We start from the raw sequence: 72,089 nt of genomic DNA on the forward strand, positions 1-72,089 counted from the left end.
TAGCTAGGGGGTAAAAGAGAGAAATTGGAAGATGATGCTCGAACTAGTTGCGTTGCAAGTCACGTGCACAGTTCCTGTCAGCCACGAGGGTTGTATCACGTGCACGGTGCTGCCTCGGTACGTGAAAAACAAGGTTTTTCATATGAGTAATGCTAGAGACCCCAAATATTCTACCAAAAGTTTTACCAAATGTCTCACATGGGCACCACACCCATGTGAGACATTTGGTAAAACTTTTGGTAGAATATTTGGGGTCTCTAGCATTTTTGTTTTCATATAAGAGCATCTCCAACCCAATCTTCTTATTAAAGAGGGTAAAAATGATTTTTTTTATTCAAAAAATAAATATAGAAGATCTTACTATTCATTTAAACCCTAATCATAAACCTTTACAATCCTTCATCTTCCCTTCATCAAAAAGTAATTTTTGTTCATTAACAAATATTTAATTTTAAAATTTTTGTAAAATATATTTAATATTATACTCATTTTAAAGGTATGATTTCATACTTTTTAATGATGCCAATTTTATAAAATTTAAATTTACATATTAAAAGTTATTTGTAATATGATAAAAAATATAAAATGAATAGTGTTTTGGAAGGCATCCTCTATTTTTCATCCTCCCTTCAAATATGGAGGATCAACTCATCCTCCTCTCAAATAGATATGGATTTAGAGGATAGGTTAGAAGAATAAATCCTTTATATTTGAAGTTATGGAGGATGCATTAGAGATGCTCTAATCAACTGTTGCGTAATGTATTCAAACACCCCTAAAAAAAAAAAAGGCTTATTGCTTAAAGATTATAGGGTAAATTACATTGACATCCCCTGAGGTTTATATTTATTACAATTTTTTCCTTACATTTGAAAAATTATACTGACCCCTTTGTTAATTTCATTTTATGTATAATGATCATTTCGGTGAGGAGGGAACTGTTATGAAACTTTAAACTTCAGGGGACAATCTGTAATGAAACTTTAAACCTCAGGGAGAGGGATGTAATTTCCAAAACGTGAGGGAGAACTGTTATAAATATAAACCATAGGAGGTGTCAATATAATTTACCCAAGATTATATATATATATATATATATATATATATTATATTTATTATTTATTATTTTATGTTTTTTTTTTTTTTTGAGGATATTATTTTATGTATTATAATATTGATTTAGTGGATGTTTGATACTCATATAGTAACAAAAATTATTATTATAAGATTTTTGAATATAAAATTGAGATCGTCTGTTGTCCACGTGGACTACCAGTTCCGAATCTTATTTGATAATTCAAATTCATTGATTTAGATCTTAATTGAAAAATTAGATTAATTTTGTAATTGTAATCACTTGATTTAAAGTGGTGGGGGGGGGGGGGGGGGGAATTCACTTGATCATATTATAAAATAATTTAATGAATAATTAATTTAAAATTACAATAGTGTTCAAAGTGAGATTCTTACATATTTAGAATAACAAAAATAATCTAATAGGGTCCATTCCCAATTTAGCTAGCTTCTCTTAATTTGATTTATAAACATGGATCTTAATGTTGTGTTTAGTTGAAAAATTTAGAAAAAAATTTAAAAAGGGAAAAAAAAAAAAGTGAGATTCTTACATATTTAGAATAACAAAAATTATCTAGCCTCCGTTTGGGAAGTGGGTTGGCTTTTTGACTTTTTGACTTTTTTGACTATTTTAGCCTGGGCTTAAAAGCTTGGTTTGGGAAGGGCTTTTTGGCTTTTTGACTTTTTTGAGTTTTTTTGTGAGAGAAGAATGTAATGATTATGGGTTGAATGTGATGTTTTGTTTGTTATGGCTAAAATAGCCTATTTTGTTTTTTGTGACTAAAATAGCCAAAAAAACCTGCAAACCCACTTGCCAAACATAGGGTGGATCCCCAATTTGGCTAATTTCTCTCCGTTTGGCTTGTAAAAGTGAATCATGTTGTGTTTAGTTAAAAAATTTAAGAAGAGATTTAAAAGGAAAGTGAAAAAGATGTCTGAAATTAAGTGAAATGTAGGTATATTTGGTTTGTATTTCACTTTTTTTTATGATTTTTTTTTTCAAAATTTATTTTCAAATTTCTTGACCAAACACAATGTAAAAATCCGGTCTTGGAAGTATTCTGGAAAATAAAAAAAAAAAAAAAAAATCTAATAGGTTACGGGTTGACGCAGCATTCAATTAATGGAATATTCAAGACTATAGTTATCTCCAAACATTGGACCCATTGTATGATCATGTGAGATCGAGCTGGGCCATAAGTATATCGACGAGAAAGAACAATCCTTCAGACCTCCAGTGGTGCCCCACCACCCCATTATTTTTTTAATGGCCTAATTTTTTGTTTTTTTTGTTTTTCTTGCCAGCTGCAGCCCCTCACGTGGAGGGGTGCTGGGGTCGCCCCCACTGGTCCCCAGCATGATTGGACAAGAAAACACACATAATATGGATATTTTGAGTTGATTTGGGATGTCCTAAAAAAGTGTACTTTTTGACTTATTGGTGGGTTTGGATTAGATTTGGGTTGGGTTTGATGTGATGTGTTAGAGAGGTGATGTGATTTAAATAAGATGATGTGACTTAAATAAGATAGTGACTTTTTGACTTTTTGGCTTATTTAGTACATGCCAAACTAGCCCTTTATCCCAACAAAAATGCTTCCTATTCTCACTGGGGGTCGACCCCTAGTGAAGTGTCACTCCGAAATTGACCTAAAATAAATAAATTTTTTTTTATGTTTTCAGCGAATAGGAGTCGCCACCTCACTAGAGGTTGACCCCCACTGAGTGTATGTATCAGCGTTGTTTCTCCCAACAATGATAGATACCTTTTCAATCTCAATATCTAGCTTAACCTGCTCAATTTTTTATTTTTTATTTTATAAATATTGTTATTAAATTATAATTCTAGTGGCGCTTTCCGAGTATCCATCTAATAGAGTAATTATTTAATACTCTTAATTTTTTTTCCTCGACATATTACAAAGTTGAGACAATCTTACTTGAGATGAAAATCAGGTTGGTTTTATCATTTTTTCTTCCTTATTACTTGAGATAAAAGTCACAATTGCATCACATAAAAGTCACGACATATTACAAAGTTGGTTTTATCATTGAGATTATCACATATAAAATCTTTTTTTTTTTTTTTTTCATCCTCAAAAAAAAAATAATTTTTCAAGATATTGCATCTCCAAAATTTATGTCCCGATCAATTTTTTGAATCATTATTGTATGATTAGAGGAGCATTAATAAGACATAAGAGGGTAGTTTATATGTAAATTGCGTCAAGCTGGGTAATGGGTCATTCTATGAGCCACAGTAAAAGGGCCTTGTAATTAGTCCGGTCCAGAGGAGCCTTGCAGATAACTCGGTCCGAAAGAGCTTGGTGGTTAACTCGGTCACCACGGTCGGGGTGATGACAGTTAGCTCGGTCAAACCATCTTGAGCTGAGATATTTTTGGCTTCTACTCAGGACCTTGCTGTTGAGTAACTCGGTCCAAATACGCTATGGTTAGCACGGTCTACAGGCGGAGCCGAGGTACATGTTACACATAAAGCGCCGGGATAAATGTAACACGAGTATTGTTAGCTTGGTTACATTGTCATTGTGCCATGGCAATGCTAGCTCGGTTGCTTGGACATACCACCGAGCTGGGACCATCTCACTTGGTTTAAGCAGTGGGGGGTGTTGAAGGATAAGTATTATCTTTTAGGAGAGTAATTCCTAAGAGAACTCTGCATGGAAGAATAAGAGTCTTACTAGGATTGTGCTACACAGAACCTATAAAAGCTCACAACATCACCTATGGAGAGGTAACACAACTTTGGTTCTCGAATACACAGAACTTTTGTCTATTTGTCTATTTTCCTGATTTAGGCATCGGAGAGGTATCCGGCACACACCCGCCGGCTAGCTCACGTTTGTGTTTTCAGAGAGTAAAGCGACGACGGTTGGAGGAGCGCGAACTTGATCAACAAGATTATACGAGAAGATTATTTCTTGCTCGTACAATTGGCGCTGTTTGTGGGAATCACAGAAAGAACAAAACCTCTTGATCAAAGTTTTCCTCGCTAGATTAGACGCAATGGCGCACAACAAAGATTTTTCGCAGTCCGCCATTAACGGACAAATCCCAGAGGGAGGTGGGAGGCGCGAAGGTTTGCCTTCCATCCCTCCCATGGCAGATTTAGAGCCCCAACGACAGAACCCCCGGAGGGACACAAGGGGGAGGCGAGGTAACAGCCCCCGTCGCTCATCAAGTCCTGATAGGCAGAGGCGGAGGATCGACCTTCAAGTTTTGGAGGATCGGGTAAAGGAATAGGACGAGTTAATCAGGAAGATGGCGGCGGACATGGAATTGATGAAGCGCCAGATAAAAGGGAAGGGGGTGGCGACAGAAGAGGGGCACGAAAGCAACACGCCCCCCGCCACTCAAAAGAACGTGGTAGGCATACCACACCATCGCAAGCAGAGAGTAGGAGCCTCAGAATAGGCGACACTCAATCAAGAACTTCCAGAACTCGTTACTCCAGGTCTGAGAGAACGAGATCATTGGGGTCTTACACTGAGGGAAGCACCTATCGGCCCTCACATACGCACTAGACATCATCCAAGCAAACGGAGTTTCCTAGACTGTCCGACTTACGGACTGTGCTTGAAGAAAGAGCACAACGGAAGGAGGGTGCCAGGGCACGCGACCCGCACAGAGTTTTAGCCCTTCAGCGGTTGGCTTCTTGGACACATGAAAACGTCGAGGTAGGAATGCCAATACTGCACCTTGCCTACGAACCAACAGATAAAGCATTGGCAAGGCTATATAGCTCGCCGTTCGTTCCGGCGATTGAGAACGCACCCTTACCTTCAGGCTTCATCCAGCCTAAATTTACGACTTATAAGGGGAGGACAGACCTCTATATGCACCTAAGCCACTTTCGCCAAGTCATGGTAGTATACCGGCGGAACGAGGCTTTGATGTGCATCCTATTCCCATCCAGCCTTGGCGACTTAGGTTTAACCTGGTTCGAAAGGCTACCAGAAAGCAGCATAGCCTCCTAGGCGCAATTAGTGGAGACGTTCGTAACAAGGTTCAGAACGAACACCAAGACACCAGTAGAGATCGATCAGCTACTCTTCATTGACATGGGCGACAAGGAGACGTTGAGATCCTACAATAGTCGTTATTGGGAGACCTTCTACCAGATAGGAGATTGCCTCACGAATCTTGCCATCGCGCAATACAAAAGAGGTCTTCCAGTCGGAAACAGGCTGAGGGACTCAATTACCATGACGCCCCATCTCACAATAGAAGCCTTAATGGAGAGGGTACACCAGCACATTCGGGTGGAGGAGGATGACGCCTGTGCTAAAACAAAGTCTGGTACAACCGCAATACCAGATAAAAAGACTTCGGTAAAAGTCAACGCGGTAGAACGTCCAAACAAAAACGGGCGAGACAGGCGGAACAACGGAGAGGACCCAGATAAAAGATGGTTAAGAGTCCGCATTGCCATTACCCCGATGTTCAAAAAACCGATCTATCGGATTCTCAGCGAGATACGCGACGAACCTTTCGTCAGATGGCCAACTAAATTGGGAGAGGCACAAAAGGACTATGATGAAAGATCCTAGTGCACCTTCCATAAGGAAAAAGGGCACCGCACTGAGAATTGCATGCCGTTGAGACAGCATCTGGAAGATTTAGTGGCAACTGGGTATCTGGACCAGTACATTGAGGGAGGGACGCAGCCAGCCCCCCAAAACCACGATCACCCAGACGGGACACCGATCGACGCCCCACCTCAAGGCATGATAAATGTAATACATGGGGTATTCAAACCTGAGCGAGTATTTGAGCTCAGGAGAATGATAAAAAAGGCTGAAAACTTAAAGGAGGTATTAAGTGCGCAACCTACCATTAAAAAGGGAAGAACAGAAGCCACAAACGTCATGTCTTTTTCAGACAGAGACTTGGCAAAGATATATTGCCCTCACAATGATGCACTGGTCGTCACTCTCCGCGTCAAGGATTACGACGTCAAGCGAATTTTGATTGACCAAGGGAGCTCATGTGAGATAATGTATTACGAAACCTTCAAACAACTGAAACTGGAGGACAAAGACTTGGCACGTGTCGTATCTCTCCTGATCGGATTCAACTCAATGCTAGAGTGGCCCGTTGGCAAGATTATCCTCCCAGTCAGAGCAAGAAGCATGACGAAACAAGTAGAATTCTGGGTATTGAAAGTCCTTTCCACTTACAACTTAATCTTGGGGAGGACATGGTTGCAAGCCATGCGATCGGTAGCGTCAACCTACCATCAAGTAATGCGGTTCCCCAACGAAGTCGGGGTAATTAAGGAGGTCTTTGGAGACCAAATTATGTCTAAGCAGTGCTTCGTCACAATAAATGGCAGCCGAGCTGCCAAAGGGTATGTTCAGATGGTAGAAGAACCTGAGAGCAATAAATTGTTCGCGGATGTTGGCAAAGCCGCTGAACAGAAGGCAGTGGAAGACAAGATAAGAGCAAAGTCACAGCGATTTTGGCTCTCCCCATCAATGGCCTTGTACAAGAAATCCTTTACAGGACCTTACCTAAAGTGTTCATCCTAGCAAAGTTGAAGCATTCTTGTTCGAGATACACAAAGGCGTATGCGGAAGCCACCAAGGGGGGAGATCATTGGCTTACGGGACAATTTCGCAGGGATATTGGTGGCCTTATATGCAAGCAGATTCGAATAAGTATGTGAAGAAGTGCAAAAAATGTCAGAAGTTCACACACCAAATACATCAACCAGCCAGAGAACTTCTACCATTAACTAGCCCATGACCCTTCGCAATGTGGGGCTTGGACATAGTAGGACCACTTCCAACAGCACCTGGCAATAGAAAGTTCTTCCTTGCAGTAACAGACTACTTCACAAAGTGGGTGGAAGCAGAAGCACTAGCATCAATAAAGGAGAAAGATGTGAAGAAGTTCGTCTGGCAGAATATAATCACTCGGTTCGGCATACCCAAGGCGCTAATATCAGATAATGGTACTCAGTTCGACGACAAAATTTTTAGAGGCTTTTGTGAGGAGTACAAGATAGAATTCTACAACTCTACACCGACATACCCCCAAGCAAATGGCCAGGCAAAAGCATCAAACAAAGTCGTCTTGGATGGATTGAAGAAAAGGCTAGAAAAAATAAAAAGACAGTGGGCGGATGAGCTTCCTCATGTTTTATGGGCTTATCGTACCACATCTGGACGATCAACCGGAGAAATGCCATTCTCTTTAGCCTATGGCATGGAAGCAGTAATCCCACTAGAAGTTGGCCTCCCCACAACAAGAAGCGAAAATTTCGATCCAGACTTAAATGGAGAAGCCATAGCATTGGAGCTCGATCTTGCAGAAGAAAGAAGAGAAAGAACATTGGTTCACATTGCCTCATACCAGCAAGAGTTGTCCAGAAAGTATAACAAGACAGTACATCCAAGGCAATTCAACGTTGGAGATTAGGTACTGCGCAAAGTAATGGGAAACACCCTGGTATCCGGAGACGGCAAGTTAGGGCCCAATTAGGAATGACCTTACAAAGTGGTTGAGTTAGTAGGAAAAGGGACATACCACTTGGAAGACGAGGACAGCAAAGTCATTCCCAGGCCATGGAACACTGCCAATCTCAAACTATTTTATTTTTAGCTTTTCTTTAAACTCTCAATTGCAGTTTCACTTTCTCAATAAAACAAGTAGTTTTCTTTTCAGTATAGTTGTTTCCTTCTGTAAAAGATTGTTTTAGTGAGCTATGGGCAACAAAAGCAGAGTTAGCTGAAATAACCAACACCTTTCCTAAGCCCAGGATAAGGATCTAGGCTGCAGGACGTTTGGCAGGAATAACCAAACACTTTACTCTCGGTTAGCAGAAATAACCAACTTAGAGGTTGGCTGGAATAACCAACACACCTCCTAAGCCCATGATAAGGATCCAGGCTGCAGGACGTTTGGTAGGAATAACCAAACACTTTACTCTAGGTTGGCAGGAATAACCAACTTAGAGGTTGGTTGGAATAACCAACACCCCTCCTAAGCCTAGGATAAGGATCCAGGCTGCAAGACGTTTGGCAGGAATAACCAAACAGTTTACTCTAGGCTGGTAGGAATAACCACCTTAGAGGTTGGCTGGAATAACCAACACCCCTCCTAAGCCTAGGATAAGGATCCATGCTGCAGGACGTTTGGCAAGAATAACCAAACACTTTACTATAGGTTGGCAAGAATAACCAACTTAGAGGTTGGCTGGAAAAACCAACAAACACTTCTCCTAAGCCCAAGATAAGGATCCAGACTGTAGGACGTTTGGCCTGAAAAACCAAACACTTTACTCTAGGCTGGCAGGAATAACCAACTTAGAGGTTGGCTGGAAAAACCAACACCTCTCCTAAGCCTAGGATAAGGATCCAGGCCGCAGGACGTTTGGTCGGAATAACCAAACACTTTATTCTAGGTTGGCAGGAATAACCAACTTAGAGGTTGGCTGGAAAAACTAACACTTTTCCCAAGCCCAGGATAAGGATCCAGGCTGCAGGACGTTTGGTCGGAATAACCAAACACTTTACTCTAGGTTGGCTGGAAAAATCAACTTTGAGCTCTCTTCAGATAAGATTAGGATCTAGGCTGAAGAGGTTGGCTGGAAAAACCAAAACTTATTGTTCTTCAACCAAGATAAGGATCTAAGTTGAAGAGGTTGACTGGAAAAATCAATACTTATTATTCTTCAGCCGAGATAAGGATCTAGGCTGCAGAGGTTAGCTGGAAAAACCAACACTTATTGTTCTTCAACCGAGATAAGAATCTAGACTGAAAAGGTTGGCTGGAAAAACCAACACTTATTGTTCTTCAACCGAGATAAGGATCTAGGCTGAAGAGGTTAGCAGGTATGGCCAGTTAGATTGCAAAGTTAAGACCGAGATAAATATCTCGGTCAGAGAATTTACGTCATTCAGATTATATCATAGAAGTAAACTGAACGGACAGTTGAGGAAAACAAAAGATGATTTAATTGATAATGCAAAGCCAAAGTACAAGAGATGGGGGCCATAGCCTGGTTACAAAAATTCTAAAGATAGCACCTAAAGAAAAGAAAAGTACATAATCAGGAGAAAAGGTCGTCTAGGTCGGCGTCCAAAACAACCCGGTCTTCACCCAGAGGTAGCTCGGTTATTGCAAGCACCTCTTGGTTTAGCTCGGTTAGAGGCACCGCGTTAGACACAGCAAGCAAAGGTGGGATGGAGACCACTGGAGTTGGGGAGATAGACTGGCGACCGGGCTGGATGTTGTCTTCTGGAACAGCATCTCCGTCCTCATCTTCCAAAATTTTTTGCTGAATGGCGGCAGCATACTCCGCCATAGAGCTTGGAATGAAATACGGAGGAGTGTTGAAGACCTCGATCTCTGGGCTATGACTGAGCTGCGCCACAGCCGCCGCCCATCCACACTTGAAGAAAAGATTTTTTGCAGCTTCACATTGCTGGATGTAAGTGGCCTCCCTCTTCTTGTAACCGCGGTCTTTCGCATCCTCAACCTTCTTCTCTAGCTCGGTTATCTCGGCGTTCTTTTTTCCCTCGAGTTTGGCCAGCTCGCGCAAGTATTTATCTTTCACCACGACCACAGCCTTCTTCTTATCGGTTTCGGCTGCATTGACCAGGCCGGTAAGTCGAGCTATTTCGGCCTGTAGCTCGGCCATCTTCTGTTGGGATTCTTTAAGCTCGGCCGTTTTAGCATTGGCCTCTGCCATGGCCTCCCTTGTGATTTTTCGAAGTTCCAGCATGCGTTTGTGCGCAATGTGGTTCTTCTGTAAGGCCTACGAGGGGAGGAAGACAGCATTGAGCAGGAACCGAGCTAAAAGATGCTGAAATTTAAAGAAAGAAAAAGAGAACTTACCAACCCCATTGACTTGGAAGCCGAGCGAATGGCCTTTAGCTCGGTAAGATGATCGTGGTGATTCATATCGGCTGGAAGGCAGACACTCTTGGCCAAATTAAAGGCCAGCATATGGTCTTTTTTCGCGATCACTGAGTCGGAGTTAGTGATAGCGCGGTTCTTATAGGTAACCCTAGGCACCCACTTGGAAGAGTTAGCTCGTTCAGAACGCTCTGGTTCTGGGCTGGGCGGTGTGGATTGCGGAAGCACGGTGTCTTCTTCATTAAGGAGGCGCGACTCGATCGTGGAAGTCCGGGCGCGCTTGTTTGGTCGAGATGAAGAAGGCTGTGCGGTTGGCAGGGCTACCACGGTCTCTTGAGGTTGGCTGGCTGGTGGTACCTCGGCCTGGTTTGTTTCGGTTAGAAGGGCCCTTACTGCTCTTTTCTTGGCCATCTCTTGCTCCGCAGTCAATAGGATCAAGTTGATTTATGGAAGGGAAGGATCAGGTTCTGGGATGGCTCTATGAGGAAATCAGTCACCTTGGTCTTCCTACGACTACTATATTGGTAGGTTGGTTCAAAATTCAGTAGCTCGGCCCAGCTCCTGTTCGGATATCGAAGTGCGGCGCGAAATGTGTTCAGGTTGGGGTAGCTGTATTGGGACTTGAGAAAGTTCAAATCTGCATGAATGAAGGAGGCTAGAGTTAGTGCAATTTAAGATAAGAAAACCAAAGTAAAGAAAACCCTTGTTCCAATTTATTCTATTGCCCGGGATCTGGGCTTGTTGGTCCTCAAAGTTCCCAGATACCCAAAAGAAATCATCATCATTCACATCTTTATCCGGGGTATTTTTTATTATCTTTTCACGACGGCGTCTTATTCTTAAATAGTAAACCCAGCCATCTTCAGCTGATCCTATGGAGTATTGGTGGAAGAGCTCGGCTAGACCGAGATTAAGGCCAACCCGGCGGTTTAGCTCGGTAATGCCGTTTATTATATGGTAAGAATTGGTGGAAAGTTGGGTAGGGCAAAGGTTTGTTTGTCTGAGGAATTCACAGAGAAGGGGTTGTACAGGGAATTGCAGTCCGGTTTCTACAGTGGAAAGAAGGGTGAAGGGAACGAAGCCAGGGTTTCCCCAGGGTATGGTATCTAGGTCGGCCAAGGTAAGATGAACGTCATCAGGAATATGGTAGTCCCTTCGGAACTCGGCCATGGCACGTGGTGAGTTTACTAAGAACCTATACTTTTCCACTAATTATATATAAATTATCGACAAGTGTTAGTTCGGTGTTGAGATGATGGAGTATTTCGGCTGAAGCGTTCAAGGGAGTGCCTGGCTGACCTAAGTCCGCAAAGTGAAAAAGAAAGGTGTTAAGCACAGATCGTGGGACCGTGCTACAAGAAATATAGGCAAGATAAATGAAGTCTTAGCTCGGCTACGTGGGATGCTATCCAGTCTTAACTCGGTTTAAGCAAGGGACTTTAGCCCGGTTGAGCCTTTGGAGTAGCATTCTTAGTTCGGTTTGAACTAAGGGAGCTGGTTTAGCCCTAAGTTTTAGCTCGGTCGATGGTTGAGGTTTTCTAGCATGGTATTGCGCAAACCTAGTATGGTTCGATAGCTCGGTTAAAAGAAACAAAAGGTCCCTAACCTATGGAAACCGCAAGTATGGCGTGAAGTTTTAGTGCGGTTGTTGGGTGTGGCTAGGCTTGCATCTAATATAAACAGTATCCTAGTTCGGTTGATGTGTGATTTTGAATCAAATACAGTATTTTTCAGATTATTCAAAAAATCAAGTGGTTTTATTGCGTGGTTTTTCCCAGAAATATGGAAGTAAAAGTGGAATGAGCTTTGAAAAACATACAAATAAAACATACTTTGTGTTGCAAAAGAGGTGCGAAATCAACAGAATGGAAGAAGATTCGAACCACTTACCAGTTCAAGGTGAAGGCACTGAAGATGGAGGTAGTAGCAGCAACAAACACGAGCTCTGCAAATACAAGGTTGGGGAGAGATGGAGGCTCAAAGAGAGAGAAAAAATGAAATGAATAGTGAAATGTATGATTCAAAATGAAGGGTTTGTTTTGTGTAGAGGGAAGGACAAAAAGGCGGGACTATTAAAAAAATGCGGAGTACGAAGACGGCGTGACAACTGCATTGGGTAATCAGAGTCTGCCACATGTCCTTGGAATGGAAATCGATTCTGTTAGAGACTGAAGAGACGTTTTGACCGGACAGATTGGTAACACGGTGTGAATTTAGCTTTGTTGGAAGGCTAAAGTTTTTTAGCCTAGTTGGAAGGCTGAAGTTTTTTAGCTCGGTTGGAAGGCTAAAGCTTTTTTAGCTCAGCTGGTGACAGGTAATCTCTATCATGCTGCGCAGATGGAATTAAATGGCAATTGAGAGGGTAATTTATATGTAAATTGGGCCGAGCTGGGTAATGGACCATTCTGTGGGCCACAGTAAAAGGGCATTGTAGTTAGTCTGGTCCAGAGGAGCCTTGCAGATAGCCCGGTCCAAAAGAGCTTGGTGGTTAGCTCGGTCACCACGGTCGGTGCAGTGACAGTTAGCTCGGTCAAACCATCTTGAGCCGAGGTATTTTTGGCTTCTACTCAGGACCTTACTGTTGAGTAACTCAGTCCGAATACCCTATGGTTAGCACGGTCTACAGGTGGAGCTGAGGTACATGTTACGCATAAAGCGCCGGGATAAATGTAACATGAGTATTGTTAGCTTGGTTACATTGTCATTGTGCCATGGCAATGCTAGCTCGGTCGTTTGGACATACCATCGAGCTAGGACCATCTCACTTGGTTTAAGCAATGAGGGGAGTGTTGAAGGATAAGCATTTTCTTTTAGGAGAGTAATTCCTAAGAAGACTCTGCATGGAGGAATAAGAGTCCTACTAGGATTGTGCCACACGGAACCTATAAAAGCTCACAACATCACCTATGAAGAGGTAACACAATTTTGATTCTCGAATACACAGAGCTTTTGTCTATTTGTCTATTTTGCTGACTTAGGCATCGAAGAGGTATCCGACACACACCCGCCGGCTAGCTCACGTTTGTGTTTTTAGGGAGTAAAGCGACGACGTTTGGAGGAACGCGGACTTGATCAACAGGATTATACGAGAAGATTATTTCTTACTCGTACACAAATCATTTCCCTTGCATTATCAAATGATTGCAAAATAATTATATAAATTGTCATTATTTTAAATTTAAAAAAAAAGATCAATTTTTTTTTCACAATTATTAAATGATATAATGAACATTTCTTACAACACAGAGAACTCTGAAAACATAAAATTTTAAAACATAAATCAAACTGAGAGTACTAAAATGGACAATACAAAAAATATTTCACAGAAACTATTTTCTTTAAATCTTGAACAGACCAGGATTTTGAGATAATCTTGGTAAATTTTTTTTTACGATACATAGTATTGCTGTAAAATGATAAGAGACTTTGAAGAGAGAGAACCTTAAATGATGTTTGATGGAGTTTTAGAATTATATTTGTTTTACAATGGGGAGATGACAAATGATGCAACCAACAAAACTGTAAACAATTTCTAAACGAATTTTCATTAACTGCTAAAATACAAGGAAAATAACAGAGGAAGAGAGTGGAAAGTCAAGAGAGAAGCCAAGCAACCACAGCTTCTTGCTTCTCACAATTAATCTCTCCCAACTTATTATTAACAATAGAGTCTCCTTTTCCATTATCACTCTCCCACAACCAACTGAACTTCATATTCTCTTCTTCATCACCCCATATCTCATTCCCTTGAACCACAGCATCCCAATCCCAAACCCAATCCCAATCATCTATGTATGAATTTGTTGAAGAACTCTCTCCATTTGAACTCATATTCATGGCACCCCCTCCTCTCTCTCTCTCCTCACTAATGACCACCGCCGCCGCATCACTTTCTCTCTCCTCGTTAATGAACACCGCCGTATCATTCTCTCTCTCCTCACCTAAAATCGTAACCCCTTTGGGATCCACTAGCTCATCGCTCATAATGTCATCGAAGCACAACATCCCACTCTCATCTAACCCTTCATTGTATTCACTCTTTCTTTTTCTCTCCTCACCGCCGCACAGGGCCAGTCCTGCATGATCGTCGTGATGAGGACTGCCTACAATCACTCCTTCTTTATTCCCTTCCAAATCTAAATTGATTTTAACAACACTCTCTTCTTGCCATGAAATTGCACTAGACAGAGACTCTGTCTGCAAAGTTGGGGTTTGTGGCATTGGCACTGTTTTTTTCACTGGCTTTGGGTTCGGACCCTTTGTCGGATTCTGGGTTTTGTTCTTTTTCATGGCGGAGCGGCTCGTCCGACCACCGCGTCGCTTGGTTGCGACAGTGGACTTGGCCAAGTCCACCGCCATTGGAGGTGGTGCTTCGTTCTTGCAAGGCCTCCGGAAACTCTGGATTTTTCTGCTCAAGTGAGAGTTCCAGTAATTTTTAATCTCGTTGTCTGTTCTTCCTGGCAAGTGACCCGCTATCAAAGACCACCTGTGAAGAAATGCAAATGCAATTAAGCTTCCGTCTGACTTTTTTGATTTTTTTTTGACTATTTTAATCTGGGCTAAAAAGTTTAGTTTAAGAAAGATTTTTTAATTTTTTGACTTTTTTAATTTTTTTTGTGAGAGAAGAGTGTAATGATTATGGATTGTATATGATGTTTTGTTTTTTTATGACTAAAATAGCCTATTTTATCTTTTATGACTAAAATAATCAAAAAGATCTAGAAAATCTCTTCCCAAACGGACCTAACTAAGGAAAGGTTTACAAGTGCTTCTTCGACGTGGGTTAATGTTGAGAAATGTAAAAATATTAAAAAATATATTAATTTTAATAAAATAAAAATTCATTAAAATTAATATAAAAAATATTATATTTTATAAATATTTTATTTTTTACTTGTATATACTAGATACTTATACAACAATGATTCATACCACTAAAAAAAAGACCACTAGTAGTACTAATACATTGAGAATGCCACAAAAAAAATATATACATATATATAGGCAGTGGACACCTACTGCCATATCATTAGTGGTACTATTAGAATATCACTTTTTGTACTCTCAACAATTTTTCATACTCGTGAGCCAGACTCGTTCATTGATAACCTTTTATTAGTATTTAAGTGATTAATAAATTTTGATCATGACACTTTTTTTTATTATGTTTTTAAAGTAATGTAATATTAACATATAAAAATAATATAAAGTAATGTTAAAAATTTTAAATATTTTACTAAATATTTTATAAAATGTCTCAGGTAAGCATGAGACTCATATAACTCACACCATATAATTCATATTATATAAGTTTCATACAAGATATTTAATAGAATATTTGATAAAAATATTCAGACAAATTATCTTGCTGTCGGTTTATTATCAACTAAATTATTGAATTTTTTTTTTCTTCCTAACCGACATAATGATAAAAGTCAGAGAATAGACGCCTTTTTTGAAACAATAAAAATAAGTAATTTATTAATTTATTTTTAACATATTATCTCTTTATTTTTTTAATATATTTTTTCATTTAAAAAAAATATCAACTTATAAATTATACCAAACAATGATAACATAACACTTGACACGGTCAATCTCACTATTCAAAGAGGGACAAATTACTCTAATCGTCTCTTATAATTTAAAATTTGTATCATTTTAATTCTTTATTTTTTAATTGTGATATATTTGATTTTAAATTTTAAATTTTGTTTTAAATGAAGATAATTAAATATATCATTGCTCAATTTTAAGGATAAAATTATCAATTTGATAAAAAAATAAATTAATTTGACAAAAATAAATATCAAAAAAATAATTTTGGAATTTTTAAAACTAATTTATACCCACCAAAGATAAAATTATGTAAAATTGATAAATCATTTATTTATTTATTTATTTTACTAAATTAATTTTTATTATATGTTTGGACAATGATCATATAATGGATGATTGTTAGATTTTTATTGTGCAATCGATATATTTAGGTGGTGTTTGGCAAGTGGTTTTGGGGCTAAAATAATCACAAAAAACAAAATAGACTATTTTAGCCACAACAAACAAAACATCACATCCAATCCATAATCATTACGCTATTCTCTCAAAAAAAAACTCAAAAAAGCCAAAAAATCAAACTTTAATAATAATATCAAAGTTTTCGTCATATTTGACTTTTAAAAAAATAGAAACTAATTTAATGAAAATAAAAATAACCACTTTTTACATGATTATCATCCAAATATATAATAAAAATTAATTTGGTAAAATAAACAAATAAATGTCTAAAAAATATATCAATTTTACATAATTTTATCTTTAGTGGGTAAGAATAAATTTTCAAAATTTAAAAATATTTTTTGACATTTTTTTGTCAAATTAGTTTATATTTTTTCAAATTAACACTTTGCCCTTGAAATTGAATAATGATATCTTCAATTGTTCTTATTTGAAACAAAATTTAAAATTTAGAGTTGAGTGTATCATAATTAAAAAGTTAAAGATCAAAGTAAGATAAGACCTAAATTATAGAGACAGTTAGTATAAGTCGCTCTTTCGAAGAAATCTATTAATCAATGATTATCATATATGTATAATATGTTCCTACTGTAATCTATTAAATAGTGATATTATATTATGATATTAGTATTGCATTAATTTTTTTTTTTCATGATTGAATGTGTAAATTAGTGTGATATGTAATATTGATGAAAAATAAAGGCACTGTAAAATTGAAAATATATATTATATTTCACAAAATGTAAGTCTGCCTTGTGCTAATACAAATCTATTCTTGTGATTTGTATGTCTCAAAATTTACTGCAAAAATTTTCGTGAGTAATAAATTTTTTTACTGTCCTAATAATGTGCCGGTTCTGATTCGTAGTTCGAATCTGTGGCTCGAAGAAGGGTGGAGAAGAGAAGGAGAAGGAGGAGGAGGACTGGAGGGGGCATATTCAGAGGGGGAGGAGGAGGCGGAGGCGGGGCGGAGGAGGAAGAGGAGGAAGGAGGAAGGAGGAAGGAGGAGGAGGAGGAGGAGGCTGTTGCGGCGATCGAAGCTGGGCGACAGGCTGGGAGATCGGCGGCGACGGGCTGGGCGACGGCTGGGCGATCGGCGGCGACGGACTGGGCAACCTTCTTCTCTTCCCTCTCCGTCTCTGTGTTCGAATGGAGGGAAAAGAAATAAAGAAGAAAAAGAAAAAAAAAAAAAAAAAAGCCCAAAACGATATCGTTTTGAACTGTCGAGCCAAACTCGAACCTTAAAAATCGCGCTACAAGGCATTTTCTAATAATGTGCAATTACTCAAAAAAAGAAAGTTCAAGGATAAAACTTTTTTTTCCTTAAAACGGAGGGAGAAGAATTTATTCAGCCCCTATGTCTAATTCAAATACGATTCCTTGATTGAAATAGTGAAACTTATTGATTTTGATTGGTGATTGAAAAAAAACAAAACACTTTAGTAATTAGTTGATGGCGTGGCTTATTGATGTCCATGCAACATCAAATTTGATTTTTCAACAAGGACAGGTGTTTCTTGCCAGTTGAGAGAGAACGAGCTGTTAAGAATTGATTGTCAGTGATATCAACGTTGCGTATTTAAAGGAAAATGTTTGGGATGCCAGACTCAATAACTTTTATTGATATATTAATTATTAATATGTTTAATTTTTTTAAAAAAAATTGTATTCGACAATAATATTAATGGTTTAAGGTCATTTTCGAAGTTGTGGAAGTTGTGTTTTATGGGAGTCTATTATTATTGATATTTAAAAATAAATATTTATAGGAACAATGACATAGTAAAAAATTATTTATAAAAAATAAAAAAATCATAATTATAATTATTAATATTTATAATATGTTTTATTATTTTATAAATAACTTTCATTGACATCATATCAATGTAATTCCATATTTATAAGTGATGTTTCATGATAATTATATTTCATCATATATAAATATACTAAATTATTTATAATTATTATATTATTTTAATGAATCACATTATTTATATATATATATATATATAATCAATATAATAATGACACATTATATTATATATAAAATGTGATATATAAATATAATTATTTTAAAATTATTATATGTTCTTAAAATTCGTGTACCTGTTATTAATGTAATTTCAATAATATAGCGTAACGCCAGTTTTAAAACATAAAAATATTGAGGCAAAATCATACGGTTAAGATTCGGTCATAAAAATATTGGAGGAATCCTGCATAGATAATTTTGGAGCAACGCTAGGATACACAAAATATTATAAAAAAAAGTTCATTAACCACTCTGTGAGTCCACACCCATGTAAAACTCATAATCATAATCATATTTACTCATGTAAAATTCACAATCATATATATATTTGGCAAGATTTTTAATAAATTATTTAAGGTCTCTAATATATTTACAGTCATCACTTCTATAATATCTAATCTCAAATTTTAATAAAAAAAATTTCAAAATTCACATCATAGATTATGTCTACAGAATTTTTGTTGGAAAGATAATGAGGGAATGCTGCACTAACCTATTGCCCAAAGTAGAGTGCAATTTAGTGATGATTTCTTCTTCTTCAGAAGATATGTTGCCTCTCTTCAAGTCAGATCTCAAGTAGTTAATCCATCTCAGTCTGCAGCTTTTCCCACACCTAAGTAACCCTTCAAAACCATAAATAAAAAATATAAGACTCATTTCATTTGTTTCTTGAAAGATACATATACATATGTAAGTTTGACATAGTGAAATGTAATAAGAAGAGTAGAAAATCTCACCAGCATTCTTGGGCATAGACCTCCAAGAACCTTCCCCATTAGCTTGAATGTACTTGGTCAAGATCTCATCTTCTTCTGCAGTCCATCTCCCCCTTTTCAACCCCACTTTCTCACAGCAAGGTGCTCTTCCCATTTCAGTCTAAAAACACACACTTGATCACCCAACTCACTCAAGGTCTGTACTCCACTCAGATAAATGGTAGAAGAGAGAGAAAAATGTAGTAGAAAGAGAGAGAGAGAGAGAGAGAGAGAGAGAGAGAGAGAGAGAGTGAGAGCCTAGCAGTTGACTTTGGAATGCATGCATGTATGTGTGGATGGATGGATGGATGGATGGATGGATGATGGGTATGTATTTGTAGGGAAGTGAGGGTTTCAAGAAAGGTAAAATTTGCAATTTATAAGCCAAAAAGAGAGAGGGAGTACAGGTGGGGTTGGGGGTGGGGCAAGTGATGTAGAAGTGAGAGTGGTGAAGGATTAAGCCACGAGTACCACATTGCAACAACAGTTGTCGTGGCTCAGCACCGTCGAGTGCCTCGTGACAGGGCTTCGCATCTCCCACGTTGATGACTCTTTACACGACCACTTTTTTTATTTTCTATTATTTATTTTTATGTATTTTGTTCCCTTTGTTTTTAGGGAGTACGTCCTTTTTTTCTTTTTTCTTTTTTTTATTACATTTAGGGAGTACGTCCTCAAAACCCCCAACTCCAAACTCAAAATCATCGCTTTTATGACCACATCTACTTCTTTTGTCCCATACTCTATTTTTTTTTTTTAAATTTATATTTTCTTTAAATATTATATGTACCATATATAAATTATGATATTTGCAGATTTGATTATTACGAATATCATAATTTAATTCTATATAGGTTATTATTAAAAAAAAACACTCATATCCAAACAGCATATAAGGTAGAAACAAATGTAGTGTTTGGTTTTGTTTTCAAATTCATAATCAAACAAAATTTTCAAAACTCTTTTAAAAAACTTATCTAAAAAAATTCATAGCCAAATAAGTTTTTAAAACTCTTTTCAAAATTCTTTCAAAATTCTATTTTTTAATTAAAAAATTTCATATATATATATATATATATATATATTATTTTGTTCTTTAAAATTATTTATTTTTCAAAAAATATTATTTTTATTTTTATTTTTGAAATCATATTTTTTTTTAAGTATTGGTCAAATAATTTGTTATGATTTAGATATATATGGGCGATCCAAATTTTTAAAAAATAAAAAATTAAATATTTTAAAAAATAAGAAATATTTTAAAATAAAATATATATATTCAAAATAAAAATAAATTTTTTAAACTTAATATTTAAAATTTTTTTAAAATTTTAAAAAAATAATTTTTGTCTAAAATTTTTTAAATAATTTAAAAAAATAAAAAAAAATATTTTGTTCAAAAAATATAAATAAATAAATATTTTTTACAAAAATAAAAATGCAAAAAAATAAATTAAATAAGAAATTAGTTAAAAAAAATTTCAAAACTCATAACCAAACAAGTTTTCAAAATATACAACTTAAAAACTAGTTTCAAATCAAAACTCATAACCAATCAAGTTTTTTTCTTTTCAAAACTCATTTTAAAAATTTATTTTTCAAAATACAACTGTACGGGGAGGAAATAATTCTCCTCGTATAATCCTGTTGACCAAGTCCACGCTCCTCCGTACGACGTCGCTTTGTCACCTGAAAACACAAACGTGAGCTAGCCGGCGGGTGTGTGCCGGAAACCTTTCCGATACCTAAGTCAGTAAGCTTGACAAATAGACAAAGTTTTATGTTCTCAGAAAGAATTGTTCAATTACCTCCTCCAAGGTGATGCTTGTGAGCTTTTATAAGTTTCCCGTGGCACAATCCTAGTAGGACTTGTATTTCTCCATGCAGAGTCCTCCTAGGATTCATTCTCCTAAGGATAATGCTTATCCTTTTACACCCTCCCCCATTGCTTAAACCAAGTGGGATGGTTTTCTTTATGGCCGAACTTCCATTTGACCGAAGTAAAATTGGCTATACCGAGCCACAGAGGGCCGAACTATCCTTAGCTCGGTCTTCTCCTCTAACTCCTTACTTCGGCTGCCCTGTTCAACCTTGGTGTGCTTAGATCAAACTTCCAAGTAATAAGTTCTGACCGACCTAACCATTGTAAGTCACGACCGGACTAATTCCGAAACCGGCCTTCCCAGAACATACTGTGACCGGACTAACTCTGAGACCGGCCTAACTCCGAGTTGCCTCTGGACCGGAGTAGCCTTATTCTTCCTTGGGCCGACGCAACTATCTCTTCTTGAGCCGGAGTAATCACACCTCCTTGGGCCGGAGTAACTTTGCTGGAGTAACCTTGCTCTCCTGGGCCGGAGTATCCTTTACAGCCTTTTTTACTCAGTCCTTCACGTTTTGGGCCTCAAAGCCCAACTCACAGCTCGGCCCAATTTTTCCCAAAAATTACCCTCTCAATTGCCCCTTAATTCCATCTGCGCAACATGATTGGGATTATCAGTCTACTGGCCGAGCTATAGTTTATTAAGCCTTTCCAGCCGAGCTAAAAACCCTTTAGCCTCTCCAGCCGAGCGAAAAAACCCTCAGGCTCTCCAACCGAGCTAATTTTACCTCGGGTATCACTATGTCCGATCAAAACGTCTCTTCAATCACAGCGACTGTAACGCTTCCCATTCTTATGACACGTGGCATGTTTTGGTTGGCTAAGGACGGCTGTCACGCCGTCTTTGTGCTTCGTGAATTTGAAACAGTTCCCGCTTTTTTTCTTTCCTCATCCCTCTCTCATATTTCACAAAACACCCCTTCCTTACTGAATCATTCACCTGTATTCACATACCCTACCTTCTCTCTCTGTCTTCATTTCTTTTGCTTCCAAATCTGTGCTTTCATCGCTGCTACTGCTTCATCTTCAGCTTCTTGTTCTCCAATCTGGTAAGTAAGCCTACCCTTCTTGCTCTTTTTTATTTGTTTTACCATCCGTTTCTGTTTTGTATGCTTTTTGCAAACATTTTTCTCCATTTGTCTGCTTTGCTTTTGTACTTTTATGAAGAAACCAGTAGAACCCCATGTATGTATGAACTATTATGTAGAAAATCAGCCTTAGATCCAAAATCACATAGCAACCGGACTAGGATACTGTTTGTCCAATATTGGTAGATCACTTCAGCCAATAACCGAACTAGAACTTGTAGGAATATCAGTAGTTTCTTCCGAACCACTCTAGCCAAGATAAGATCACCGAACAAACGTGCACATACCGAACTAGGTACTTCGGTCTATAACCGAGCTAAGCTTTCGGGGCCAAGCCGGCTTTCTTAGTTCTTAAACCGAACTTAGAAAGCCGCCCCTAGGGGCTCGACCGAAGTAACTTTCCTCACACTGCAACCGATTTAGGCCTTTGGACCAAACCAGCTTTCTTAGTTTTTTAGACCGAACTCAGAAAGCTGCCCCTAGACGTTAAACCGGTCTATCGAACAACCTGCTCCAACCGAGCTACCAGACCTTCAGATGAAAGAACCAGTTCTTTGAGGCCGAAGTAGGGCTTTTATACCTTGCTTGTAAATTGTAGCACGGTCCATTGATCAGTGCTTTAACCCCCTCTGCTTTTTACTTTGCAGACTTAGGTTACCCAGGCACTCCTGCGTGCGCTCAACCGAGCTACTGAGCACGATTTTTGCACCGAAATAACTTATCCGTAAATTATACAACGAATGGGTAAGTATAGGTATTTAGTTGAGACCCCTGGCGGGATGGCCGAATTCAGGAAGGACTATAACATACCGGATGACGTCCATTTGACTTTGGCCGAAAAAGACATCACACCCTGGGATAACGAAGGCTTCATCCCCTTTACCCTTCAATCCATAATAGAAACCGGACTACGGTTTCCCGTACAACCGTTGATCTGTGAGTTCCTTAGGCAAACTAGGTTATGCCCTACCCAACTGTCCACCAATACATACCGTATTATTATGGGAATAGCCGCACTAAACCACCAAACCGGTTTAAACCTCGGCTTAGCCGAAATATTCCATCAATATTCCATCGGCTCGAAAGATGCTGGGTGGGTCTACTACCTTAGGATCCGCCGCCGCCGAGAGAAGATTGTTAAGCACACACCGGACAAAGACCTTAATGATGATGACTTCTTCTGGGTCTCTGGGAATTTCGAGGATTTTCAAGCCCAAATTCTTGGCCGACCTATAAATTGGAAGAAGGGAGAGCCTGGTAATCTGCCTTCGGTCTTCTTATTTATATTTTATTTCGGTTTTTTTAGTTAATAGCCGAACTAACACTTCTCTTTCTTGCAGACTTCGCCCATCTCCACTCCTTGTATAGTTATCCAAACCTTGCAATTTTGCGAGCCGCGCTACGGATTAAAGAAAGAAGTTGGGCCAAGCTTCTAAATTTTGAACCGACGTACCGATATAGCGGGCGCCGAAAAGCAAGAGTAACCGATTTCCTACTTGAGGAAGCACCAGAGCCGGACCCAAACTTGCCGCAAATAAGATTAGTTCCTTTGACTGCCGAAGAGGAAATGGCCAAGAAGAGCAGAGTGAGGGCGCTTCTGACCGAAACAAGTAGGGCCGAAGTACCGTCACCAAGCCAAACGCAGCCTGCCGTCGTGGCCCTCCCTACTCAACAACCGTCTTCATCGCGCCGCACCAAGCGCGCCCGAACCAGCGAGTCCGAACCAAATTTGGTTGATGAAGATGAGACTGTTACTCCACCAATCTTGCCACCGAGCCCCCAACCGGAACCTACCAACCGAACTGCCACCCGTTGGGTACCAAAATTGACTTTTAAAAACCGAGATGTCGAGGATGCTGATTCAGTTGTCGCCGAAAAAGATCACGAGTTGGCCTTTAATCTGGCTAAGGGAGTGTGCATCCCCAAGGATATGGAGCATTACAGAAAGCAGCTAAACACCGAATTAAAGTCCATTCGGTCTGCAACGAAGTCCATGATCCTGGTATGCCGCTATGTTCATTTTTCTTACTAATTTTGTGAACTTTTATCTCGGCTCATGGGAAGTCCTTGTCTTTTGCCAGGCAATTCAAAAAAACTACCATACTCACAAGAAGGTGCTGGAACTCAGACAAACTGCAAGGGATGCTGTTGCAGAAGCCGAAGTGAAGTCGGCCGAAGTAGAAGAAATCAGGAAGCAAATGGCTGAGCTTCAAGCTGAGAACAGCAGGCTGACCGGACTGGTTAGTTCGGCTGAGGCAGAAAGGCAGAAGACTGCCATAGCTCTTAAGGACAAATACCTGCGCGAGCTGGTGAAGCTCGAAAGAAAGAAGGATGCCGAAATAAAGGAGAAAGTAAAGGAGGCTGACAAACAAGGCTTCAAGAGGGCAGAGGATGCTTATGCCCAACAATGCAATGCTGCCAAGGAGCTGTTCTTTAAGTGCGGCTGGAGGGGAGCCGTTGAGCAGCTCGGTCATGATCCTCAGACCGAGGTTTTCAACCCTCCAGCCTACTTTATACCGAACTCCCTGATGGAGTATGCCAAGGCCATGCAACAGCAGTTCCTTGAGGGCTCAGATGATGAAGACACTGATGAAGACTCTGCCCCTGAGGATACTTCGGTTGTGAATGCAGATGAGGTAGTTCGGTCGGAGCCCGTGGTGGAAGGTCCAACTATTGATCAACCAAGTGAAACCGTGGCTCCGGCCGAAACCATTCTTCCTGCTGAAAACGTCCTTGCTCCTGAATCCGGTCTTCAGGTTGATGCCGATGCTGCCTTCGATGCCGAGATCGAAGATCTTTTTTCCTGACTTTGTACTTTTTGTTTTCTTTGTAACCGAACTAAGCCCCCTTGTAATGACTTTTTTCTGAATGAAAATTTTACGCAACTCTTACTCCGGTTTTGATGTGTATGCCTGTGCTTTGTAATGTCTTCTATTACTCCAACTGTTATTTCGGTTTTAGCTTTCTAAACTATGCTTACCAGCCAGCCACTCCTTAGCCGATATGCTTACTTCGGCTGAGGAGTACAAAGTGTTTGGTTTATTCCAGCCAACCACTCTTCAGCCATACACTTACTTCGGCTGAAGGGTAACAAGTGTTGGTTTATTCCAGCCAACCACTCTTCAGCCTTGCACTTACTTCGGCTGAAGAGTAACAAGTGTTGGTTTATTCCAGCCAACCACTCTTCAGCCTTGTACTTACTTCGGCTGAAGAGTAACAAGTGTTGGTTTATTCCAGCCAATTACTCTTCAGCCATGTACTTCGGCTGAAGAGTAACAAGTGTTGGTTTATTCCAGCCAACCACTCTTCAGCCATGCACTTACTTCGGCTGAAGAGTAATAAGTGTTGGTTTATTCCAGCCAACCACTCTTCAGCCATGCACTTATTTCGGCTGAAGAGTAACAAGTGTTGGTTTGTTCCAGCCAACCACTCTTCAGCCATACACTTACTTCGGCTGAAGAGTAACAAGAGTTGGTTTGTTCCAGCCAACCACTCTTCAGCCATACACTTACTTCGACTGAAGAGTAACAAGAGTTGGTTTATTCCAGCCAACCACTCTTCAGCCATACACTTACTTCGGCTGAAGAGTAATAAGAGTTGGTTTATTCCAGCCAACTATTGAAGTTAGTTTTTCCAGCTAACTTATAGTATTTGGTTATTCCGACCAAATGTCCTGCAGCCTGGATCCTTATCCTGGGCTTAGGAAGGGTGTTGGTTTAATCCAGCCAACCTCTAAGTTAGTTGTTCCAGCTAACTTAGAATAGAATGCTAGCAATATACTTAGTCTTTCAAGCTAACTTTTACAAAGAATAATTCGTGCTAAAAAGAATTTCTCATTTTATTGAAGGAAGAGAAAAGTACATATGTTTTGAAAAGAAAAGCTAAAAGTAAAATAACTTGAGATTGGCCGTATTCCATGGCCTAGGGATTGCCTTGCCATCATTGTCTTCTAGGTGGTATGCCCCCTTGCCTGCTAAACCAACCACCTTATAAGGACCTTCCCAATTTGGGCCTAACTTGCCGTCTCCTGGGATCAAGGTGTTTCCCATTACTTTGCGTAGTACCCAATCCCCAATCTTGAATTGTCTTGGATGCACCTTTTTGCTGTATTTTCTGATTAACTCTCGTTGGTATGAGGCGATGTGGACTAACGCTCTTTCTCTTTTTTCTTCTGCAAGGTTGAGTTCTAAGGCTATGGCTTCTCCATTTAAGTCTGGATCAAAATTTTCGCTTCGAATTGTGGGGAGGCCAACTTCTAGTGGGATCACTGCTTCCATTCCATAGGCTAAGGAGAATGGTGTTTCTCCAGTTGATCGCCGAGGCGTGGTGCGGTAAGCCCATAAGACGTGAGGAAGTTCATCTGCCCACTTGCCTTTTGCTTTCTCTAGCATTTTCTTTAGTCCATCCAAGACGACTTTATTTGATGCTTCAGCCTGCCCATTTGCTTGAGGATATGCTGGTGTGGAATTGTAGAACTCTATCTTGTATTCTTCACAAAAGCTTCTAAAGATTCTGCCGTCGAACTGAGTTCCATTGTCAGAGATCAGTGCTTTTGGTATGCCAAACCGAGTGATAATATTCTGCCAAACAAACTTCTTCACATCTTTTTCTTTGATTGACGCCAATGCTTCTGCTTCTACCCACTTTGTGAAGTAGTCTGTTGCTGCGAGAAAGAATTTTCTGCCCCCGGGTGCTGTTGGAAGTGGTCCTACTATGTCTAAGCCCCACATTGCGAAAGGCCATGGGCTAGTTAAGGGTAGGAGTTCTCTTGCTGGTTGATGAATTTGGTGTGCGAATTTCTGACATTTTTCACACTTCTTCACATATTTCTCTGAGTCTGCTTGCATATATGGCCACCAATATCCTTGCGAAATAGCCCTGTAAGCGAGCGACCTTCCCCCTTGATGACTTCCACACACCCCTTCGTGTATTTCAAACAGGAATGCTTCTACTTTGCCGGGATGAACGCACTTGAGGTATGGCCCAAAGAACGACTTCTTGTATAATGCCAAAGATGGAGATAGCCAAAATCGCTGCGACTTTGCCCTTATTCTGTTGGCTTCTTTCTTCTCTTCTGGTAGGATGCCGTCTTTTAGGAACAGGATGATGGGATCCATCCAAGAAGGGCCTAATTCTGTGCAACATACTTCTTCTGCTTCGGGGTCTTCTATGCTTGGTCTTGGTAAGAAGTCGATGAGTAATGGATGAGGGATTGATGTATCTGCCATTGAGGCCAGGCCTGCTAGCTCATCCGCTCGGCTGTTTTCCTCCCTGCCAATTTGTTCTATCCTTACCACATCAAACTTCTTGATCTCTGTTCTGACTAACTCTTGGTATTTGGCCATTCTGTCGTCCTTTGCTTCGTATTCGCCAGAAATTTGGTTTACCACCAGCAGAGAGTCACTGTATACCATTATTTCGGTTGCTTTCATGAAGTGTGCTGACTTGAGTCCTGCGAGAAGCGCCTCATACTCCGCTTCATTGTTGGATGCTGGGAAGCCAAGGTTGATTGCTTGCTCTATAACCAGGCCGTCTGGAGAGATGAGGACTATGCCAAGCCCTGCACCATGTCGGTTGGATGCTCCATCCACAAAGAGCTTCCACATCTCTCCAACGAACAGTTCCCAGCAAGTGGAAGGATCAGACGATGTCGTGAGGTCAAGAATGGTGTTTTCTTCGAGGTCCATGTTGGCTGTCTGTCCTTTGTCCTCTGTCTGAACTGCTGGTGAGCCTTTGTTTGTCTCTTCCTTGTTGTCCTTAGTATGATCTGCCTTGGTGCTTGATTGACTACCTTCCACTAGGGGTTGCGCTATTCCGGCGTCAACTTCCGTCCCTAGTTCGGTTGTGTCAGTCAGGTCGACTGGGCAGATATGATGACTTCCAGGAGTAAACTCTGCGACGAAGTCTGCCAAGGATTGGGCTTTTATTGCGGTCTTGGGTTGGAACTTAATGTCGAATTGTCCCAACTCCACTGCCCACTTTAAGATTCGCCCACTAAAGTTCGCCCTTTCAAATAGAGCTTTTAGTGGAAAGGCTGTGAGGACGACTATGGTGTGGGCGTGAAAGTAGTGTGCCAATTTTCTGGATGCCATCATTAATTCTAATGCTAGTTTCTCCAAGGGCAAGTACCTTGTTTCGGCTCCCAACAATGTCTTGCTGACATAAAAGATGGGCAGGTGTTGTATTCCTTCTGCACGAACCAACACTGCGCTAACTGCGTGCTGAGAAACTGCCAGGTACAAAAAGAGTTCTTCACCAGGGACTGGAGTAACAAGTAGTGGTGGGGAGGACATGTACTCCTTCAAGCTTTCCAGAGCTCGGTCGCATTCTTCATCCCACTCAAACTTGGCTTTTAAAGCTTGGAAGAACGGTCGTAATCTGTCCGACGATCTGCTTATGAACCGGTTGAGTGCAGCCGCCATACCAGTGAGATGCTGCACTTCTTTGACTGAGTTTGGTCTCTCCAACTCCTGGATTGCTTTGATCTGAGAGGGGTCTGCTTCTATACCTCGGTTGGTCACCAGGAAGCCCAAGAATTTGCCAGATCCAACTCCGAATGCGCATTTGGACGCGTTGAGGCGCAGCTTGTGTTTCTTTAGGATCTGGAACATCTCGCCTAGATCTTTAAGATGGTCATTCTCATCCTTGCTTTTGACCACCATGTCGTCGATGTAAGCCTCCATTGTTCTGCCTAACAATGGTTCAAACATCTTGGTGACCATCCTTTGGAATGTCGCCCCTGCGTTCTTTAGGCCAAAGGGCATGACCTTGTAGCAATATAACCCTCTTGGTGTTGTGAAGGATGTGACCTCCTGGTCTGGTTCATGCATGGCGATCTGGTGGTAGCCTCTGTATGCATCCAGGAAGCTAAGACGGTTATGCCCTGCCGTTAGGTCCACCAGTTGATCTATCCTTGGTAGAGGAAAGCTATCTTTTGGGCACGCCTTGTTGACTGTTTTGTAGTCGACGCAGACACGCATTTACCATTCTTTTTTGGCACTACGACTGTGTTGGAGATCCACCTTGGGTAGTGCACTTCCCTTATTGCTCCTGCCTCCAGCAGGTTGCCTACCTCTTCTGCCACTATTTCGGCGTGGTGGAGTGCCGATCTGCGTGTGCGTTGGATGACTGGTCTGGCGGATGGGTGGACATTGAGTTGGTGACTGATGAAGTTTGGATCAATGCCTGGCATGTCGTAAGGTGTCCAGGCAAACACTTCGATATTAGAGGTCAAGAATTCCAAGACCTCTAATCTCTCAGCGCTGGACAACGATGAGCCAAGCAAGAAGAACTTATCCGGGTTCTTCTCATCTATTTTTACCTCCACCAAGTCCTCCACCGCTTTCTGATCAGCCTCTTTGCCGACGTCCGCGAATAGTTCATTACTTTCTGGCTCTTCTACCGAATGAACGTATCCTTTGGCAGCTCGGCTTCCATTCGCTGTGGCGAAGCACTGTTTTGACATGATCTGATCGCCATATACTTCTTCAATTAAACCGGCGTCATTGGGGAACCGCATTACCTGATGGTATGATGACGCTACCGAACGCATGGCATGCAGCCATGTTCTGCCCAGGATGATGTTGTAGGTGGAGGGGACCTTCAATACCCAGAACTCCACTTGTTTTGTTACACTTCCTGCTCTGACTGGAAGGATTATTTTGCCGACAGGCCACTCTGGCATGGAGTTGAATCCAATCAGGAGAGAAACTGCAGGTGCCAAGTCTTTGTCTTGCAGCTTTAGTTGCTTGAATGTGTCGTAATACATGATCTCACATGAACTACCCTGGTCGATCAGAATCCGCTTGACGTCAAAATCCTTGACTCGGAGAGTGACAACCAGGGCATCATTATGGGGACAGTAAATTCGTTCCAAGTCCTTATCCGAAAAGGACATGACGTTTGTTGCCTCTGTCCTCCCCTTCTTGATGGCAGGTTGGGCACTTAATACTTCCCTAAAGTGCTCAGCCTTCTTGATTGAACCTCTGAGCTCGCATACGCGCTCAGGTTCAAAAACTCCATGAATTACATTGATAATGCCTTGAGGTGGTGCATCAATTGGCATTCTGTTGGGATGGTCATTATGATCTTGGGGGGCCGGTTGTGCTCCTCCTTCAATGTATTCGTCCAAGTGGCCTGCTGCCACCAATTCTTCCAAGTGCTGTCTCAGTGGCGTGCAATTCTCAGTTCGGTGCCCCTTTTCTTTGTGGAAGGTGCACCGTGATCTGTCATCGTAATTCTTCTGACCTTCCCCTAGCTTGGCTGGCCACTTGACAAAAGGCTTGTCTTTTATTTCGCTCAGAATCCGATATATTGGTTTTTTGAACACCGTTGTTATGGCAGTGCGGATTCTCAACCATCTTTTGTCTGGGTCTTCTCCGTTATCTCGTCTGCCACGCCCGTTTTTATTCTGTCGATCTACTGTATTGACCTTTGCTGAGGTCTTCTTTTCTGGCATTGTGGTTGTACTAGTTTTTGCTTTTGCACGTGCGCCATCCTCTTCTACCCTGATGTGCTGATGCACTCTCTCCATCAGGGCCTCCATGGTGAGGGGTGGCGTCATGGTAATTGAATCCCTTAGTCGGTTCCCTACTGGTAGGCCTCTTTTATACTGCGCAATGGCTAGATTGGTGGGACAGTCTCCAATCTGGTTGAATGTCTCCCAGTAGCGACTGTTGTAAGATCTGAGGGTCTCTTTTTCACCCATGTCGATGGAGAGTAACTGGTCTATCTCCACCGGTGTTTTAGTATTTGTCCGAAATCTTGTTACGAACGCTTCCGCCAGTTGAGCCCAGGAGGCTATGCTGCCTTCTGGGAGTTTCTCGAACCAAGTCAAGCCTAGGTCGCCAAGACTTGACGGGAAGAGTATGCACATTAAGGCCTCGTTTCGCCTGTACACAGCCATGACTTGGCGAAAGTGGCTCAAGTGTGAATACGGGTCCGTCTTCCCTTCATATGTATTGAATTTCGGCTGAAGGAAGCCTGATGGTAGGGGTGCGTTTTCGATCGCTGGGACAAACGGCGAAGTCTGTAGTCTTGCCAATGCCTTGTCCGTTGGTTCGTAGGCCGGTCGCGGTATTGGCATTCCAACCTCGACGCTTCCATGCGTCCGAGGAGCCAACCGTTGTAAGGCCGAAACTCGGTGTGGATCTCTTGCCCTGGCATCCTCCTTGCATCGTGCTTTCTCTTCTAGCACGGTTCGTAAGTCGGATGACCTGGGCAGCTCTGTTTGTCTGGATCTGGTTTGGTGTGAATGTGAAGGCCAATACGTGCTTCCTTCAGTGTGTGATCTTTCGGATCTCGTCCTCTCAGACCTGGAGTGACGAGTCTTTGAAGATAAGGAGTGAGTGTCGCCTGTCCTGAGGCTTCTCCTCTCTCCTTGGGAGGGTGTAGTATTCCTACTACGATTCTCTGAGTGGCGAGGGGGCGTCTTGTGCTTGCGCCCCTCTCCTGTCGCCACATCTTTAGTCTTCATCTGGCGTTTTAAAGCCTCCATGTCCGCCGCCATCTTTCGAATTAGTTCATCTTGTTCCTTTACGCGATCTTCCAGGGCTTGAGGATCAATCCTCCTCCGTTGCCTGTCGGGACTTTGAGAGTGACGAGGGCTGCTATTCCGCCTTCCCCTGCCACTCCTCCTGGAATTATGTTGTTGGGGCTCCAAGTCCGTCATGGGAGGGACAGCAGCTAATCCTTCACGCCTTGCGCCCCCTTCTGGAGTTAGTCCGTCGACGGCGGACTGCGGCAAGTCTTCAATGTGTGCCATTGAATGAGAAAAGGAGAAGCTTAGTCAAGAGGTTTTTGTTCTTGTCTGTTCTTCCCACAGACGGCGCCAATTGTACGGGGAGGAAATAATTCTCCTCGTATAATCCTGTTGACCAAGTCCACGCTCCTCCGTACGACGTCGCTTTGTCACCTGAAAACACAAATGTGAGCTAGCCGGCGGGTGTGTGCCGGAAACCTCTCCGATGCCTAAGTCAGTAAGCTTGACAAATAGACAAAGTTTTATGTTCTCAGAAAGAATTGTTCAATTACCTCCTCCAAGGTGATGCTTGTGAGCTTTTATAAGTTTCCCGTGGCACAATCCTAGTAGGACTTGTATTTCTCCATGCAGAGTCCTCATAGGATTCATTCTCCTAAGGATAATGCTTATCCTTTTACACCCTCCCCCACTGCTTAAACCAAGTGGGATGGTTTTCTTTATGGCCGAACTTCCATTTGACCGAAGTAAAATTGGCTATACCGAGCCACAGAGGGCCGAACTATCCTTAGCTCGGTCTTCTCCTCTAACTCCTTACTTCGGCTGCCCTGTTCAACCTTGGTGTGCTTAGATCAAACTTCCAAGTAACAAGTTCTGACCGACCTAACCATTGTAAGTCACGACCGGACTAATTCCGAAACCGGCCTTCCCAGAACATACTGTGACCGGACTAACTCTGAGACCGGCCTAACTCCGAGTTGCCTCTGGACCGGAGTAGCCTTATTCTTCCTTGGGCCGACGCAACTATCTCTTCTTGAGCCGGAGTAATCACACCTCCTTGGGCCGGAGTAACTTTGCCGGAGTAACCTTGCTCTCCTGGGCCGGAGTATCCTTTACAGCCTTTTTTACTCAGTCCTTCGCGTTTTGGGCCTCAAAGCCCAACTCGCAGCTCGGCCCAATTTTTCCCAAAAATTACCCTCTCAACAACCTAGAACTCATTTCAAAAACTAAACCAAACGAAACCAAAGAGTTATTAGATTATAATCAAAATAATGTAATAATTAATATCATAATAAATCATAACTGACACTATAATAACTCATAATCAAATATCGCAAAAACTATAACTGAGATGCATAGAATTTCCTTTTTTTCATATACTAAACAAATGTCTTTTGAGATCCACTCCGTCATATCATTCAATAAATATGAAATGAGTGTTGTTATTCAAATCTAAAAATAGATTCAATTTTCAAGCTTAATTGTTTATTTTTAAATTTTGAATTCTTGTTTTTTAAGAACTTGTAGTCCTTGTAGACTATAAAAATACCTGAAATGCAAATTTTTTGTACTTAAGACAAAATTTATTTTATTTTTTAAAAGTGATATCTTTTTAGCACTGGTTTTTTTTTTTTTTTTTTTTTTAGAGCAATTTTAGCACTGGTTAGACAGAGGCAGTCCAGTATTAAAAAGGTTTTTTTTTTTTTTTTTTCAAATGTTAGGTGAATAAGCTAAAACTAACAATTATATATAGCTTTTCAAATTATACATAATACAAAATTCAATGTAAATAAAACGACATAATCTATAGTACAATTAATAAAAAAAATGAAATTTGAATTACAATTCTTAAATTTTATAAGAGAAATTATTGTTCAATGAAAAATGGGGTGATTATTTATTAATGGTTAAAAGTCATATTCTACCTTTTAATTCATTTTTGGTCAAATCATCTCTCACATTTTTTATTCATTCTTCTTTTTAAAAAGTCAAAAAAAAAAAAAAATTAACCATTACCCCAAAATAGTCCTAAAGGGTGATAATCTTCTTATACGTAACTTTTTGCTATATTTTTTTTATATATATAAAGAATTACACCATCATGTATTTGTAATTATTTTTAATCATATGTATTGATTTATAATTTCCCCAATTTTATATACACACGTTAGCAAAATTATGCAATAAATAATTTTCACCAACAATGATTGGAAGAATTTGTAGAAATCTTACAGCAGAAAACAATATAACATACAACAGATAAACTCTTTTTTTTCCGATTCAGATACAACATATAAACTTAAAGGGTAAGAAAATATATATTTTACAATATATAATATGCTAACACGTCCGTCTACACGTCCGTCTTGCGTGTATAGAGAATCACAGATTAAAAATTAAAATGATTCCTCTGTATAGCGATATCATGAGAAGCACCTGTATCATGTAGTTTCACATCATACAAATTGAGAGGGGAGATTTGCACCGGACAGCATGGTCGAGCTACGGTAACGCGGGTTGCGATAAACCTCACGGTGCCGAGCTGCTTTCTCAATAGGCGCGGTTGTCCGGCCTATCGTGCACGATTGAGGTAGATTGACCGACCAGGCGTGGAGTATGGCCTGGCCGAGTTATGAGGCAGACATTCGGCCGGACGTGTAACCGAGCTAGTCGCAGTCCGGATTGAATCTAGGCCGAGAAGAGGACCAGCATGTTTCACCTTCAATTAACCCGGAGGAAGTTTGGACCGGGATGGTGGTAGGCGTACGCTCGACCGGATAGCTCGGGAGCTCGGTCGTGTTCTCTGTGGTTGTGATTTTCTCCAAGGAACAGGCCGGTTTTGGTATGCCTGTCGGGTGTGCCACTTGGGCCAATGGCGTGGGGGAGAGGAAATCTGCTCTAGGCACGCGTCAATACCGTTTGGCAGTTTTGCATGTACTGCATTGAGGATTTGGCCTTTATACGCGTAAGGTGGTAGGAGGCGAGCACTGCTACTTGTCCAGAGAAGGACAGCAGAGATAGTGTGCGCACAATCCTGAGGCTGCATAGCCAGCCTAGAAAAAGGAAGGGACTATGAACGTTAGAGGTAAGCAACTGGTGCGATCTGAAACACATTCTCTCTCTCTGTAACAGCCTTCTTCTTCCTCAAGTGATCTGACTTGATCGTCGGAGGGTCTATCTGGCAACCCACTACCGGGCAGCTCACCGTTTCTGTGTTGCCAGGTTAGACGTCGTCACGTGAAGCTTAAGTCCAAGAAATACGGAAAGCAGAGGATATTTCGCCCCCGTACACAAATGATTAGAAATAAAATATAAAAGTGATATTATATATTGGCAGTGGCTTTGGTCCAGTCCAAGATCGGATTAGACCGTGCTGTTGGGCCCGTAGAGGTCCCACCACGGGTCCTATTTTGATAATCCGAACCGTTCAATGTGTAGAACTCGTCGAGTCTTATATGCCTGTAAAAAATCACGTTGATCGGATATCAATAGCTATATGAACAAAACAGTTTTTTATCAACCGTTAATTGTTTCACCGTTCATTTTTTTTATACAAAACTGATTTGATCACATAGCTATTGATATCCGATCAACGTGATTTTTTACAGGCATGTAGTACTCGACGAGTTCTACACATTGAACGATTCGAATTATCAAAACAAGCCCAAAAAATGAACCCCATAAAATGAACTGGACAAGTTCAGTCTTGATATCAATTTGAGACAAGCTGAACCCTATATATTTATTAGTATGTGATATTATAGATTTTTGTACAACCATGTCTCTTAGCAAGTATACACGTTAAAATTAATTACTTTTCTATTGTATGACAATCTTTCCGCACAAAAATGGATCAAATCAAATGCTACGAACGAAGAGTAAATATTTGAAGTATATAACAGCTATATGTAAGGGTATCAGTAATTAATGAGTGATTTTTATGTTATGGTAGCGTTGACTACTTGGTTTTGGTTAGATTTGCAAGGTACAAGAAACGTTCATTTAATTTTCTTTATAATATTTTATTGACCAATAACATCAAATAAGATGAGGTCACAATTACTAAAACCCAATAATTTATATCTATTTTAATAAGTAAAGTGATGGCTCTGGTAGTGTTGATACATTTTTTGTTGGGTAAACTATATTAACACTCTTTAAGGTTTATATTTATTATAATTTTTTTTTTACTTTTTGAAAATTACATCTCCTTCTTTGAGGTTTAAAGTTTCATTACAGATTGCACCTTTCAACAATTTATTTTTTTTAAATACCAAAATTTTGCCCTCACTGGGTAAATTACATTGGCAACCCTCACATTTTCAAAATTATAATCCCCTCCCCAAGATTTAAAGTAGTATTACCAATTGTCTCCTCGATTAGTATTAGTTAAAAAAAATTAATTGAAAAAAAAATTTATCAAATTTTTAAATTTCTGTTTAAAAACCAACGTAAACTCATTTTTTGAATTTACGCTTTTTCTTCAAATTTACAAACTGAGACAACCATTTATAAACCAAAAAAATTAACAAACAAGTTTTTTTTGACAGTTTTTAATGTTTTTGTAATAAATTGAAAACTGAAAACGAAATGATTACCAAACAGGCCTCAAATGGTAAAAATGTCGTAAAATTAACAAATAATTAAATAAGTTACCAACGTAATAAATGACTTATCAAAAGATTCTTAGGCTATGTATGGTCTGATTTTTAGAATTTTTTTAAAAAAATTAAAAATTAATTTGATTAAGAAATAAAAAATAATTATCTTTTTTATATAATTTTTATCTTTCGAGTGTGTAAAAATAAACCTCAAGGGGTGTTAGCGTAATTTTTATTTTACATTGGTTTTTAAACAAAAATTTAAAAATTTGACTTACATATTTTTTTTTTCAAATCATTTTTTTCCAATTATTATTTTTTTTTCCAATGAATTTTTTTTTCAACTAATACTAACCAAAGGGGCAATTGACAATGCTACTTTAAACCTTGTAGAGGGAATTGTAATTTCTAAAATGTGAGGGGTGTCAATGTAATTTATCCAGTGAGGGAAAAATTGGTATTTAAAAAAATTAAATTGTTGGAGGGAGTAATCTGTAATGAAACTTTAAATCTCAAGGAGCGGGATGTAATTCCAAAAGGTGAAGAAAAAATTATAATAGATATAAAGCTCAAGGGGTGTCAATATAATTTACCTTTTTTTTTTTTTTAGAAAGTGTGGTGTTGACACATTTGTGTCTTATATTTTGAATTTTCTCAAAACATCCGTTATTGATATTTATATAAAAAAGAAGATACGGCTTGAAACCAAGAACATTAATTTCGCAAAGTAAGTCATCATCATTTGAACAATGCATAATATATGTACATATCTCCTTATCATTATTGTTATATCAAAAATGAGTGACACCACTAAGAAGATGAGCACTAATAATTTTAAAGTGGTGCGAGTCTCACATGATGGGATGTTTCGCTCTTGTTTTTTTTTTTTTTTTTTTTGAATTTCCACATCATTAGTGGTCCATTAATGCTCTTAAATTAGTGAGATGAATCATTGTTGATATGTAGTGTGCTATAAAACATAATACAGTATTCAATGTATACAAAATGGCAAACTTTTAGGGTGTGTTTGATTAGACGGATTAGATAAAGGAGAACTTGAATCTTGGGACTGTAAATCTCCGGGGCTATTTAGTTGGATTAGATGTGCATCCTGTGTTTGTTTTTTCATGAAATTAGATGTCTGAAAATGACTATTTTTAGTCAATCCAATGTTTGGTTGGACGGATTAGATAAGATAAATGAACAAAAAACTATTTTAACATTTTTCAATTGTTTACTAAGTAGTAGCAATATTAAACACATCTTTAATATTTTAATTATTTTTAACTAGATTAAATAAAATTTTATTATATTTTATTTTTTACACAATTAAATAAATTTATATTTTAACAATTAAATAAATAAAATATCAATAAAAATATATGTTATTTTTTTAATTAAAATTTTAAATAAATTTATTTTTAAAAATAATAATTAAACAATTAAATTAAATAAAACATCTATTAAAATTTAAATAATAAAATTAAATAAAATATAAACAAAATTTTAAAATAAAACATCAATAAAATATATATAAAAAATTATTTTTAAAAATTAAATAAATATAACATCAATAAAAAGTTAAACAAAATTATTTTATTTTTATATTGAGACATTTAAATTTTATTGAATTTTACTAGATATAATACATAATTAAATAGTTGAGGGTCAAAGTGGTCGTTCCACATTCTAATCCCAATAGTAAATAGTCCAATGAAAATTGTCTTATACCCTCCTAGGATAGTATAATCCCCCTATGGAGGATAAGGAGTTCGGCCGGACTCCATGACCGGCGGACTAAAAAAAAAATAACGCTGGATAATAAAGTTCTCCCGAATTACAATCCCAACAGAGGATAGTCCCCCTTTATCTCCCAATCAAACACACCCTTACAATTACTAAAAAATGAATTGCGAATAGTATAATCTTCAAATTATAATTTATGATCATGATTATTTTGCTCCATGAGTGAGGGGATTTGGACTAATTGTGGGAGAGGGCTATCTAGAGAGTGTCTGGTTATGGAAGGTTGTGATAGGATTAACACTCCAAACTGACTAGCAATCCCCCTTCTTGGTTGGACTAGTATAGCAGGAAAACATATGAGATTAAAAATCTAATGATAGGATTAATGGATTAAAATATAAAATAAAATGCATTAAAATATTTTTAATATTATTTTTTTTCAAATAATTTATTTGTGAAAGAAATATTTAACTTTTTTAATAAATACTATAAAAATATTATTTTTTTATATTTAGTGAATTTTTAAATAAATTTTAAATAAATTTTATTTATTTTTAATTGTCTCTAGACTAAGTGGACTTAAAAAGTATAAAAATAATAATAATTATAATATTAAAAAAATAGTAAAAATTTAAAAATATTAATTTTATATATTAATACTATTTATATTTGTATTAATCCAATGGTATATAAACAAACACTCTCTATCTTATATTTTTAACCTAATACCACAACACTTAATCTCATCGTACTCCTAATCTCTTTCATTCTATAAAGCCAAACAAACAAGACCTACTTGCTTGGTTCTATTTTTCAAAAAATACTTTTTTCAGAAAATTATATTATCTTATTTTTTGTATTTTTTTGTTTTTACTAATTTTTTATAATATTTTAAGCAATTTTTTTACTTTTTAGACACACCTAACATAAATACACCTAAAAAGTAAAAACAAATTGTAAAAAAAATCTTTTAAAAATTAACTAAATACCAAAAACATAAAAAAATACAAGAATTCAGTAAATTTTTTTATATTTTTATATATTTATTAATTTAAAAAAATATTTTTCACAAATTTTTTACTTTTTAGATACATCTAAGTAAGGTACATCTAAAAAAAAAAAAAATGTTTAAAATTTTAAAAATATTCACTAAAAACAAAAAAACACGAAAACTAAAAAACTCAATTTTTAAAAAATTTAATCCAAAAAACTTAAACCAAACACATTAACATATTAGCAAAATTTTGCAATGAAATAAGTTTCAACAACAATTACCTAAGAATTTCCAGAAATCTTGGAAAAGATAATATATTAAGCACTCGTTTGGAAAGTTGGGTTGGAGTAGGTTGGGATTAAAATAATTAATCAAAAAGGGTTTTTAACCCCCAAGGTCTATGGAAACTCCAATATCTCAATCTAAATTTTCTAAATTTTTTATTTAAAAAAAAAACTCAGTATTTATTAATTTGGTCAAAATCTCCTGATCAACATTTAAAATCCCCTCAAACAAATAATTATAGATACGATCCGTGTATAGTTATTAAAGTATCATTTTCAACTTCTCCCATACACTATAGTTAGTGATAAGATGTTAAATTATTTTTATAAAAAATCTTAAAAAACATAATTTATATATTAAAAAAATTCTAAAACAAATATAAATATCTATAATTATCCCGTGCATAACACGGGCGATATGCTAGTTATAAAAAGACAAAATAGACTTTTTAATCTAAGATTAAAAAATATCACATATAAACCATAATTGTTATATTTTTTCTCTTACAAAAGTTATCCTAAACGAAAATTTTTAATTCTAAACTAAAATAACTAAAAAATTAAAAAATCAACCTGCATCCAAAACAATACTTAATATAAAATAACAACATATAAATTTAATGTGCATGAAAATATATATTTATGTTGTGTTTGGTTGGGGGAATTAGGGAGAGATTTAGAAAGGGAAAGGTAAAAGGTATGTGAAACTAAGTGAAATATAGGTATATTTTATTCACATTTCACCTAATTTTTTTCTTTCTCTTTCTAAATCCCTCCTCAAATTCTCTAACCAAACACAACCTTAATATATGATCGGCTAACACTTAAAAATAGAAATTGTACACGAGTCTTGCGTGCTTAGAATAAAGTAAGGAATCAAACAACATGGCTAAATTAAAATTGAAAATGATTTCTCAGTGTGAAGAGATCTCCACAAGCGAGCCAAGGTTTTCTCCTTGTAGCCTCATACTTGTGCTCGTCTTTGCAGGCGTTCGGGTCTACTTTTAGGCCTAATTTTAATAATCCGAACCGTTTATATTTTATGATTTATTCAGTATATCATACCTGTAAAAAATCAAGTTGATCGGATATCAGAAAGCATATGTTCGGAAAACTGTTTATTAAATTCTTTAAAAAATAGTTTTTAGTTCAATTTTTCGAACACATACTTTCTGATATCCGATCAACTTGATTTTTTACAAGTATGATATACCGAATAAATCATAAAATATAAACGGTTCGAATTATCAAAATTAGGCCTAAAAGTAAACCCAAAAATCTACAAGGACGGGCGCAAGTACAAGAACGACAAGGAGAAGATCCTCATTCCTCCATAAGCACCTCTACCAACGTACTTTCATACACCAAAATAATAATAATGATCATCAGAGGATCTTCAATTATTCCATACGTGGTGTCATCAATTTTTTTCAAAAAATATTAGGAATTTTAAATATTTTATTGTCTTATATGAGTTGAAGACTTACAAAATGTATGGGACTCATATTATATGAGTTTCACATTCATATGAGACATTTAATAAAATATTTAGAATTTCTAACATTACTCATTTTTTTTTACAGTCATACTGCCTTATTTGTCACCAACATTCTCATTCCTCGCACTTTGAATAACACTGACGGTAAATGAATCTAGTCAAGTTTTAAAGAGACTCAATTTTTGTTCAAATCAACTCAATTAAATAAACAAATTAAGTTTAAATTTAAAAATAAAAAAAAATTGAATTAATACGAATTCTACAAATGAAAAAAACATAATATTATCAGCAAAATGTAAAAAAAATTCATATTATTAATAAGTTTCACTCCTCTAATATTTAAATTTGTATGTACACTAAAAATCAAACAAAGAAATTGAATATAAAACAGCAAAGAAATTTGAGACATTTAGGTTTCTTGATCTTGCTTCATTATAAGATGAGCTTACACGTTTGACTTGAATTTGTTGATTTAATATTTAGATTGAATTCAAACAAATTTTAAACACTGTTTATAAATAATAGAGTTTCCTTGCATCCCTAACTTAGAATTAATAGTCTAACAAAAAGTAACACTGGAGAAATGTTGATGATAATTTTAAAGATCACAAAAAATATGTTTATAATGGTTAGAAACCTCAATAATAGTAAGGCCTAGTTTGGGAAGACTAAATAAGTGCACTTTTTGACTTTTTATGAAATATGGGTTGAGTTTGGGTTTGGGTTGGGTTTGAAGTGATGTGTTAGAGAGGTGATGTGACTTAAATAAGATGATGTGACTTAAATAGAATAGTGACTTTTTGACTTTTTATCTTTTTTGCCTCATGCCAAATTTGGCCTAAGTGTAATTTATCCATATAAAGAAAATTTTAGAACTAATAACTCACGCCAACACTGTCTTGGTGGATCTCATCATCATAGCAATCCCTTAGCCTACTTGTGTCATTAAATCTAAGGGACTTACATATATATATATATATATATATATATATATATATATCATAATATGTAGATTTATTATTCAATAAATTATATGAGAATTAATAGTATTTTTTTCAAATATTACTAAAAAATGTCACTAATTATTAATTTTCAGTGATAATTTAAAAATTTTATCACAAAAAATGTCATTAGTTATAAGTTTTAGCGACAGTTTAAAAAAATCCTCATAAAAAAGTCATTAATTTTCAATTTTCAGCGGTAGTTTAAAAAAATTGCCACTAAAAAATGTTATTAATTGTAAATTTTAGCAACAATTTATAAAAAGTGATCAAAAAAATACTAATTGTCAATTTTTAACAATATATGTAAAAAATTATCATATAAAATTATTTTTAACGACGATTTTAGTAGAACTTATTTTCAATTAAACTTGGTAGAAATTAAATCTAATTATTAAGACCTATTGATAATTTATCATTAAATCTAGTACTAAGTAATAAATAGGTGCATATAAATATATACCAGTGGGTTTCATTGCCTACTAGTGTTATTAAACCTAAAAAATATAATTTTTTATTTTGATTTAAAAATATATATATTATGTGTTGCTGAAGTAGTAAGAGTATTGTCTGTTTTAAATTTGCCTGATCTATGTTGAGAGGACACTTTGTATGGGTAAGATCAATCGAGTTACGCATAAATTAATCTGGACATGGACATCCGGTCCTAAAAAAAAGATAAGAACCAATACTGCATTCATTGTGATAAATAAAGAATTCAAAATCAATGGTATATAAATAAACCACTACACATTGTCTTTTTTGGTTGCATCGATAGTGCATCGAAAAATTATATAATGATTTTGAAACAAGTAAATATGGTGTCTCAAATTAGTTTTCCTTGATTAAAATAGTGAATTTCGTCACTTTTATATTGATTTTTAATAAATAATTAGATAAGTATCCCATAGTAAATAATATAGAGTATTGTGCGAGGATCAGCAAATAACTTGTCTAATTTTACACTCACATAAAATGGACCACATGCTGTAAATGAGGGTCTACAAGCAATAATTAAGATTTTGAAATTCGCATAACACAAATATTGAATGGTCAATTTTCAACACCCCAACACAAAACTGTCATGCTGGGAACTCTATCTAGCCTGCAAGTCTATTTACCTTATAATTTTATACTATATTATATTTATTGTCTTACATGTCTCACTAAATAAGGCATATAATTAAGAATTGAGATAGGATAAGGCATATAATTAAGAATTGAGATAGGATGTTATTTTTTACAATTATTTTGATAAAAAAATATTAAAAATTTATCTACTTGAAGGAATTTAATAAATAATTTTGGTTATTATCACTCATGAGGTCACAGTATTTGATAAAGATGAATTATTCCTATTAAATTATTCCTATTCAAAATTTTTTATTTTTTTATTTTTCGTATTTTTTTTATTTTCACTGAATATTTTTAATATTTTAAGATTTTTTTATTATATATTTTTAGACACATTTATCATAAATACACTTAAAAAATATAATATTCATGAAAAAATATTTAAAAAATTTACTAAATACCAAAAATATAAAAATTTAATACATTTTAGTATTTTTGTGTATTTATTAATTTTTTAAATATTTTTTCACAAATATTTTACTCTTTAGATACATTTAAGTAAGGTGCATCTAAAAAAGTAAAAAAATTGCTTAAAATTTTAAAAATATTCACTAAAAATAAAAAAATACAAAAAATAAAAAAATTCAATTTAAAAAAAATTAAATTTAGAAAATTGAAACAAAACACACTGATTTGCACTCAAGTTAATTATAAAATGAACACAATTATCATTTGGATAAATTACACTTTGCTTTTTTATATTTAGCCACATTTTCACCTTGACTTTTACAGTTATTTTTTTATTTTTTCCTTTTCACTTTGACTCTTCATATTTCAAAAAATTTTCAATTTACTCTTAAAATTAATTTCTGTTAAAAATTAGATAAAAAATTAACACATTAACAATCACGTGACATAAAAATAGTTTATTAAATATATAACTTACATATTTAACATTAACTTAAATCTTAATATAATAATATTTTTTATATTATATTATAATATTTTTTGTCTAATTTTAAATAGAAATTAACTTTATAAATAAATTTTAAAAAAATAAAGGCAGGAAGAATTAAAGTGAAAAAAATAAATTTTAAAAATTAAAAAAAAAATCAAACATAAAGGCGGCAAAATAATTTGCCCTTATCATTTAGGCATGGTGTTTTGAGCAATGATCAAAAGCCAACTTTGATTAAAATAGTGGAAAAAATAAAAATAAAAATAAAAATTAAAGAATTATTTATTATTAGTTGAAAATGTGAATGTCACATTCAGTTGTTTGGTTTTAGTTTTCATAAAATATTTCTAAGAAAATTTTACTTTTTTACTTTTTATATTTTTTTGTTTTCAATGATTTTTTTTAATATTTTAAGTAATTTTTTTAATTTTTAGACACACCTAAAATAAATAGACTTAAAAAGTATAATATTTGTGAAAAAAATCTTTAAAAGATTCACTAAATAAAAAAAATAAAAAAAAATATATAAAATATAATATATTTTTTATATATTTATTAATTTTTTATAATATTTTTTTACAAATAATTTATTAGGGTTGGTTTGGGATGTCCTAAAAAAGTACACTTTTTGACTTATTGGTGGGTTTGGGTTGGGTTTGGGTTGGGTTGGATGTGATGTGTTAGAGAGGTGATGTGATTTAAATAAGATGATGTGACTTAAATAAGATAGTGACTTTTTAACTTTTTAACTTATTTAGTACATACCAAACTAGCCCTTATAACTAAATAAGGTGGCATCTTAAAAAACACTCAAAACATATTTATCATGACATTGTGGTTAAATTGGAATTTTATTTTTTTGTTTGGAGTCTAATCTTTTTTTAAATTTTTTGGGCCCTTTTTCGAAACGAATAAAAAGTCTACTTTGAGACGTGGTTGAAAGTGATTGGGTGGGGCAAAATCAAAGCTTTCGCTTATTGGTCAGTTTTGGCAAAAACACGTACTCGGTCGTTGATACTCCGCCGGTTCACTAGTGCACACGGTTCAGTATTATCGTTATGTATTAGAGAGAGAGAGAGAGAAATTGCACTAACGAATTGAAAACCATTCGTAAATTCTTTATCGTTCTCGTTGGGTCTGTGTGGTGTATTAGCATTTATCAAATCTGATTAATTACAAACCCTAGATTTTATTTTTAGTTACGGGAGGGAGGGGATCGAATATCTCCAAATCTGTATCTGTGCCGTAGTTTAGTTTTATGGCGCTTCGAAGATCAAAACTAATATTCTTACTATGCGTTTTATCGCACGCTCTCATTGCCATTGCAGGGTAAGCAAGCACTGATCGTCTCTTTCAATGTTGCTTGAATTATTATTATTATTATTATTATTATTGTATAGACAGACATGTTTGTGTGCTGTTGTGTTGTGTTGACAGAAGAGTAAGTGAATCATTTCAGGAAGAGCTATTATGATATTCTTCAAGTTCCAAGAGGTGCTTCTGATGAGCAGATTAAACGAGCTTATCGGAAGCTCGCATTGAAGTATCATCCTGATAAAAATCAGGGAAATGAAGAAGCTAACAAGAAATTTGCTGAGATGAGCAATGGTAGCTACCTAATACCACTCTGTTACATGTTCATGTGTTAGAGAAAGTTGAGTTAGAGTATATCCATATATATATATGTTTTTATTTATTTATTTATTTAGAGTGTTTTAATTGATTAATTTGATTAACTATCAGCTTATGAAGTGCTATCGGATAGTGAGAAGAGGAACATATACGATAAGTATGGTGAAGAAGGTCTGAAACAGCACGCCGCCAGTGGTGGCGGTGGAGGCGGAATGAATATTCAAGACATATTTAGGAAGTGAGTTTCCTTTACGCTGTGTTTGATTGAGGGATTTGGGAAAGGATTTAGAAAAGGAAAGAGAAAAGGTAGGTAAAATAGGATTAAAATATACTTATATTTCACTTAATTTCACACATTTTTTTCCTTTCTATTTCCAAATCCATTCATAAATCCCTCAACCAACACAGCATTAATCTTCTATATATTTGGAATGTTTGTCACTTTCTATATATATATATATATATTTGGAAGTTAGCAAATGCTGAATTTCAAATTTACTTTCCATGAAAGTGAGAATTGGATAACTAGCATACATAATGCCTGTCTAATATAAGATATTAATAGTACTTTAAAAAGAAAAAATATAAAATTTAAAGAAACAATATATATCATTGTGGCTATACGAGTTGATAGTGGAAATTTTTGTATTGGGGGCCATGTTGTAATCTCAATCTGTTTAGGTTAGGTTACAGAAGTTCCTGTAAAATGTTTTCCTCATTTACTTAGCATGATCTGTTATCCTTGTAGCAGTCTGTTATGTTCAGATACCACTATTTGGCATTACTTATTTTCCTTAATCTTAGCACATGTTAGATGAATCATCTTGTGAAAATAATTGTGGAACCCTTTTACGTAGAGTGGTCATTGAAGCCTCATGATAGTAATTCTCCAAAATGTATCGCTAAAAGTTTTCCTAATGACCCCATATACTGTTGTCCATACCTCGGCGTTGTGAATCTACCAAATCATCATACTTGAATTGGTGCTTGTTGCTCTTCTTTATAGTAGAAATGACATCTATTTTTCGTGTGGAAAGTTTGGTTCAACATTTTGTCATTGTTGACGAGACAAATTTCTTTGCCAGTTTTTTTGGTGGAGGTCCAATGGAAGAGGAAGAGAAAATTGTGAAAGGTGATGATGTAATTGTTGAATTAGATGCTACATTGGAGGATTTGTACATGGGAGGATCATTGAAGGTAAGGGATATATGCTTATTTCTTGAATTTGTGAAAAAATATATAATTTATTTCCAATACTTCACAATTATTTGCTTTTGTTATGTTTTATGAGGTATCTGTCTTGTTTAATCTTTGTTGAAGCAACCCTGATCTCTCATTGTACTTGAGATTTTCCTTTGTTACTTCTCTATTGGGTGGTTGTTTGTTCATTTAAGTGACGTATTATTATGTGGATTCATTAGGTTTGGAGGGAGAAAAACATTATAAAGTTAGCCCCGGGCAAGAGACGCTGTAATTGTCGAAATGAGGTCTACCACAGGCAAGTCGGTCCAGGAATGTTCCAGCAGATGACAGAGCAGGTTTGTGCCTTTTAACAATCTTGCAAGTATGAACACTATATTTTTATTTTAGTTTCTTGTTTTTGGTTTGAAGATACCTTTGTTTTGTGTGATAATTAGATCCAATCATTGAGCAACTCTTGTTATGTCTTGTCATTCGTTTTGTTCTGCACGTTGATGCTATTGCTATGCTTATTAAATTCTCTAATTATTTGGTCTTTCAGGTCTGCGAACAATGCCCAAATGTGAAATATGAAAGAGAGGGGAACTTCATCACTGTTGATATTGAGAAGGGAATGCAAGATGGACAAGTAATGCTTCTATATATGTTCTTTCTATGTCTTCGTGCAAAACATTATAATACTCAATGTGAAGATGAACAAAAATTGGTAGACAATAACGATAATTCTGAAGGCATTATTTCCACCCCAGAAACTATAAATAGTAGTTTCCTTGTATTCATAATACTATCTCATGCTAAATTTTAAAAGGTAACCAAATAAAATTTTTTAACTTTGCTACCTCTCTTCCTCTTCTCCTCTTCCAGAATAGTACTAATACTGATCTTTTTACAGGAGGTGGTTTTCTATGAAGATGGTGAGCCTATAATAGATGGTGAAGCTGGAGATCTAAGGGTAATATCTTCATCCTTGGCTTTGTAACAAAACTACTAACTTAAATCATATCATTTTGTGTTTGGGGGGCGGGGAGGGATGATGTATAAATCATATACTAACAGTAACTATTGTATTTGTGCAGTTCCGAATTCACACAGCACCGCATGATCACTTCAGAAGGGAAGGCAATGATTTGCACACAACTGTTACTATCACACTGGTAACTAACTTTTTTTTGGACCTAATTCTCGTGTTAATATATTATACCATACTATGAATTGACAACATAGACATATGCTTGCATTTCAGCATCATTCAAGTGAATATACGTTTTCTTTACTTGAGTGGTGGAGTTTTATATGTGATACGGTGTTAGTAGACTATTAAAGCTAATTATTGATTGGTCAGTTTTGATCGAAAATATATTTGTTTTTACTTTTTCTTTCCATGAAGTGTTGGATCTCTAGTAACTCATTCAAAAAATTCTATTTCCCTTCAGGGGCAAGCACTTGTCGGTTTTGAAAAAACCATTAAACATCTCGATGATCATCTAGTAGACATCAGTTCAAAGGTGAGCATGAATTGTTCTCTAAGGCAACCTTTTATTGATTGAAATGAATTGCAACAACTATATCCTTAAATATTTGTTTTCAATGATCAGGGAATTACCAAACCAAAAGATATCAAAAAGTTTAAAGGTGAAGGCATGCCATTGCACTTTAGCACAAAGAAGGGTGATTTGTATGTTACATTTGAGATTCTTTTCCCGACTACACTAACAGAGGACCAGAAGACACAGATCAAGACAATTCTCAATTAGGGGTATAGAACTAAACATTTTTTTCTTGGGTACTAAGATGTTCACTTGTAACATTGACAAGGTCCATACAGAAGATTCAAGGCACACTGCTTTTTCTTTTTTCCTCATTTTGTCTAATGAGTAGCAGTACACATTCTACCAAGGATATCCTTGTTGGGACTTCCTATCTGCACACTATTTTTGTCTATTTAAGGTATAGCTTTGTCAAATAAGTATATTTCTATCTTTTATTGATTGGTCCTTATTGTGAACGAGTGTAGCTGCTGCAAGTATTACTGATTGTTTTGAGAATAGACTATTTTAGTAATTTATTGACTAAAATATGAGATGAAAAAAATTAAAATATTTGAAATAAATTTTTGACTACTTATGAAAAAGACATGTAAAAAATAGAGAGAAAATAAGATTGTTTTTGGAACGATTTTCAAACTATGATTCTACCCCCACATTGTAATATGATGCTTGGATAGGATGTTCCAATCACATTTCCACAACATATAGAAAACTCTGTGTGAAGCGATTTTCATAATTTTTTTTTTTGAAATTTGGCCTAACCAGTCGTCTCACTGGTCGTCCGGCCTTTTGACCGGAACAGTGAAATTTTTATTTTATTTTTTTGCAATTGACATGTTAATTTTTATATATTCGAAAAAAAAATTTCCAAATTTTTTAAAATTTTTTTGTGCTTTAATAGAATTTTGAGTTATATGTTTGATTATGATTTGTAAATTTTTGTATAAAATATCATATGTTATATCAAAAATTTTCCACTCAATTCAAAACTCTTTCACCAAACAAAATTTTCACACTCAAATCATAATTTCAAAACTCACAAACTCAAAATACAACTCCTACTCTCAAATCATATTTAGAAAGTTATACCAAACACAGTCTAAAAATCTTTCAACTTTTTATAATTTATGTCTTTTTAACTATTATCCAAACTTTTGCGTGGAAAACTTCAAAACACTCATTGAATTTCTCTAAACATACTCATTGAATTTCTCATTACATTCACTAAATGTACGGTAATCTTTGTTGTAATTGAATGCGTGGTAATCTTTGTTCATATATTTTATGCAGAAATTATTGTACATTAATGAAAATATGGGCGTGGTGAGATTTAAAAGGGAAAAATGGGGGGGAAAAAAAAATTTGATCAGAGGTGTGATGGAAAATTTTTAATCGAGTGTTTTAAAGTTCTTTGCATGGTAATGCAAGTTGAACATGGTTGCCCGTACGCAAACAAATAATGAAACATGTTGGTAAAAACAGGTGTGGAGGAAGATGAACCTGATCACTCATGAGCACGAGCAAATACTGATCGTGGGGGATAGAATTCCATTGAATAAGCACGGATGTTAAGTGCTTCACCAAGCTACAGAAAATTACCGTTACAAATAAGTGGTGCAAGATATAAAGAGACCTAAGAATAACGGTTCAACTTCTACCTGGTAAGAAGGCAAGCCAAGATCAGTTGTTCAACATGCGTAACTCAAATTAAAATTTACCAACATCCACTTGTATTAGTTGAGGAAAATTATTTACACTGAGATGCAAAAACCTATTTATGCTTTCCTTATCACTCAATTGTTGCCAGCTTCTCTTCATCTACCTCAAAAGCCTTCCTTGCTTGTTTCAGCTCCTCATTCATAGACAACAGTTCTGAACAGCGATTAAGCTTTGGCAGGTCCTACAAGGTCAAAAGATTGATATGGTATTAGGCCCAATCTATGAGATCAACAATTAGATACAGTCACATGAGTATCATGATAGCTTAAATGTCAACTCCCCTAAAGCAAGAAAAGGCCAAGTAACGTCCTCATCAGGGCATAAGCAATGGAGATTGACTTCTCGGAGGCTCTATTATTTCTAATTTTTAAATTTTGCGGCAAGGAAAAAAAAAAAAAAACAAACCACATACAGGTAAGAGTAAAGATGGCAACCGATTAAGCAAAAAAAAACAAAAAACAAATGAAGCAACCATATCAAGACTTTCCACAGAACAATGATGAAAAGCAAATCACCATGGTCACCCGTTTAACTTTATCTTTGATTGTGACAAGTTGACAGCACATCAGATCATCAACAATAATTGTCATTTGACCAAGTTTACATGTGAAAAAAACGAGTAAAAAAAAAGAAACAGAGCAAGGAAGAAAAGTACCTTCCGTATTAAGAACGTAAAGTCATCAATTAGAAGCTTTCCCCTTTTTGATGCAGTATCTTGAGCTTTATGCACCTGCAGAAAAGTCATATTCTTAAATGTTCAATTTCTCTTAAATGAAATATTCCAGTATGCTACCAACCAAGCATTAGTGAGGAAAGAAGGGGAGATATGGAGTTTGAAGTCCTTTACTATGAATTGCCAGCAATTCATGAAGTAGACACAAGTAATCCCAGCTTACCATATCAGTTACATACTCCACAACAATGTCCTCCACCAGTGCCACAGTTTCTGGAAGTGGCTGTCAGCACAGCACAATAAATTAATAAATAAATTTATTGCTATGGTGGTAAGCCTTTAATACAAGAAAGTAGTGAATTTTTCAAAATGAACACGAGTGCATCCAACTATTTATTAGGGGTACCATCACAAAAAAAAAAAAAAACTATTTATTAGGGGAAAGCAAAAAAGTTTCCAAAAAGAAAAGGAAGCCATTTTCCAATTCACTATATCATCCAAAAATCTTATTCAAAACTGACAACATCTTCTGCAAGCCATACCACAAAATACTACTTTTATTCTGATACAATCTTCCCCAAGTACAATAGTAGAATTAATAAAATGAGCAACATCTTTCCATCTCTGAGCAAGCTAAATTGGAAAATAGAATGACAGAGAAAGAAATGAAAATGGTGATCAGATCCCAATCAGCTACAAATTCTAGAATCAGATTGATGTTAAGGTCAAATAAAAAAATATATATATATCCTCTCTCTCTCTCTCTCTCCCTCCCTCCCTCCCTCCCTCCCTCCCTCCCTCCCTCCCTTCATTCTTCGAGAGAGAAAGACACAGAGAATAGATGATTGCTAATAATGCAGAAAACTGCAGCCTAAAAATTGAAAATCCACAATACTTCTTATCTTGCTTCTCCTGCTCCCTATATGCCCAACTGTCATTTGTCCGTACACACTTATCATGAATCTTCATAAAATCTTTGTCAAACACAAAAAAAATAGATTTTGTTCCATTTTAAGATAGAATGTTACAACTGTATAATACTAGTCCAACTAAGGCATACCGTCACTGGCACTAGCACTGGTACCGCTGAACACAACAGAAGAGAAGATCATTGTTAAAGTCCTGCTCACAACATAATATATCTCCCCTGAGATCTTATATGGAAGACGAAATGCTTATCCAACAAAGGACTCTTGAAAACAATTACTGCTATGCTAATGAGAGATGCGGAACCAAACACTAAATTTATACTAGAAGGCAGCACAATCATAACAACATTGCACAAAGCATGAAAAAAATTTGTTGATTAAAAATTGTCAATAGTTGCATCAGCATTAGCAAGAAAAACACCAAATCCTTGTCCTGTGTTTGTTAAATTTTAATAACAATAAGATGAGAAACTCAAATTATATATATATATATATATATATGAGATAGAGAGTCATACTTACATTGGGATCATCTCCAAAACCATACATCATGTGCTGCACTGTTACAACCCACAAAGAGAGAGAGCGAGCGAGGAGATTAAACGGCATAAGTTAAAACTTCTTAAATCAAAGCTTTTTAAAATGCATCAAAGATGTAAGAGCTCACAATCTTTCTGAAAAACTCCTCGCTTGCGCTTAAATGTAGATTCCGATGGCTGGGATGATCCAGCTCTCGCTTTTGAAGAGGGTCCTGCGGAAGAATTATTCATCTTCTCAGCCCAATAGCTTCCCTCTAATCTGTTGCCAAAAATATGGGACTCATAGATTAATTAGAAAGGAAATTATTTGCTCTTTGCACTGTTTGGTTTTGTTCTATTAAATTTACCTTACCCCGAAAAAGAAAGGAAAAGATAAATGCAAAAAGATCATATATTTTTCAAAACAAACTAATGAGCCAGTCACCTTGTTAAAATTTTTAATTTCTCTGCCGTTCCTAAACAAATATAACATTTGACTAAACACAAATCACAGCCAGATTCAAGAATCAGAAGTGAAGAACAAAAGTTCAACAATTGTTCCAACAGACTTTTTTTTTTTTTTTTAATATATATAATCGAATGAAATTATTGGGAAACAAACAAGAAGATTGAAGTGTCAGATTCCATTGCAGTCAAATTACTCATTCAAGAACTCTGACTGATCACAACTCTTGAGAAAGATTAAACTAATTTTAAGAAGTATTGGTAAACATCGAATGGGCTATACAATCTAATCCATGCATATATAATAATTCCTGATCTCGATTTAGGAAATAAATACACACTACTTTTTTTTATAATTTTATAGTTATATTCTTGTTCGAATTAACAAACTAGTCTAGTGTATAACAAAAAAAACAATAAACAGAGGGATAAGTCACACAAGTCACAAAAGTGAAGCAGAGAAAGAGAAGTTACAGAGATATATTTGTTTGTTGAACTGTCTTTGGCTACTCTACTACTCGCACAAACAGAGACACAAGAACAAGGTTTCGCTGGTCTCCTCTTTTCGTCTTCGGATTCCAAGTTGTTCTCGAACTTATCTATCAAATCATGCCCTAACTTCTTCAATTTATATTTTTATTTAAACCGCCCGGTTCATTCGAACCGTCAAATTGTTCTAATTGCATCTCTCTGAAATTTATGCATTAATGATTTGGGTACCACTTAAATAAGTTATTTATTAGCTTATTTGATATAAGTTATCATATTATTGTTTTATTATTTTATACATTTTTTTATAACAAATAATAAATTTTTTAAGAATAAATTATAAATACATTTCTTGATATTTGCTTATAATATAGATTACTTTTTGTAGTTTGAAAAATTATAAATATCTTATTATTAGAATTTTTTTATTTAACAAAATTAAATAAAAAAATAAAATTTATAATTGCTCTCCTATACAATAATAAAATTATTTAAATTATTAATTAAAATATATTTTTAACATCATTAAAAACTGTTAATTAATTAATAAAATAGGTAATTTATTATGAAATTAAAAACTTCATAGGGTAAAACGTAATTTTTAAAATTATAATAAACAATTAATATTTTAATCAAATATTAAGAAGTGTATTTTTTAAAAAATAAATCATAGGCAAACCACCCCTAGTATAGTCCTACTCCCTAATGTCCTACAAGAAGGTACAAACAATAAGTGGTTATAATTTTAAAAAATAATGTTATACGCACTAATTGATATATTAATTAATATATTAATTGATGATATAATATAATTTAAGAGATTTTTGATATTTATAAATTATATAATGAGTGAGGTTAATAATAATATCATAACTAATATTGATATACTAATTAATACATATAACACAATTAAATTTTAAAATATGATCAGTCACACAAACTATGTGATTAATTCCCAGTAATTGAGTGAATGGCTTGGATTGCATTTCACTTCTCTCGCTGTTCATTTTGACTGTAAAGAATATTTAAAATACTTGATATGAAGATTTTTCATATGTTTTTAAATATGATTTAAATATTAAGAATTACATTTAATTAATGTGTGGAATTCATGAATATAATTGAAATAAATTAAAAATTAAGAACCAAATAAAATATATGATTATTTTAAAGATGAAAATAATACTCAATCAATCCAAACATATGATGAGTTTGGGAGATGAGTTTTAGAGATAAAAAATACGAAAAGTTGTTTGGTTTGATTTTTTTCAAAAGATGTTTTGAAAAATTATTTTGAGAGAGAGTTTTGAAAAAAGTGATTGATTTGATGTGTATGAGAGAGAGATTTGTTTGGAAAACTTGTAAACCAAACAAGTTTTGAGAAATTTTTTTGAGAAAATTTGTTTGGTTTGATTTCTTTTGAAAACTTATTTGTAGAGAATTTTTTCCAAAAATTTTTGAGAAACACAAACTAAACAAGGCCATAATTAGTAATACTCGATTAATGTAATTTTTAATAAATAATTTATTGATAAAGTGCTAAATATTATATGATTTAAATCAACAAAATATAGGTTTCTAAATGGGCTTAATAGTGTAGAGGGAAGCCAAATCCAAAGTAAAAAGTAACCCGCGTTGTTGCGGTGTAATAACAGCGCGATGGTTCATTCTATTTGAACCTAAAAATTATCTAAGCCTCCGTTTGAGAAGTGGGTTGGCTTTTTGGCTTTTTGGCTTTTTGACTATTTTAGCCTGGGCTATTTTAGCCTGGTTTGGGAAGGGCTTTTTGGCTTTTTGACTTTTTTGACTTTTTTTGTGAGAGAGGATTGTAATGATTATGGATTGGATTTGATGTTTTGTTTTTTGTGGCTAAAATAGCCTATTTTGTTTTTTGTGGCTATTTTAGCCCCAAACCAAGTTCCCAAACAATGCCTAAGTATGCCTAATTCAAATTTCAAAATTTTAATTCATATAATATGTTAATGTGAATTTACTAATAAGGACAATACATATTAAATCTTAAAATAAAATATTAATTTTTTCTCATGATACACCCTAATTAATAGTATTGTTCCTATTCAAATATCTTCATTTTTTTCCTAAAGTTTTAATTATTTTATCTTTTTCTTTTTCTCACTCCAAAATTCAAATTTATCCCACCAAAATTCACCATTATCATCAATATCATTGTACGGGGAGCAAATATTCTCTTGTTTCCGTACTTCTCATTGTCCAAGTTTCTTCAGTGCTCCGAACGACGTCATTCAACCTAAGAACACGACAATGGTGAGCTACCTGGCGGGTGGTTATCGGAAAACCCCTTCAACAGTCAAGTTAGCACCCTTCTTAAGAAAGAAAGAGAGAGAAGACAAAAAAGAGATAAAGCTCTGGGTAGCCAGAAATTCAGACCTGTTGTATGGAGGCACCGCTCAGTCTATATAGTCTTTGAGCACTACTCTGCCCGTCCTTTCCTGGACACGTGGCTGTATTGCTGTTGGTTACATATTTTGTATAAGCCAATCACAGTTCGACACATGGCAGGATGAGGGCAATACGGGAAGACAATTCAAATCTTCAATCGTAATCACACACATGGCAATTAGTATTTGTTGTTGTGAACCTGCATAGCACTGGATCAGCAAAGAGATGCAAAATGACGTGGCTTCAACGGTTACTCATATTTAAATTCAAAATCAAGAGGGAAGCCTAACTACAGATATGGTATAGTGGAGCTAACTGTAAGGCAGCATGATCAGCGATCATGAAGGGATGATTTCGACGGTTAGAAATGCATTTCGACGGTTGTTATTGAGAAGTATAAATAGCAGAGAAGGCCTCAGAAAACGCCTTAGACTCAGATCAAAAAATTCAGTTTTATCTACTTTATTTTTTCTTCTAGTTTTTACATTTCTTGTTCTTTACATTTCTGTACTTCAAATTCCTACACTGCACTTTGTTCATAGGAGTAGTTTCAAGTAGTTTGTTGCTGTAAACATCTGCGAGGCTGATTTAGATCTTTGTAAGTCTTCCATTTTACTTAATGAAATGTTACAATTGTTCTTCATTTAATCATTGTTTACTTAATTCTCCTAAACAAAGCCACCAGCAAAAGTCCTCTTCATTGAGGCTGAAAGAACTAAAACACAATCGTCTGATAATTGGTTGACAATTAATATTCTATAAGGACTGATTAATCCTTACTGGCACGCTTACAATTACAAAAATAACCTTCGAAAGCCAAAAAAGCCAACATATATTTTTGGCACGCCCGGTGGGACTAATTAAAATGGCTAGACGTAGGAGACAAGGAGCAAATGAATGCTTGAAAGAAGACGTGGAAGGAGAGGTAGAAATACCCAATCCAAAGGAACATGTGATAACACATCCTGTGGAAGTATCTGTTTTATCAGAACCTATGGTCGAACAGACCATCACTTCAGAGCAAGTACCACATGTTTAAAGCATTGGACGAGGCCAAGGAATTGGACCATCCACTATTCCATCTATTCAGCCAATGAATCCATGGGGTGGCCTAGTAGATGCCATAAGACAGCAGTTAATGAATACAATAGAAATGTAGGCAACATCCTTCATGGATCGAATGAATACCCATCAACCAACAAACACAAGACATATAGAGGAAATTTCAAATGTCCCTCAGCAAAGATTGGCTAGAGATAAACAGTCTATGCAAAATAACTGACATTCTAATGGTCAAACTAGTAACCAAAACCATGAAAAACCATCACCTCAGTCTTGGTATGAGCCTCGTTCGAGGCCTGTGGCAAATCAAAATGCCTCATTACTTAACAGTGAAGCCATGAAAATTGGTGGATCTGGCCCAACACAAGAAAATGGCATAAGGATGTTTCCAAATCCCATGTTCGAAGCCATACCTGGCACGAGGAGGTTCATTAATCCTTTGCTCGAAATTGTACCCGGGGGGTTGGAAGGGTTTCCTGTATCTAGAAGAGACACAACACATGTTCTAGCACCTTTCGTAGGTCCTTTCACAGGACAGGCTCAAAGGGGTTATCCATACCCTCAACAACAGCCAGCACTACAGGGACAACCAGTCCCAAATATGCCGCCCTATGGACCAAGAGGACCTTAGGCACAAGGTTTTCCACCAAATCCTGTGTTTGCTTCTCCAATAGTGGTTCAACAAGCACAAAATGTGGTTCCTATGGACCAAATTGCTGATATTGTTAGAGAGATGTGTGGACCAATGGCTCGGGGGGTTCAAACTCCTGTCTACAGGAAGCCATATCCAGAATGGGTAGATAGGGTACATGAATACCCAAGAGGATTTAGAATACCAGATTTTACTCTTTTTTATGGGAATGGAAACCAGTCAACGGTTGAGTATATTGCTAGGTTCGTTGCTCAATGTGGTGAATTTACCAATAATGATTACATGAAATTAAGATTGTTCCCAAATTCTCTGTCTGGGCAGCCTTTATATGGTATATTAACCTTACACCTGGCTCTATCCAAACTTGGCAACAAATGAAGGAGGTATTTCATGCCCAATTCTTCCAAATAGAGCCAGAAGTTTCTATGGCAGACTTGGCAAGGTTGAGTCAAAGACTTGATGAGAAAGCTGCTCAATTTATTGCCAGATTCAAAAGAGTACGAAACAAATGTAGGATCATCTTACCAGAGCCTGAATTTGTGAGATTGGCTCAAAATGGTCTAGAATTTAGGCTTCGAAAGAAGTTTGACTCGACTGAGTTTAGAGACTTAGTGGAACTAACCTATAAGGTGTCTAGGTATGAAGCATTACTAGAGGAATAACAAGATCGAAGTAATGCATCATACAAGATGTATTATAGATATCCTAATTATGAGATTGATGTAGCAGAGATTGTAGGAAAAGAACCTGTGATCTGTGAGACATTAATTCATAAAGACACAGTAATAGACCAGCAGTTTAAAAAGAAAGACCTTCATAGGAAATACTCTTTCGATTTAACGAAGGCAGATAACATTTTTGATCATTTGCTTGCGGCAAACTTCCTGAAGTTACCAAAAGGAGTCAAAATTCCGTCTCCAGAGGAACTTAAAGGAAAAGTATATTGTAAATGGCATAATTCTTAGTCTCACTCAACTAAAAACTGCATTGTTTTTCGAGACAGGATCCAAGAGCAGATTCAAAAGGGGAGTTTAAAATTCCCAGCTAAAGCAGAAAAGGCCATGGGGATTGACACTAATCCATTCCCAGAAATTAGAGAAGTGGCAGCCAATGTCATTGTGCCAGACTTCCAAAACTTATCCTTGAAATAATTGGAAGAGGTCAATGTGCAAATGCATGTTGCCAGTTAGACTACTGTCAAAAAAGATGCTAGAAGTTTACCAGCTGTTGGACAAGGTATAGCAGGCTAGAGGGAAGAATCTGATGACGAGGCACTGTATGATGATTCTTTAGAGGCAGCTATCATGCAAAGAATGTGTCCAAGGGGCAGGTTGAGCTACAAGTGGTTGAAAGGGCTTCCAATTGATGGGAAGCAATATTATAAGGATGTGCAGAGGCGTCCTAAACCAACCAATGCTTATAACAAGAGGCCATATCCAACTGGTACTAAGCAGCAGCCATTCATGGCTGAGCCAACAGCCACTAGACACTACAACAAAAGTAACTTATGGTGACAAAAAGTTGTGAAGAAAATAAATTTCGTCATTAAATAAGAATAATTCGTGACGAATTATAAAATTTTGTCACATATAATAAAAAAGTAAAAATAATAGGTGTCGAAATTTATTTTCGTCAACAATACTTCTTTTTAGGTGAGGAAAAATTAAATTTCGCCACCAAAGATTTTCCCTTTAATTTTTTTGGGTGGCACCAAAATTTTCATTTTTTTGGTGAAGAAAATTTTTGTCACCAATTATAAAATTATTAGTGAGAAATATATTTTCGTCACTAATAATTTTTAATATATTTGAGATTTTTTGGTGAGGAATCAATGTTGTCACCAATTTTGGTGGGAAAAATTTTGAGTATTGAGCAGCATTGAAAAATAATAGGGTTCTAGTTTTTTTTTTCCGCTTTTTCTATTTATCATCTCCTTTTCCATTTATCATCTCTATATCTCTCTCTCAAAACTCACGCACCTAATACTCTCTGTCATCGCTCTTTGCCCTCGCTACTCCCCCTTTAACGCCTGCACTACCGTCAGCCCTTGTTGTCTTTCTATGCCGCGGCTGACATCGCATCTCTGAGCAAGCGTATTGTTCTCTCTCTACACTGGACTTGTATAAATAGGGCTCCACTCTCTGCATTAAACCCAGGTTCTTTTTCTCTATTTTTTCTTGTATTCCATCAATTTGATTGAGCTATTGTAGAATTTTTATGGGTTTTCAATCTTTACAATTTTTTTAGCTTCTAATCTGGCTTTATTGTTAATATGTTAAATAAATTTTGAATTGTTTTCTTTATTGAGCGATTTAAAAGCTTTGATTTATTGTATGGGTTTTCAAGTTTCATATATTGTTTGGAATTTTTTCAGTAGTTGATGTATTTAGTTAGCCATTAATGCTTTGCTCAAGGATTAGATTTCTAAACTAGGGTTTCGATTTTGGTGATTTGTGCAATTTGATTCCTTCTAGTCTACCGCCTAAAGATGGTATTTTTATTTTGTTATTATTCTACTCTGTGTCTATCAAAACTATTTGGGCGAAAAGGACATTTATTTTAATTATTCATTTGGATATTAAGTTATTTCTAGCGAGATTATTTCTAAGACCAATGAGTTTGGACTGTGATATTTTGATTAATGGTATTGATAATGAAGCTGTAACACACTAACACTGTTACATTATTGCTTGGTTGATAGCAAAAAGCAATTCTGGATGTTAGAACTACTTTATGTTTGCCTTACAAACAAACCAGATGGCATGGAATAACTCTATGTTCAACAAACCAAATGGCATGGAATAACTCTTTTAAAAATAAATCAAAAATAATAAAATTAAATTACAATTTCTAAAACAAAACAAAATACAAAATTAAGAATCTAAATGATAGAATCTACTCAAAAAGTACCTTACATCACAACAAAGTTGCAAGTTTGATACTTGGGCGGTTTCCTATCAAACATGCGCCTTTTAAAACTAATCCACCAATATTAATCTAGATAACTATTTACCCTTCTATTATCCTATGATCCAAATAGACTAATTAAGTTGTCTTCATTTAGTAATGCTCTCCATTATGGTGTTTTTGAAATGTATCTTTATCTTGATGGTATTGTAGCAGAGGTTGGTTAGAGATTTTTACAAATCCTCAATCAAGTGAGTCCTGAAGAAATCTCAGATGACCTGAAGTTGTCGAAGTCATTTTTGAGCAACAATTGCTATTTTATTTGAGCAAAAATTTCATAAATGTATAAAAACTTTGGTTTTACTTTATTTGATTTAAGAAAGTGAAAGACATTGTTCCTATGAGTACAATGAAACAAAAATGAAGGAAAATGATGAAGATTTGAGGAAAAGAAGCTAGAGAGAGAGAGAGTTCAATTTTGCTCTAGTTTTCATTCTGTTCTTTGAAGAAGAAGACATAAGTTTTATCCTGCATGGGTGTGTTTTTTATACAACCTAGTTAATTATTCAATGTGGTTGTGTCCTAGGATGGTTTTTACATGCTACGGAATTAGTCATTTAGTGAGGTTGAGTCTAAAATTATTTATTACATCCTAATTGTTTTGAGACAATTGGATGTTAATTTTATATCAAAAATTATCTTTTTGTTTATATATTGAAATTGATTTTGCCTATTTGATTCTTGCATAAAAAATTTGTGAGATTTCAGTTTGTGAAATCTAGTTATAGCAGATTTTTGTGGGCCTGAGTTGTAGCAGATTATTTAAAATAAAATAAAATAAAAATTTTCATGTAAAAGAAATTTATTTTCTTTTGGTAGGAGTATATTTTAATATACGAAAATAATTTTTTATTCAAAAAAATAAATTATTGAATCAAAGGCATCTCTGTCGACACTAAGAATCATGCGCAAATTAACATTCAGGTTATTGAACAATTTCTGTATTTATTATGTGCTCCATCACCATCAAAAATTTTTATTTGGTTTTATCTGTTTTGTGTGGGAATTAGCAATGTATAAGTTTTCCTATTTCTGACCAGCTAGAGTTATACCCCCCAAATAATGTTTACTTGAAAATTATACCTCAACAGTTTGTCATTTTCACATTTTTTAATTACTTAAAAAGTCCTAGTGTATATGCAAGATATTTCTGTATGCATATTTTAGCTTTGATTTTTTCATGCTTTATTTATTATGTGCACATATCAATCAGGTTTTACAATTTGGCTTAATAGATAGTTGAGTAGAACATGTCCTCACTAAACTTGTATGTTTATAAATTTGGGCACAATTCTTGATAAATTGAGTCTAGATTTTAATGGATCAAGACTCTTTAAAATAGCAAGAAATATGTATGTGCAAGGGACTGTTACTTTTGATCTGTGTTGGCTCTGGCAATTTCTTGTACCCCATTAAAAATAATAAACACTATTATTTTTTTTTTGCTTCTGTTTAAAGTGCTTTAAAATGAGGTGGTGAATTATGTCTACTTAGCAACCAGTAAAATATTTGCAACTTTCTTGACTTTATACTCAGATCTATATTATCATACATAACTTTTTGCTCTTTGTTTTGTTATTTTTACAATTGAGTTCTGATTTGTTGTTGCATTTTCATGCTGATAATACCCCCAGGCTTAGCTTAACATATTGCGTTTTATTTCTTTTAACTTGTATGTTATTGTTCTTAAGAATTTCAGGGGGGAAATTATTGAATTCTCTGCTGACAGAATTTTTGCTCAGCTTCACTTTTGCTCATCTGCTTTTTAAGGCTGGTGAAAATTAAGGTAACAAATGTTTCTACAGTTGTCAGTTAAGGATCCTGTGGATGGGGGAGCTTTCAGATGCATAATATGTAGACTATGCTCTTTGAGATTCTTTCTGTGCTAGTTTTTGTTATGATAATAGGAGGGTTTTATTTTTGTGCTGTTTTTTTTTTTTATGACAGTATGAGGATTTGATTGGGTGATCTTCACCCCTAAACAAACTTTATTTATTGTTAACAATTTGTGGGATTCTTTTCTCACTCTCAGTGAGCTGGAAAATATGGGGTGTTTGACTGTTGTTGAACCAATTTGTATGAGTTTTTTAATTAGAGCAGATGTATTGCAGCTGGGAATTGGTGTAGCATATGCATAAATTATCATCATCATGAAATTATAATAATGTGTCTTGTGCTATCTACATTATCCACGACACATTACCAATGGACTGATTTCCCTATTTTGGTGATCAACACAATCTTCCTAGTATAATTTAGTAACTAGAGGACTAGTCCTACTATCAGCTGAAAATAGAAAAGTGATCAATGAATCAGAACCATTTGTCTGAAACCTTAATTGCATCTAAACCGGATGTAAATGGGCCAATTTTAATGTTTTTGAAATGTTTGTTGATTTGTACAATGATCAATAAATCAGAGATGTGATTTTCAAGTAAGGAGGGATTATTTAAAGTTATGGAAATATGTCCTTTTTTCTTTTTTTTTTGGCCTTGATGACTTCAGGTTGACACTAGTGTTGTTCCAATAAAATTTGACCATCCACCCCATGTCTTATTTTGGTTTGATGTTGGGCACTGCACTAGCTCAATTTTGATTGAATAATCAAGCCAAATTGTATTTTTCACTCTCATTAGTTTGCTGTTGTTTCAGAGATATTGATCAAGTCTTTCTATCTCTGATATCTTAGTGTGATAGTTATGATGGTTAAGAATATTGTCTCACTGAAGAAGTGTTTTGCAGGAATGCTTCACGTGGTTTATGTCAATGTGAAAAGGATTAATGGAAAGCTGTCCAGAAGGGGCTTTAGAGCTCTGTCATGTCACCTTATGAGGACAGATATATTGATGTTAAGTTCATTGGTGAAATTTCTGGTCCTGTCACATTGACAGTTGAAAATGGTCAGACATTTGTTTCCTGGTTCTTGGGTCTAATTCTTATTATGTTCTCTCTCTCTTTCAATGTTTATTTTTGGTTTTTATGGTTTGTGCAGAGTTTCAAAGATGGCGTTTACTTTGTCTTGCTTTTAGTTTTGTTTTATTGCATTTGGCATCAGTGGTCAGTAGTTGGGTTCCTTTTTATTATAGCAGTTCAATGGAAATTGGAGTTTTGCTTGTCATTATAATCCTTCTTTTTCAGGTATTTGGATTTGGTGGCATTGTACAGTAGTAATTTTTTTTCGATCTGTTTCTTTTCAACTTGCTCTAACTTCTTTATTCTCAATATGGTGTGCGACCTCTTGATTGTAAGGTTTTAAACTTAATTTTATTGCACATCAAATATCAAAGTTGACTTCTTTAATTGTACAAAAATCCTGAAATCTTTTTGAAAATTGAACCTCGGTTAAGAGTAAAAGTAGACTGGTGTTCACTAGTTGTATTGGCAATGTGACTAATGCTATAAAAAATCTTGTAACTTGTGTGGCTTTTTTTTTTCTTTCAAATATTTATTTTTATTTAATTTTATAATTTCATGATAGCTTCAAGGGAGAAGAGATGGGAAGAAGAATAAGTTTTGGTTTTTGTCCTTCTCTAGCTTTAGAATTGAAAGATAAAGAGAACAGAAAAGTATTCTTTTCACTATATTGAAGAATTTTTGCCAAATGAGTACTGTTTACTGCAATTTTATTACTTGCTAGATAGCTTTAGAATTTCATATTTTCCTATGAATCCATTTTACTTTCAAAATTCAACAATAAGGTCTAAAATAGTGGAGTCAATGTGACTTCTTCTATCCTCTCTTCTTTTGAACTCCCTCTATCTGTATCTACTTGTGTCTTGCTTTCAAAGTCTTTACTTAACATCTAGGGGCCATTGGCAAAAATGATAATCTTATTTTCCCCTCCCAAGATAAGCATTTTGTTTCATTATGGAAAAACAGTCACTAGTAAAGGGGCTGCTAGCTGTAGTGCAGTGTACTAATAAATATGAAAAACAAATTGAGATTACTGGTGGTGGATCGTGGATGAAGGTTAAGAGTATAACATGTTGAATACCTTATGTTGTCTCTCAATTAAATATGATATATTTAGATTCTTAGAGGGAGATGAGTTTTAAATTTTACTTCCCTGCAAGGGAGAGAAAGATGAGAGGGATGAAAGGTGCTTGTCCACTAGGTGTTGGGGACGGGTTTGGCCATGTACGGTGGATGCCTGGTGGACTGTGTCTATGAGGTTCTTGAGTCACCCAACCTTGGTGTTTGGGGAAGTGGTTGCTGGGTTTTGTTTTAGAGGTGGTTGATAGCCATGGTGGCCCATGAGGCTATTGGTCAGTGGTGGCATGTGAGGCTGATTAGTTTGTCTCAAACATGTCCTGTGATTCTCTCTAGTTCTTGTTGGCATTAGTACTAGTGATACATGGTATTTCTGCAATCTTTTGGCATCTTTTGTTATCCGTGTTGCTTATCATCAAAAGATCACCTTAACTCTTTGAAGTTTTGGATTGTTATATGCATTTCTTCTAAATTCGTTTATAAAATAAAATTATTTATATATGAGTTTAGATGTAATTGATAATATATTAATGCATTCCTTATTTATTTTCTTCGCAGATTGGTTTTTGATAATGTTTGGAAGCATACTTGCAAATCAAGATTAAGTTTGAATTTTTTTTTCTTGTAAACTGATACTTGGTTCTAGTTGCAAATCAAGATTGAGTGTTTATTTATTTATTTTTTGTAGATTCCACGTTAGTTCATTTTGGGATTTGCTATGATGTATTTTTTTTTTTTTTATACTTAATGGAATATTATTAAATTTGTTTGATGGATATATTTTGATTTATAATATAAGTTGTTTAGTGAATTTTTTGTGTGGAGTGGTGTATAATACCTAGTGGATTTCTTAGCACATTTAAAAGGCTAGTGTGATATAAGCAGGGATATTTACGAAATAATAATTTAAATTGAAATATAAAATACAGAACAAGTTTAGTGACGAACATTTTCGTCATCTGTACTTGTTAGCTTGACAAAATGATTATTCGTCGCTAATAAATATTTTTTGTGACAAAATTTATCACAACTTATATATGAAAGTTTTCATTGATTTTGTTGTTTAGCGACTAAAAATTTCGTCATGTATATATAATTTTGTCACGAAATATATTTCATCACCCATATCTGACTTTTGGAGACGAAAAATTTTGTCAACTTTACATCTTATCATGACGAAATTATTTCCTCATCAATGATCAACATGTGTGACAAATTTATTCGTCAACTAAAGTTGTATATACAGTACTGAATAACTATTTGGTGACGAAAATGGCAGTTTTTGGTGATAAAATGTTGTTTTATTGGTGACAAAAATTTTCGTCATCAAAATAATTTTATTGGTGACGAAATTATTTTTCCTCACGGTGATTTTTAGTGACAAACATTCAATGACGAAACCAGTGATGAAAATATTTCCTCACAAATATCTATAGTGACGAAATTAGCACTTTGGAGACAAAAAATTTTCGTCATTCAAGACCCAACTTGTTGTAGTGAGAGTGCACTCCAAGGGCAAGAGACCTTTACATGAATTCAGACCACCCAACTATTACAGAATGGAGGGCAATCATCCTGAGATGAGACTTGAAGTGGGCTCAAGGGATAAGATCAAAGCCAGAGATTGGCCCCCTAGACCAGCCTCACACAAAAGGGAAAGTGGCCACCTTCATGGAAAGTCTGAATTAGGCCCAGAATAAGGGGTTAGAGCCAAGTAGTGGCTTTTACAGCCAGCTTCGAAATTGGCTTTGAAGAAAGAAAGAGGTAGTTCGATAACTGGGCTAGTGGGTTCATGGGTACTTGGAGTCCCAGATTGGTTTGTCATGCAGAACAAACCTAGAGAAATGTCTACCCAAAGAAATGTTGTTAGAGACCAAGGTAAGATGGTTAAACCTCCTTTGGTGGCTCCAAATAACTAGGTGTTACTAAAGCATCCAAAAACAAAGGAAGCAAATATAGTCCCAGTGATTTCTAGGTCCTAGAGAAGGAAGATCCAACGAAGGTACACTCAGTACCAGAAGGATCTGAAAGAAAGTGGAGAAAGCTCTTCATTGGTCCAGCCAAAGGGCCAGGCAGAGGGAGAAGAAAGTTCAAAGTTAGATCATAATCCAAAATCGACTCCTCAAGACAAAAGGAGTTGCAACATGGAGCAATTGGCCAAAGTTCATTCTAAATTGAAAGCCAAAGAAAGATCCAATTTGGCAAGATTGGAAAAGGCTTTGATGGCAAGTAATATTGAGATAGAGGGAAAAGTTGGCCTAGGCCAAATGAAGGAGATAGTTGAGGAAAAAATGTTTGAAGCCTTCATGGTTGAACATACATTTTTGGTTGAAAAACCAGCAGAAACAAACCATTTGAAAGAGGTTGTTAGTAATGAAGTGCCAGAATGCAGTATGGAGGATGCTTCTGAAGTAATTGAACAAGTTGGCCAGGAAGAGAAGCAAGTATAGCCAGTTGTCCAATTTGGCTCGTTTCCTCTAATATCAGTGAATATGGTGCATATATTACCACAGGAATTCCAAACTAAAGATGAAAACCAAGGTCAGGAGATTGACCCAATTCCAGTTTCTAGTGAAGACTCACAACTGAGTATGGTGCAAGATGAATCTGAAATGGCCACGCCGCTAATGAAAACTCGAGATGAGAGTGAGGAAGAGGTGAGTATTAACCTCTCATACCCTTTTGAGTATCCCACAACATCCATGACACAGCATGTCAAACCCTTGTATATCAAGGCCTTCTTCGACGGGATATAGATGAATCGGGTATTGGTGGATAATGAGGCAGCAGTGAACCTGCTTTCGAAATCTTCTTTAAAGAAACTAGGAAAGAGGAACCCCAGACTAACCCCAACCAGTACAACCATTGTTGGTTTCACTGGTGACAAACAGATGGCTCAAATCATTTTGCCCATCAACCTGAGTGTGGGAACCAGGGACTGCATGATGACTTTCTTCATTATCGACAGCAATACTAAGTATAATGCTCTACTTAGAAGGGATTAGATTCACACCAACAAATGTGTGCCTTCTTCTCTACATCAGAAGATCATGATGGCCTTGTGCAATGGAGAGACAGAGGAGATCAACGCAGACCCTCAACCCTTCATAGCTCGTGCAAATTTTGCAGAGGCCAAACTGTATACTGAAGGAGTGGCACCACTCAGTGTACTGAGGAAACTTGATGGATCAGCCGAAGTGACGGCTGATGAAGAATTAGCACACCTGAAGCACTTAGTCCAAGAAAGTGCTGATGAAGAGTTTGTCACCAAAGATGACAATGATGTCTGGTTGTAGACAAAAAGATGGAACCCAGGAGGCCATATCTTTGGCTTTAATTAAGTTCTCAATATTGGACATAAAATCAATAGTCCAGAGGGTGCAAGAGCAAGAGAAAGAAGCCATGGCAATTGGCTGTAAGCAGAAGCAGCAACAAGTCAGGGTTTTGGCCTTGGATAAATACTGTGCATTGGACATTGAAACAAAAGTCCAGGAGATACAGAAAAGAAGTAGCCTTGTGGATAGACTTTGTCTATAAGGAGGAGGGCAAAGACGTTGAATTAAAGAAGCTGGGAGCAGGACAAAGCAAGGAGATTGCTTCGAAGATAAAAGAAATAAAAAAAAGAAGCATCAATGAGTCCTCAGATACAAGACCCTTTGAAAAAGTGAACTTAGGGGAAGGTTCTATACAGCAGCCCACCTATGTAAGTGCTTGGTTGAATGCTCTTGATAGAGACCAGTTGTTAGTGGTCTTGAAGAGATATAAAGATTGTTTTGCATGGTCTTATAATGTGCTACTAGGATTGGATAGATCATTAGTAGAACATAGGCTCCCTATGAGGCCTAATTTCAAACCATATAAGCAAAAACCAAGAAGGATGAGTCTTGAAGTGATTCAGAAGGTCAAGGAGGAAATTTTTAGGCTCCTCAAGGCAGGCTTTATTAGGACAGCCAGGTATGTTAAATGGCTATCCAATTTTGTTCATGTAGTTAAGAAGAATGGTAAGATGACGGTATGCATCGATTTTAGAAACTTGAATTTAGCAACTCCAAGAGATGAGTATCCTATGCCTATAGTAGATTTATTGGTGGATAGTTCAGCAGGGCACAAAATTTTATCAATGATGGATGGGCACTCTGGTTATAAACAAATTTGTATTGCAGAAGAGGATGTCCACAAAACAGCATTCAGATGTCCTGGGAATATTGGCACCTTCGAATGGGTTAAAATGCCATTTGGCCTAAAGAATGCTGGAGCTACATATCAGAGGGCTATAAACACTATCTTTCATGATCTCATTGGAGGATATTTAAAGTGTTACATTGATGATATTGTAGTAAAGTCCCAATCCATGGAGGAACATTTGTTTCAATTGGAAGTAGCTTTTGAAAGAATGAGAAAGTTCAAGCTGAAACTTAATCCTCTCAAATATGCTTTTGGCGTATCAGCTGGAAACTTCTTAGGCTATGTAGTACACAAGAAGGGAATAGAGATTGATCAGAATAAAGCCAAAGCTGTCATTGAAGCCAGACCTCCATCAAGTAAGAAAGAAGTACAAAAATTTCTTGGGCAGGTTAATTTTCTTCAAAGATTTATTTCTAATACTGCAGGAAAAACTAAAGTATTTTCTTCCTTATTAAGGTTGAAAGATGAAGAGGAATTTGTGTGGACAGCAGAGCATCAAACTGCTTTCGAAGGAATCAAAGCCTACTTGGCCAACCCTCTAGTGTTGATGCCACCAAAGGGTGATAAACCCTTGAAGTTGTATATATCTAGCGCAGAAGATTTACTAGGAGTTTTTTTAGCCCAAGACAATGAAGAAGGCAAAGAGCAAGCAGTTTATTACCTTAGTAAATTTCTAAATTCTTGTGAATGTAAATATTCAGCTGTAGAAAAGTTGTGCCTTGCATTGTATTTTGCTGCAATGAAATTAAGATACTATCTTTTGCCTACAACTGTCTTGGTAATTGTAACTATATATTTGGTTAAATATATGTTATCTAGACCTATGTTGAGGGAAAGAATTGGCAAATGGATACTAGCTTTATCAGAATTTCATCTAGAATATGTCGCCCAAAAGGCAGTAAAATGACAAGTTTTAGCTAATTTCTTGGCAGACCATCCATGTCAAATAGAAAGCCAAGAGATAATGAAACTTGGTATGGTTAGTATTGAACCATGGCAAATGTGGTTCGATGGATCGAAAGCCAATGGTCTAATTGGAATTGGTGTGGTGATTTAGTAACCACAAGAGGTAGAAACCACACATAGTTTCAGAGTGGATGAAATTACTTGTTCCAATAATCAAGTTGAATATGAAGCTTTAATAATGGGACTCAAAATACTTATTGGATTACAAGCTCATGCAGTTGACATATTTAGAGATTCTCAATTGGTAGTTAACCAAGTGAAAGGGATTTTCAACAAAGTGTAAGCATGTTGTCATACTATGTTGTTGCATTACATTTGCTTTCTCAATTTCAGATAACAAATGTAACTTATGTCCCAAGATTCTTGAATAATAAAGCCAAAGATGTGGCTCAAAAGGCTTCGAACTTTAAGAGAATGGATAACACTCAAAGGAACATAAGCCAAACAACATATCAAAAGGTAATACCACCTTTGAATAGAAGGAATATGGTCTTAGAGGTCAATCATAATGACTTACAAGAACAAGATTGGAGGCATCCAATAATGCAGTATCTAGCTGGGCCATCTTCGAAAGCCAGCAGAAAAATCAAATTGCAATCTATGCAATTTGATTTTGTATGGTAATGCTCTCTACAAAAGGGGGACAGATGGGTTATTATTGGAATGTTTAGGTCCGAATGAAGCATTAACAGCCATGGCTGAGGTTCATGAAGGCATTTGTGGTGTTCATCAGCCTGGTGTAAAGATGAGATGGCTACTTTGAAGACATTCTTACTATTGGCCAACCATCTTTAAGGATTGCATAGAATATGCCAGAGGTTGCCAGAGGTTGCCAGACATGCCAGAAGCATGGCACAATAAGACATGTACCCATAACTGATCTGCATGCGGTTGTGAAACCTTGGCCGTTTAGAGGATAGGTATCACAACCCAAACGCGCCCCTATGGGTTTAGCACCGTAACCGGCCAGTAATCCAAGATTACCGAAGGTCTGCTTAACAGTAACACAGTAATCCAGAGTACAGGGGCATGGCGGAAGCCAAAACAGTAAATAAACAATGTCCAATGAGCTGTGACAGTCTGTATGCCAAAAAGACTTTTCATACACATATACATGAACAGTATGTACATACCAACAATCATTCAGTTCAACGACCTAATCCCCATTCAACAGTACGGTAACAGTCTATACAGTTATACAAAACAGATACAGAAACAGACGGGGAAATTAAAACACCCCTAAGCCGTAACTTGACAGACTCGGAACCTTGCAGTAAGGCACAGTGGTTGGCTTGACAAAATTGGAGCTTAACCCCGACGCTTCTAGCCGCGGTCTGTTGCCTGAACACCTACACATATATATGAGCAGTGAGCTAAAGCACAGTGAATAACGTAATGCGTAAAGAGGTTATGAATGAATGTCCTTACAGTAATGAAAACAGTTCGTTAATTCAGTATATCAGTCATTTAGTCATATGTGGTACACTCTGTCACGACCCAAACCCGCCCCTATGGGTTTAGCACCGTAACCGGCCAGTAATCCAAGATTACCGAAGGTTTGCTTAACAGTAGCACAGTAATCCAGAGTACAGGGGCATGGCGGAAGCCAAAATAGTAAATAAACAATGTCCAATGAGCTGTGACAGTCTGTATGCCAAAAAGACTTTTCATACACATATACATGAACAGTATGTACATACCAACAATCATTCAGTTCAGGGACCTAATCCCTATTCAACAGTACGGTAACAGTCTATACAATTATACAAAACAGATACAGAGACAGACGGGGAAATTAAAACACCCCTAAGCCATAACTTGACAAGCTCGGAACCTCGCAGTGAGGCACAGTGGTTGGCTTGACAAAACTGGAGCTTAACCCTGACGCTTCTAGCCGTGGTTTGGTGCCTGAACACCTACATATATATATATATATATATATGAGCAGTGAGCTAAAGCCCAGTGAATAACGTAATGCGTAAAGAGGTTATGAATGAATGTCCTTACAGTAATGAAAACAGTTCGTTAATTCAGTATATCAGTCATTCAGTCATAAGTGGTACATCCATTAACATAACAGTACAGTAAACAGTAGGTCTTAAAAGACCGAACAGTAAATGATGGCCATCAATCAGTAAACAGTAGTGGTTCCAACAAGGGAACCGACAGAGATCTCTGTAACAGTAACAGTAAACAGTAGTTGCTAAAGATGCCACAATACAGTTCAGAATATAGGACATACATTCATTCAATTAACAGTATCAGTTCAGAAAGCAGTACAGTATCATTTGTTCAGAAGATAATCATTTTGAACATATCTTTACACAGTTGTTACTCACAGAATTCTGGGCTACAGTAAAGCTAGAGCGCGTCCCCAGTCGCCAACCCTACACAGTTTATAGATTGAACACACACTAAGCTACACAGTTGGAAAAATAATAACTTAATCCCTAATTTGCCTCGGTGTGGTTCTATATCTATATCCTCATTAAGATGCCTTAAACTAGGCCTAATAATACCTAGGATGAGATGTGGATGCAAAGATGCACTTTAAAAGCATTTTCAAAATTTTCAGAAAACAGGGGTCACGCTCGAGCGTAGGTTACTCCGCTCGCGCGGACATGCAGACAAAGGTTTCCGCTCGAGCGTAGACTTACCCGCTCGAGCGTTCTGTAAAACAGTCAAAAGTGCTGGATAGGTGAAAATCACGCTCGATTGGGCGTTCGACACCCGCTCGAGCATGAGACACAATGTCCCGCTCGAGGGTCAATTATTCTGCTCGAGCGGACATCAAAATAGTGCAAAGTACTGGGAGCACGAATTTCATGCTTGAGCGCCAGTCACCCCGCTCGAGCGTGAGTTCAAAATCTGGAATTTCCAGATTTGAACCTCAAGCTCAAATTCAACTTTTAAAACATAAGTTTCGATCCTCTTGGGTTGGTTTGCTGGAAAACACATCAAAACTCATAGTTTAACATGATTTAAAGCTTAATTATTACATGCATGGCATACTCTTGCATTTTAGAGCTTGTTCTTCATGAATTTGCCACATGCATGTCCATGTTTTGATCATAAACCATGTTTTCACCTTGTCTTTGAAAGAATTGGCTCATTAGAGCATGAAATTGAAGCTTTGAAATGGTTTAAATTCATGCATGTTATGTTTGATTTACGTTCATGAAAATTGGTTTCATAGCATAACTGTACAGTAAACAGTAGGTCTTAAAAGACCGAACAGTAAATGATGGCCATCAATCAGTAAACAATAGTGGTTCCAACAAGGGAACCGACAGAGATCTCTGTAA

The 72,089-nt window shown here is 36.2% G+C and overlaps 3 protein-coding genes across 3 annotated transcripts; 1 reads left to right on the forward strand and 2 right to left on the reverse strand.

Moving 5' to 3' along the window:
* Positions 1-13,407: 13,407 nt before the first annotated feature.
* LOC114262786 (transcription factor MYB12) lies at positions 13,408-19,157 on the reverse strand. Its single transcript, XM_028203189.2, has 3 exons — positions 18,748-19,157; positions 18,504-18,633; positions 13,408-14,446 (listed from the first exon to the last, which is right to left on the reverse strand). Exons 1-3 carry the CDS (start codon positions 18,878-18,880, stop codon positions 13,555-13,557), a joined length of 1,155 nt encoding a protein of 384 aa, XP_028058990.2. The 5' UTR covers positions 18,881-19,157; the 3' UTR covers positions 13,408-13,554.
* A 25,065-nt stretch (positions 19,158-44,222) lies between these two features.
* On the forward strand, positions 44,223-48,206 carry LOC114262787 (dnaJ protein ERDJ3B). The gene is made up of 10 exons (XM_028203190.2): positions 44,223-44,698; positions 44,829-44,977; positions 45,113-45,239; positions 46,087-46,198; positions 46,423-46,539; positions 46,743-46,829; positions 47,094-47,153; positions 47,278-47,355; positions 47,635-47,706; positions 47,797-48,206. Exons 1-10 carry the CDS (start codon positions 44,628-44,630, stop codon positions 47,953-47,955), a joined length of 1,032 nt encoding a protein of 343 aa, XP_028058991.1. The 5' UTR covers positions 44,223-44,627; the 3' UTR covers positions 47,956-48,206.
* Positions 48,207-49,282: 1,076 nt separating this feature from the next.
* Positions 49,283-52,761, reverse strand: LOC114262788 (transcription initiation factor TFIID subunit 13). Its single transcript, XM_028203191.2, has 6 exons — positions 52,527-52,761; positions 51,737-51,867; positions 51,592-51,629; positions 50,364-50,423; positions 50,123-50,197; positions 49,283-49,648 (listed from the first exon to the last, which is right to left on the reverse strand). Exons 2-6 carry the CDS (start codon positions 51,837-51,839, stop codon positions 49,538-49,540), a joined length of 387 nt encoding a protein of 128 aa, XP_028058992.2. The 5' UTR covers positions 51,840-51,867; positions 52,527-52,761; the 3' UTR covers positions 49,283-49,537.
* Positions 52,762-72,089: the final 19,328 nt, after the last annotated feature.

This window comes from Camellia sinensis, chromosome 14 (assembly GCF_055761805.1).
Source record: "Camellia sinensis isolate YWXY chromosome 14, ASM5576180v1, whole genome shotgun sequence".
NCBI lineage: Eukaryota > Viridiplantae > Streptophyta > Magnoliopsida > Ericales > Theaceae > Camellia > Camellia sinensis.

What these genes read in the sequence shown, in the direction of transcription:
- LOC114262788 (XM_028203191.2), bottom strand. Translation starts at nt 51,839, where the DNA reads ATGAATAATTCTTCCGCAGGACCCTCTTCAAAAGCGAGAGCTGGATCA. An exon ending in AGGAGTTTTTCAGAAAGATT is followed by an intron (nt 51,630 to 51,736) that starts GTGAGCTCTTAC and finishes GGGTTGTAACAG; the next exon opens with TGCAGCACATGATGTATGGT. An exon ending in TTACGTTCTTAATACGGAAG is followed by an intron (nt 49,649 to 50,122) that starts GTACTTTTCTTC and finishes TTGACCTTGTAG; the next exon opens with GACCTGCCAAAGCTTAATCG.
- LOC114262786 (XM_028203189.2), bottom strand. Translation starts at nt 18,880, where the DNA reads ATGGGAAGAGCACCTTGCTGTGAGAAAGTGGGGTTGAAAAGGGGGAGA. An exon ending in GTCTATGCCCAAGAATGCTG is followed by an intron (nt 18,634 to 18,747) that starts GTGAGATTTTCT and finishes ATGGTTTTGAAG; the next exon opens with GGTTACTTAGGTGTGGGAAA. An exon ending in CACTCTACTTTGGGCAATAG is followed by an intron (nt 14,447 to 18,503) that starts GTTAGTGCAGCA and finishes ATTTCTTCACAG; the next exon opens with GTGGTCTTTGATAGCGGGTC.
- LOC114262787 (XM_028203190.2), top strand. Translation starts at nt 44,628, where the DNA reads ATGGCGCTTCGAAGATCAAAACTAATATTCTTACTATGCGTTTTATCG. An exon ending in ACATGGGAGGATCATTGAAG is followed by an intron (nt 46,199 to 46,422) that starts GTAAGGGATATA and finishes TGGATTCATTAG; the next exon opens with GTTTGGAGGGAGAAAAACAT. An exon ending in CAACTGTTACTATCACACTG is followed by an intron (nt 47,356 to 47,634) that starts GTAACTAACTTT and finishes ATTTCCCTTCAG; the next exon opens with GGGCAAGCACTTGTCGGTTT.